We start from the raw sequence: 70,405 nt of genomic DNA, 5'->3' as shown, positions 1-70,405 counted from the left end.
GTACAAATAGGGTGGTGAAATATAAAATAACGTGCTTAGTCGAAGGAAAATGCCTCGTGATTATTTGAACCTAGCAACAATTGTAATTCCTATCGAAATAGCTAGACGGCCGTTTACAGCTTCGAGATCAATTCGCTTCGGTCGAAGTGATCGTAGGAAAGACAGATAGACATCCTATAGTTTGAGACTAAAACTAGAAAAGTTTACCGTTCAAGTTAAAACATCACTATTCTTACCTCAGAAAATTTCGCCGGAAAATAATCCTCTCTCGAACATTTAACCAGGAAGTTCACCGTTGCATCCATCCATCCAACCCGCGCATGCTTTTTAACTCGTGAATTGCGCGCATGCGCAAGAGCGAGTTATAGGTACGATGTGGGGAATGGCATTCGCTCGCTCGCTCGCTCGCTCGCTCGATTGGTCGATTCCTGTAAACTTTTTTTAGATTTTAGGCTTTTGAGAGCATTTGATAGTTTTTGGCGAGCAATAAAAAGACGAAATGGTGACCTTTGTTGCTAAGAATAGTGGTGGGGTGAAAAAGAAGCCAATTATAATCTTTAAAGAGTTTTTTTTTTACGTTTTAGTTTCAACAAGCGGCGCCAGCGACTGGCAGGCATGCAAGGATTCACACTGAAATAACAGAACAACCTTCATTTTTCATAAAATTGTAATTTACAATCCTTGAACTTGAAAACAATCCGAAGATTCATTGAAAATATCACTTACTGCGAAGTGCTCGGAGTTCACAGATGTTCAAAAGCTTTTTCTGTTATAGCGTGAGATTGAGGACAAAATTGATCATTACGTTTCGTCGCGTGTGTTTTTCCTGTGTGAAGCAACGAAAGATGCCGGCGACTGACGAAATAACAAGTTAACACGAAAATCAAATAACACCTAAACAAACAGTTTTAGCTACCGATTTTCAGTGAATTTTAAAAGAACAATTTTCTTTTAAGTTTCAAGATAATTTGAAGATTCAACATTCATACAACGTACTAAAATGCGAAAGTTACACACCACAAAATTGGTAAATAGGCCTGAAATGAAATTCTATCTTGTTATTGATTACACGTTGCCTAGCACGTGACTTAAATCTACCCAGGCGGAGATCCAAAATGACGGTGGCAGGCTTAGCTTAGTCATATCACTCAAAACTCGTTCCCGTTTGTCTCTTTTGATAAAGAGGGAATCGTTAATGTTTTCATTAAGACAGAATTGCCTTGATTTTCTAATTTACAACGAAAGACAGTAAATCTCACTTTTCACCCACATTTACTTCCAACCTTTTCTCTTAAACCAGAAACAAAAATGATAGACGTTTAAAACACATGACATCATCCACCTTGTCAAATGTAATAGCATGATCATTTCAATGGTAATGCCTTCTTATCCCAACGTTACTTTGTTTCTTTGCTACATTAGCGAACACTGAACTACTGCTCGTACTCTAGATATGACAATCAACCACAAAATTCCCTAACCCAGATAACATTAAACATAATCTAAAAAATCATGTGTCAATTCACGAGTTTGCTCACAGAGCACTTTGATTTTCTTAGCCACGTGTGCTCCTCTTAATCAACTGTCATTCTACTGCTCGCCCCAATCCCTTGAGAAATACCTCTACCATTTAAGGTTTCTTCAAACCTTCGCGGGTGGACCCTCGCGGGTGCCTTTTAGAGTGCGCGCGCTGTTTTACGGGTAACTAACATAAACTATAAATCAATGGAAATGTTATTGAATGGAAAATTCGATGAAATTATTATCTATTGTGATTTTTATTTTGAGAAGGAAGCCGATAAATTTAAGATAAACGAGACTTATCATATGTTGAAGTTTGATGGTAATTCTGATATCCTATGATAAAATCCTATTTCGTCTTCATTCGGTACAAAAGGATGCCATGAGAAGCTTGGACGCTATCGACATTGCTGATCTTAGCCGTATGCAGGACGGGTGTCAGATAAGAACTTCGTAATGGGCCTTGCTCACCATAGAGTCTCTGTGGGTCAGTGGTAGAGCATCGGAATATCGGAGCGTGGAATCCGAAGATCTGAGGTTCGATTCCTCATTAGGACTCAGAATTTGTTCTTTGTCTCACGCACGAGACAAACGAAAAACCTCTTTCTCTATTTCTTTATCGAGCTCAAAACTACTTACCATCTTTCTTATTCTATTTACAAAACTGTAATTGCACCACGAAAAGGTCGAGTGTGTTCAGGATATTCCTTTAAACCTGAACAACACAGAGACAGACTGGGTTCCTTAAGGTATGATCAGGGTTCATCAGGAGAAACCCTAATTAACTGTCTCTGGTGAATTTTGAGATTTTCATTGCTTTTGTTTACCCCCTTTCACAAAATGAACTTTATAGAAGGAGTTTTTGTCACAAGACCTGCCAGGGGATTGGGTTGGTGGCATGACGCGCTTAAATAAGGTGCAAAAACTGTGAATTTCTTCGGAGGCCGAAAACTCGTATTTTTACGCGAGTTATCTCCTGGTACATTTGTTGGATTTTCATGAAAATTGGCCAGAATGTTCTTCAGATATTAGTTGTGGTCAGGCCCTGGGCCGGATGACTTTGACCTTTACGGAAATGCTGTGGTCAGGCCCTGGGCACGACGACTTTGATCTTTTCGGATGTACCGTTGCACTTATGTCCTCTCATTGCAGATATGTCCTCTGACGTAATGTGATAGAGTGGCCAATCATATCCTGTGATCTATCGAGCGACACGCGGCTTGGGACTGGTTAAGAGACTCCGTTGTAGTTATGTCTTCAAGCAAAAGTACTTATTCGAGGGGGTCGGGATAAGTGGAAAATTTGACCAGTATTTTCCGGTAACTGATCTCAGGAAAACATGCTGTTCGCATGATCACTGCGAACCGGATCATTGGCCTCTCACATTATTTTCTTTGAAGTTCTATCGTTCCTTCGTTGGCGCCGTGTGATCGCATCGTTGTTATAGCCTAAACGTGGAAGAATAACTCGCTACGTAAATAACAAAGCGACTTTCGACCAAAAGATGCGTTATTGTTCACGCTTTATTTGCAGTCTTGCTTTATTTACTGTCTTCATTGTTCGACTTGCGACTCCATTGACAACATTTTACACACAAGCTAAGACAAAAGCACAATGTGGCGTCATATCACAATTGTTTTATTTTGTTTAATAGCTGAAGATCATAGATTATGGTTCGTCGGCATGAAATTATATATTTTTGACGCTTCGCTGATCTGCTGGAGGTGAGATCGACTGAGAGGTCAAAGTTGTGATAATTTGTCTGCGTCGCGTCACGAAGTCTTCCTTGAATCACAGAAGTTTGGCCTTTGGTTGTTTATTTTAAATATTGTAGGTTTTTGCTGTATCGCACTAAGCCCTCCGTAAAAATTTGAAGTAGTAGATTGTGATGTGATTTTATTGCGGTCCCGCTGATTTTAGCTGTTCTTTTTTTAGTACTGTTTCTAGATCATTGTTGGATTTATTGCACGTTTGGGTGGATTTGTCATAATTTACCCCGTTTATGACAAATTCACACAATGATCCAATCGAAAATCGGGGTAAAGTTGGCTATGGCAAGTCAGTAGGATATATTCCACCTAAAGAATGAATTTCACAGAATTTACCCCGTTTTTCTAGAATTCGCTGATCAAATGGAAAATCTGAGTAAAGATGGCATATGGGAACTTAGCGTGTTGGCCACTTGCGGATGAATTCGTAGAATTTATCCCGTTTTTCTAGAATTCGTTGAAAAAAAATGGAAAATCGGGTTAAAGATTGGATATGGTAACTTGGGATCCTTTTTATTTGGAGGATGAATTCTCAGATTTTACCCCGTTTTTTGCCAAATTCACTGAAAAAAAAATGGAAATTCGGGGTAAAGATAGCATATGGGAACTTCGAGTATTATTCACTTGTAACATGAATGCTCAGAATTTACCCCGTTTTTCTCGAATTCACTGATCAAATGGTAAATCGGGGTAAATCGGTTAGCCACTTGCCGATGAATTCGCAGAATTAATCCCGTTTCTCTAGAATTCATTGAAAAAAAATGGAGAATCGGGTTGAAGATTGAATATGGCAACTTGGGATCTATTCAATTTGGATGATGCATTCTTAGATTTTACCCTGTTTTTCTAGAATTTGTTGAAAAAAATGGAAAATCGGGGTAAATATTTTTTTTTAAAATCTGACTGTCACAATATTTTTATTTATTTTTCATAAATTTTTTAATTTATTTTTTAATACAAAAACAACTATATTACTTTAATTACAGCTATATTACTTATATCACGGCTACAGAAAATAACTTACAGTACAGTTACATCTATAGCTTACGTTTTTTGTTTTTTACAAATACGTACGTTACAGTGCAATACAATATTTAAAACAATATTTGTTGAAGAGCGACTAAACAAATAACTATATATTAAAAGAAAAGAAAAGAAAAAAAAAAGCGTTTACAGCCAGAGTGCACTACTCACAATTTATAGAAAAGAAGGTAGTTTAAAACAAAACAAAACAAAAAAGTGCAGGAAAAAAGGATACAAACATCAAATTATATGTAAACAGAATTAAAGAAAACACTAAGTTAATGCGTGTTGTGCTTGTTTTAAGCATGGTTTTTCTTATAATAATGATTTATGCATTATAATGTGAGAAGAAGAGCGGGAAGTTTTTATTTCCGGAGAGATGTTGCGCATTCTTCATATCCATACAAAATATCTAGTGACCACAAAAAGGAAGTTTAGTTTCTTGTTTTTGTGTGGCTTAAGCCCTAGTACTATAAATGGCGATAGATTGAAAATTTCTGCGAAAGGTTCTCCAAGGTTAATTATCCATTGTTTAAGACCTTGCCAGAAACGGTTGGATATATCACAAGTCCAAAATAGGTGGATGAGAGTATCTTTCTCACTTTTACAAAAAGTGCACTGCTCATTGTCCCTAAGGTTTACCTTGGTAAGAAAAGTGTTGGTGGCTAGTCTTCTGTGCAGTAGCTTAAATTGAAAAACAATCAATTTTGTGATTTTTTTGCACAGAAAAGGAGTTCTGTAAACTGCCATCCAGTCGACATTATCTGGTGTTTCGAGCATGCATTCTGTTGCTCGTCAGAATTTTATATGTTAGTCTTTTTGGTTTTGCCGTCTTTAGGAAGGTGTCGAAGGTAGTTTCGTATGCAGTGTTACAGCTGTTGAAGTTAGCTTCATTGCTTTTTTGTAAGGCCTTAACAGCTGATGAGATGCCTTGAAAAGTAAGGAAGTTTGTTTTAGTGTCGTAAAGCTCTTTAAAATCAGAGAAAGATAGGAAACTATTCGCATCATTCATCAAATGGCCCACTGTTTTAACTCCCTTTACAGACCATGAACGATAGTATACAGGTTTGTTACCGACACGTATAAGAGAGTTATGCCATAGACTTTGCGCCTTTAGCTGATCAATGGAGGAGAAATTAGTTTCAAGTGAGATTTCTGACCAGATGTGGAGTATTTCTGAAGTAAAGGCCTTTGCAGTTTTTATAGTTTTTAACAGATCTTGTTTATTAAGGTTGGTACGAAAAAATTCGACACCACCTAGATTTTGTAATTCATAGTCAAACAAAAGTTTCCATTTTCCTTGATTTTCCGGATCTAGATATTTTTTTACCCAACTTGATTTAAGAGCTTTGTTGAAAATTTTGATATCAATCATCCTTAACCCTCCGTTCTCGTAGTCGTTGATCATTATGTTGTGCTTTACCTTGTCTCCCTTGCCATCCCATACAAAATTGAAGAACACATTATTTATTTCTGTTAGAGCGCTGTGGTTGGACGGCAGAGGGGACAGGATGTAAACCAGTTGAGAGGCAATAAGGCTTTCTAAAACTGTAATTTTTCCTAATAAGGTTAAACGGCGCAGTTTCCAGCAGCTTAAGCTGTTTCTGATTTTGGTTAGTTTTTTGTTGTAATTAGCTTCTATAGTGGTTTTGGGGTTGGTGGAGAGCCATACGCCTAGAGCCTTAACCTTATCTTTTACCTATTTAAAATCTTTGTCGGGTCTGAGATGTGTTTCGTTTCGAATATTCGCACGGATCCACAAAGCTTCAGTTTTCTTGCTATTTAATCGGAGACCAGAAATCTCGCTGAAAAAGTCTAATATTTGTAAGGAGGTTGTTAGAGAGGCGGGCGATCGATCTAAAATAAGGGTAGTATCATCCGCGTATTGACTGATTTTTACTTCTTCTTCGTTTATTTTTATGCCCTTAATGTTTTTATTTTGCCGTATTGTTTCGGCTAGTATTTCTACACAGAGAATAAAGAGATACGGAGAGAGAGGGCAGCCTTGCCTTACCCCCCTTTCAAGTTTGAAGAAGTTGCTAGACCAACCGTTGTTAAGAATGCAGCTTTCTGTGTTGTAGTAAAAGAGCTTCCAGTTGATAGCAGATTGCCAAAAATTGTAACACTGTAAAGTTTTTGGAAGAAAAGACCATTCTACCGTGTCGAAGGCCTTTTCAAAGTCGAGAAAAAGTAGAAGTCCTGGAATGAATCACAAATCGGGGTAAAGATAGCGTATGGGTACTTCGGCTATTATCCACTTGTAGTAAGAATGATCAGAATTTACCTCGTTTTTCTAAAATTCACCTATCAAATGGAAAATCGGGGTGAATATGGCTTATGGGAACTGAGGGTATTAGCCACTTGGGGGACGAATTCTTAAAATCCATACCGTTTTTCTGGAATTCATTGAAAAAAAAATGGAAAATCGGGTTAAAGATTGGATTTGGCACCCTAGGATCAATTCCATTGAAGGAAGAATTCTCAGAATTTACCCCGCTTTTCTAGAATTCACTAAGAACATAAACTTCTTTTAAAATTTGTAATTTTTTCTATCTTTCATTTTTAACTAAGACTAGCGAGCCGCACAAAGAAACACTTTTTGTAGTTGTAAGCTTCTCGTTTATTTCGGACGCGTTTCGTCTCTAATTGAGACTTCATTGGGGAATAACTACAATTAAAGAGGAAGAATATATTTTATAGCATGTTGTTGTGCCTAAGTTTTGAATTTCTATGGACGTTAATAATAACTGAAAGCGGGTGTTATAAAAAAAAACTCCTAATTACAATTAAGTTATTGCGTATCGCTTTATTTTGGGGGGGGGGGGGGGGCTAACGATTAGCGCTAATCGTAGAATTTCACCGCTGAAAAAAGTCATGGAAAATAGGGGTAAAGATGGCATATGGGAACTTAGGGTATTATTCAGTTGTAGCGTGAATTCTCAGAATATACCCCGTTTTTCTAGAATTTACTGAAAAAAAAAATGGAAAATCGGGTAAAGATAGGATATGCCAAGTCAGTAGGATAAACATGATAAATTCCAATTGGTGGAAGCATTTTCATAATGTGCCCCGTTTTTCTATAATTCATCCAAAAAAAAATGGAAAATCGGGGTAAAGTAGATTAGATGTGGCAGGTCAATAGAATATATTCCACTTGGAGGATGAGTTACTAGAATTCACCCCGTTTTTCTATAATTCCTTGAAAAAAAAATTGCAAAACCAGAGTAAAGATGGCATAAGGGAACTACGGGAATTATCCGCTATTAGCATAAATTCAGAGTTTACCCCGTTTTTGTATAATTAATTCATTAAAAAAAAGGAAAATCAGGGAAGATTTGACAAGACAACGTACAGGTTGCATTCCACTTGCGGGATGAACTCTAAGAATTTACCCTTGTTCTCTAGAATTCACTAAAAAAAATGGAAAATCGGAGCAAAGATGGCATTTGGGAAGTTGTAGCATGGATTCTCAGAGTTTACCCTCTTTTTCTTGAATTAATTCATTAAAAAAGGAAAATCGGGGTCAAGATAAGATATGACAACTTAGGGACCGGTCATTATTTATCGCCTGGGGGGGGTCGGAGTATTTTTGTTGTCACATCGGAGCATTTACCTGATCCCCCCGTAGAGTATCTAGTTTTTTAGAGATCCCCCCTTATCGGTAGTGGAAAGTTTCATGATCCTCCCCCCTTTTCTCCCAGCCACCGCCAAATAACTTTTTGAATATGCAAGTGATATTTTAATAGTGGTACTTACGTCTCATGGACCTTGAACCACAACGGTAAATATTTGCTCGTCAGATACGAACTGAATTGTCGAGGAAGTGCCAATCTCAGGCTGTTCATCCAAATCCACGAAAACATAGTCATCGTCGCTCTCTGCCTCTCCACTTTCGGATTCTTCATCCTCGGATTCCACGTCATCTTCATCACTCGACAGTTCTTCTGTTATCACAGTCTCTTTATTCTGTCGGTAATAGTGACATCGAATGGCCTTCACTTTGTCAAGTTTCCGACCCACAGTCGTCAAACCATGCTTGTTGAGATACAGGTCTAGTTCTCTTACCCGCAACTTTTCAACTTTGCCACCCTCGATGAGGTTATCCCATTGAAAGTCCTTGTACGTTCGTTCGGCCTCTTGCCTTCTTCGCTCCTGAGCTGCTCTTGTTCTGATGTCCTTTCGGATCTCAATATCCTTCAAATGATTAACATATGCAATGACGTGCTTCTCTTCCACATTATATTTTGAGCAGAAGCTCTTCATGGTATCCTGATCGTTTCTGATACTGTCAGAATGTTCCTCGTACAGATCTTTAATACATTTTCTTGGAAGGTAATCATCTGGTGTCCTGCCCGTCGATTCCGTCTGATAGATATCCATGAAATGTCCAGGATTGTTTGAATCTGGTACAGGTTGCGGAATTCTTTCCGTTTCTGGACCGACCCATCTATTGTTAGAACACCAGGAACAGAGATTGGAACTTTCTTCTCTTGACTCTTTACAGGCATCACGACAGAATTCCATAAAAAGTTCTCCACGAATATAGTGGTCTTCCATAAACGATTCGATCTTTCGGAAGTATGCTGCACCGGGCGCTTGCTCTTTGTTTCGTTCTGATGCACCCCGATAGTTGTCGAGGTAAACAGAATTGAAAAAGAATAATTCATCAGGGGACTCGCTTACTTAAGGGCAGTGGTGATGTCGCGAAGTGTGAGTCCTCCTTGACCACTGTCAATGAGGCCTTTAATTCAGCATCCGATTTGCTCTCATTTATCGACAACAGACGAAAGAACCTTTATACAGAAGAGCATACCTTAAGGTCGTTTGCAAGTGATGAGCTCAAATATTTCCAGGAAGCTCAAGAGCGAGTGAAGGCCATACACCAAGAGCTGCAGAAAGCCTCCAATGCGCTCACGACCACCCTCATGAGCTTGAAGAGAAAGTTCCCATCTCCCATGGGGAACAACGGCCAATCCCGAAGAAAAAAAGAAAACAAGAGAAAAGTGAAAAAAATCAAGGAGAAAAGGTTGCATCAGCGAGCAGCAATTCTCCTAGAAAAACTTACCTCAAAAGAGGTAGCTAAAGAGGTTTTCGATTCACTCGAAAAGAATACTTACAAATGTGTCTCAAGTATTAATGCAGGATTCACTGCGAGATTTGTCAAGCGTCTCCACCTGGATCCTCTGCTATGGCTTTTGGAAAGAGGCGTGTTTGAAACAGAGCTGGCACGCAATTTGAAAGTGGTAGTGGCCAGAATGAACGAAGAGAATAGCAGTAATGGTGCTGAAAAAGGGTCAAGTTCGGGCGAGGATTCAGATGAATCTGACGAGGAGACTGTGCAAGAGCCAGTGGAGAGGGCTGCCGAAGATTCTGACACGGAAGCGGAACAAGATACAGCCTCACCAAAATAAACACTTTTTTATTTGTTTTCATTCGGCCGCGTATTAAAATAATGAAAGTTAATGATTTTAGATTACGATTCTCTATAAAACAAACTGAAACGTTATGCAACAATTTTGAGCAATTGTAAGTATTCCATTCTCAAAATCTTGATTACCTTTCTAATTTAGATCGTGCCTGAATAAAAACGTGTATGTTAGACTACGATAGTGATTCTTTTTTACAAAATGGAGGGTCTGTAAAAGGGTTTGGGTTTTGTGTCTGGGCTAGAATAGAGTTTATATAATACAAAATACAACTGAACGTGGTCTTGAATATATGGTTGGGGGTTTAGAGTCCCAGCGGCAAATCCTACCAAAGTATTTACAAATGCAATCACCCGGGGTCCCGGCGCGACCTAAAATTCCTTTTTTTTTGGTCTGATCCCCCCCATTATGCTTGTCAATTACGGCTGATCCCCCCTAAAGGTCTTCAAAAAACCATGTGATCCCCCCCTAAATACTCCGACCCCCCCCCCCCCCCAGGCGATAAATAATGACCGGTCCCTTAGGATATACTCCACTTACGCTATAAATTCTTATAACTTACCCCGTTTTTCTGGAATTCATTGAAATAAAAATAGAAGACCGGGTTGAAGATTGGATATGGAAACTTAAAATGTATTCCACTTACGGGACGAATTCTCAGAATTAACCCCCTTTTTCTGGAATTAATTAGAAAAAAAAAATGGAAAATTAGGGATGTCCCGAGTTATAATTTATTTCAGTTTAAAGATGAATGGACACAATTTAGCCCGTTTTCAGAATTCATTGAAAAATTAATTCGGCACGTTAGAATACATTCTTTTATGAGATGAATTGTTTTTTTAGAATTCTCTGAAAATAACGGAAAATCGGGTAAAGATTACACATAACAAGTTGGGATATGTTTCACTTGTAGGATGAATTGTCCTTTTTTTACCCAATTGTGTACAGAATTCTTGGAAAAAAAGCAAAAAACCGGGACAAAGATTGAATGTGACATGTTAGGATGTATTCCACTTAAAGGATGAATACTCAGATTTTACCCCATTTTTCCAGAATTTACTCAAGAAACGGAAAATCGGGGTGAAGATTGACTATGAAAAGCTATGATGTATCCTACATGTGGGATTAATTGTAAGATTTAACCTTATTTGTCTCTAATAAACGAAAAAAAAAATGGAAAATAAGGGTAAAGATTTGATATGGCAAAATTGGAAACTCGGAGTGAAGGATGGCATATGGGAGCTAAGGGTATTATGAACTCTCAGAGTTTACCCTGTTTTTCTAGAACTAATTCATTAAAACAAAGAAAATTGGGGTAAAGATTTGACATGACAACTAAGGTTATATTCCACTTGCGTGATGAATTGTCAGAACTTATCCCGTTTTTCTAGAATTCATTGAACAAATGGAAAATCAGGGGTAAAGATTGAATATTGCAAGTTATGATATTAACCACTCGAATTGTCGCGATTTACCCCGTTTTTCTAAAGTTAATTGAACAAATCGGGGTAAAGATTGGATATAGAAAAGTTGTGATATTATCTACTTGTAGGATGAATAGTCACAATTAACCACGTGTTTCTAGAGTTGATTGAGAAAATGGAAAATTGGGGTGAAGATTGGATTTGGTATGTTAAGATATATTCTACTCGCTGGATAAATTGTCAGAATTTGTTTCATTTTTTGAGAATTTCCACATTCAATGAAAGCTTACCCTCGGGTGAGGTCAATAATTTTAGCCGGTACACTGTAGAATCCCCTGCACAAAGCCTGGGGATTATTCGACAAATATCACTGAGTCTGAGGAGATTATTTTGCTGGAAAAGAGAATGTAGCCTTCCCTATAATATATCAGTTTATCAGTCTGCAAGTTTTGGTGTTATGTTTTACCACTGTGATGTTCTGATTGTTGAAAAGGGTCTGCATATTCCTCACACCCTTGGAATTTAAGTCAGTTTAGCGTTAAAAATCTTTTCAGGCAATGAGAAATTTCCCCAGAAGTCTCTGTATACACAGATGCATTGCATACATTGACGGCAAACTATTGATTTATCTTCGCGTTATAAGCAAAGTGAACATCTACGAATAGGCCCACGGGTACTATTCACCGTAACAGAACAATTAAAGGGTTTAGTGCATGGTGTCTGTTTACTTGTGGAACCAATGGAGAACTTGACATGACATCAAGAGTCACTTAGTAGGGCGTAACAAAAGAAAAATCTATGTAAGCAAAGGACAAGTTTTAAGTTTCTCTTCCAAATATTTAATGTCTTTCGATCACGTAAAAATAAAAAAAGAAACAATATACATGAAATTTATAATACTGATAAATCACGTGTACGTTTTTAATTAATTGAATATTAGTATTAAAGTATAAAATAAACCTCTTGGCAATGTAAGATAACTGACTAAACTTATTAGTGAAATCTTACATTGTCAAGAGAGGCGTGAAAATGATAATTATTAACTATCACTTCTTTTCCTTGATCTTGATCTTGGTGGGGCACAACCGGGCCGCGTCTCACAAGTCTGTAGTTGTCCTGTCGTAAGCTTGTCGCATGCGAGAAACTCTGACGTACAGTGTAAATAGGCCCTTAAGCATCCGGAGAAAGAGAATCCACAATCTGTGAAAAAGTGTTGGAACACAGTTCTCAAGATAGGACTAACCTCCCCCTCGTACCTTGCGGTGTTAGTGCGGTAAACTAACATGGAGTCTCACTTAGATTGTGTTAGGCAACATTGCAATGGGCAGGAAGCCGGAAGGATTCGAAGTGTTTCAAAGACTTTTGTTAGAGATTGTAGCCCATTAAATGAATGACTGTTTACCACTGATTCATTTCTTTCAAGGATCCTGCAAATCATCTGAAATATCATCAGCGAGGATACCCGAACAACGCTTATACTCGTGGAAATTCAAACGGCTAATGACAACAGCGGACAATGTAATAAACTGAAACTTAGATTGCCGTGCTTTCGTCGATCAAACTCTTTACCGTATTCAACAAAGGATGAGTTTTGAAAAGTTCGCGATTTAACTAGTCAGCTACAATATTATTTTTCTTATTTTAAGAATAAAAGTAATAACCTCTAGAACTAAATTGTTTTCGCAATAGTCGTTTTGTCATAAAAAAGTAGTAATACGATGTATCGTATTCCAGGCAGTTACAAAGTTCTCCATGGGAGAGATTTCCAGCTACAAAATCTTTAGGTTTCGTATAATGGGGTACGATCACCGTTGCGTGATCATAGAAGTTAAATAGAAAATGTTTCTTACCTGAAAAAAAACAGGCGAGCAGAACAGCAGTTGTTCGGCGAAGTTGGTTTTAGATTATGGACCATACGTGATCGCGAGTGAGTTTTTCAGTTAGCAGAACAAAGAAGTACTATTTGTCGGCAAACGGCACAAAGACTTTTCTCACATCTGCGAATTGATCGCACTTGGCAAAGTTTTGCGGTCAAAATCTGTCCAGGAGACACTTTTCCAAATTGCACCCTAACTTTTCTATTTCGGAATTTATCCAGGAATTTGCCTAGTTTATTGGAAAATCGGCAAAAACATCAGAGACGCTGTAGGGCTTTGGTGTGGCAATGAAAAGAGGTTGGGAACTTTGTTGAGTAAAAAAAAGGAAGTGAAGTGACAAAGGGTCCCGGTATTCACAATCATCGAAAGAGTAACAGAAGACCGATGCAATCTCGGTTATTTTCCCATGCAAGAAAAAACTAATCAGCTCAAAAATTTCGGTTTAAAGTAAGCTTAATGTGCTAAAAGGAAATCAGAATTCCGAAGACGTATATTTTAAACCCCCTGACAACGAAAAATATTTGAAGTGGTTTTGATACCTCAACAGTCACTGAAACCAGAGTTTCTCTGATTAGGTTGTCTTGAATTTTGCCAGCTTTGATCGGATACTTTGCGTACAGGAGTGTATCGCACAATCCTGGAATTTCGCCTTGGGTTACAGGAAACCCTTTTCAGCAAAAGTGTCGGCATTTAGCTAATTTGTTTTTCGTTCAAAAGATATAAATCCTAACGCTATGTCACTTAAGGAAAAGTGGGTCGCAGAATTTGAATTATGATAACTCTTACTTGAAAGCGAAACTGAAAATTCCCCAAGATAGAACCTTTGCCCAAGTGCGACCTATGCCTTTTAAGCGGCAGTCACCCTTTATAAAACGGTCAACTGTCGAATTAAGTTTTGATTTCCTCTAATTATTCTTTGTGTTACCTTTAGCAAGTGGTCACCGCGGTCAACCTTGAAGGGGTCATAAGGGCTTTTTTCTTTTGTCTTGACCTAAGCAGTCAACCTTAAATAATCGGCCATACAGTCATTCCGACCGCTAATACAGGTTTAATCGGAAAAGTTTCAACATTGTAGGTAAAGATGTCGACAATTGACCGCTTGCCCCACGTTTGCCTTCTCGCTTTATTCAACATTCTTTCAACTTCGGATCTTGTAAATGTGTCTTTAACATGCAGAACATTTTACAAAATTTTGGTTTCTACTAAAAGGCCATTTACGCTTCTTGACTTCCGATGTTTCGAGAGGAGGATGACCTACATTCCTAACAAAGGCATATGGTCTAACATCACCCACGTGAAATTTCTCAGCCTTAGATTCTGTGTCAAAGTAAGTAACTTTGCACCGTTGAAGGATATGGTCCGACTGATAAGCCTGGACATTTATTGTACGAATATAAGTGGAGAAGAACTCTGCGAATTCATTCCGATGGGACTGATCGGTATTAACTTTGGTTATTGCGAGCGACTGACATCCTCCAAACTACTTCAGGAATTTTTGCAACAGAGATGCAGTCTGGAAATGGTGGGACTTTCTGCCCTTAATCAAGCTGTTAACGATGAGGTTAGTACCAAACGGGAGTTTTGGAGCTTAGCCTATTATTGCGTTCGTTTGCGGTTGCCTGTGGTCTGGACGCTTTCCAATAATCTTTGATTACTTCTAATATATCTTGTTACTAAGATATAACAAGCTTGGAACACTGCCCATAGAAAAATATATAATTCTACCGAAAAAAGTTTTTGCCACACTGTGAATATTATCGGTAAAAAGAAAAATGTTTTGCATCATGGAAGTTTAATGTAAATAGCTTATCTGTTAAAATATATTAAAGTTCAAGTGGACAATCAGACTTGGTTTGATGCTACTCTGGTTTACAGATTTAATGAATGTAACCGAAGACGTTAGAATCCATAAACCCAACGTTTCGACACTCCTGTCTAGTGCCTTCATCAAAGGTGATCTAAACGATGCAACAAGAGGTGGCTTTATCCTGGTGTACCGGTTAACCAAAATATGTCCTGGTGTACCGGTTGACGAAACTTGCGTGACATTGGTCAATCGAATAATAGCGTGACAGCTAGATAATTTGATAAATAATTATTGCTTTGATAATAAAATACAATAAAATGCCGGCATTGGTTCATTGTTGGGTTATTTGGATCAGTTGGGTCATTCGGGCCAGTTGGGTCACTTGGGCCAGTTGGGTCATTCGGGCCAGTTGGGTCACTTGGGCCAGTTGGGTCACTTGGGCCAGTTGGGTCACTTGGGCCAGTTGGGTCACTTGGGCCAGTTGGGTCACTTGGGTCACTTGGGCCACTTGGGCCAGTTGGGTCACTTGGGCCAGTTGGGCCACTTGGGTCACTTGGGCCACTTGGGCCAGTTGGGTCATCAGTTATCTATAAACCAGGTGAATTTTTAATCGCCGATTTCCCGCCACAATTGCTAAAATACAACCGCTGACCTAGGCGCCTGTTAGTTCATTCTAGCTTTTCCCGCCATCAAAGAAGGTGCTCACAAAAGTTACGTAGTTAGTTTTTCGATATTCGACATATCATGGACACTCAGAGTAATGTCACATCTACCGCGGAACTGGAATCTCAGCTGGGCCAAATTATTCTTTCTATTGAAGAAGTTGTACCCCAACGCCTTCGTCAATGGCTGACGGCGTTCGCTTGTAGCAATGGCACAACGAGGGAGATGCTACTTTGTTCAGCTCTGGTGTCTACGAGCTCTTTGCTCGGTCAGACAACACTGAAGCTTTTTGGTTCCTACGAGGAGAAGGCAAACCTTCATCTGATCGCTACTGCCCCTTCTGGAACGGGGAAAACACCAGCGTGCCAGAAAGGATGCGTGGAGCCAATCGTGGGCCATGTCGAGGAGAAAATACAGACCAGCATTGTGATTGATGAAACATCATCAAGCGGCCTATTCAACCATTTCCTGGGAGGTTAGTTTTTATTTGACATCGACAGGAGCTCCTAGCATTGATTATTATCCTTGGAGTGTAGTAAGCTTCAGCTAATATTACAAGACTTAATGAATCACTGAAGGAAAAAATTCCTGATAAATAATTTAATGAATTTGAGAAATTTTCTTTAACCCTTTAACCCCTAAGAGTGACTAGCATTTAATTTCTCCTCACAATATCATTCCTGAATCAAATGAAGATCATGAGAAAAAATGAAATGATCAATAAGTAAAGAAGCTCTTGACTGTTAAAAAATTGTCCCTGTCAACACCATATGAAATGTATTAAGAACACTGTGGAGAATATTCCTATCAATGCTAGGGTGTAAAGGATTAAATGATTCTCTAGAAGGACTACTGATCTTGTGCCCTCCATTCTTGGGGCTAAGCTGAGGGGCTCCCATATGAAACAGACAGGGTTGCTTACTGAAAATATTGCGTTAAACCCCTAAAGGAGACCAATGTGGACTTGACTCAGATGTAAATAAGTAAAAGGCAATATTTTTTTTCCATTTCTTTACGTGTCCCCCATAGGGTCTTTAATATGTTGGCATTTTTCCTGGAAACACCCAAAGCAAGCTCAAACATCTGAAATTTACACTCCAAAGCAAGACAATGAACACCCCAGTCTGTTTTGTATGGGGGTCCCCCTGGGCCCTTTACTCTGCAATTAAGGGTAAGTGGGTAGAAATTATGGGTAGTATTAGAAATAATTTCAGCTCTAATTTACAATCAGTTGTCCAGGAAAACAGAATATAACCAATTCAGTACATTTTATTGCAGCATCCACAGTGCCAATCCTTTGTGTGGATGAGGCATACTCTCTCCTACAAAGACTAACATATCAGGGAAAATCAACATCACAGACAAGCCTCTCAATGGAACGCCTGTGTAAATGTTACGATGGAGATTTTTGGTACGTACTAAAGGGGACAAAAGGCAAGCGAGTTGGAGTAACTTCAGCTAAACTAGCCCTCCTTGCTTTCACCACCCCTCAGCAGTTCCTGGAGTCAGTTTGGCCAAAAATTGTAGCCTCAAAAAATGGGCTGGCAGAGAGGTTGCTGTTTTTTTATCAAAGAAGATCAGAAGATCTTGACCTGGAAGCCATGGCAGAAAACTCTGACTCCCTGGACGAGTTTTCTGTTAAATCTCTTGGCGATGTATTTGAAAAGATATATGTGGAACATAACACAACCCCAGCACTGAAATACACACTGACTGCCACTGCTAAGGAAGTTTTCTTTAAGTTTAGCAAGCCTAATGAAGATGACAGCCAGGGTGCAGTTGCCAGTCCAAGTATTTCTTCAGGTTCAAAGAAATATAAAAACACTTTACGTGTTGCTTTAAATATGCATGTCCTTTATCACCGGCTAACCAAAGCACTTGCCTTGGAGTCAGGGACAACACCCACAACAATCACAGCAGAAACCATGCAAATGGCAATAACTTTCATGGATACTCTTGAGACCATGAAGGGAATCTCAGAGCTGGTGAGTTTAATATAACAATAATGGTAATAATAATTATTATAATTGTCATTATTATAATAATCTATTATGGTGACACACCTGGAAAGGAAATGACCATATCCTGGACAATGGGGGCATTTCTTTGTTCTAACACCATCACATTTACTCTACATCTGTAGATTTTAAATTACTCCTGATGAGCAATGCAAGACTTACATGACATTCCCAACCAAAAGATCACATGCTTAATTAAATTAATTAAGTTTAATTTTTTATTCCAAACTGATTGGAAAAAGAACAAAACAATTCAAACTACAAGATACATGGTTTGCATTATGCACTCAATATTTAGTGGACTGCTGATAACATAAAAACTTTATGGTTTATTTTAATTTGAGCCAAATGGGTTTGTTTTACAGTCTTGCCATCTGCAGAAGTCCTCAGTAGGACTCAAAGTGGGAGTGTTGGGTGAAGACATCCAAAAAAGAATTCTGTTTCTCCCTGGTCCTTTTGTGTGTGTAAGAAGAGTAGTGCGGAGCTATTCTTCTACTAGAAGACCCAGCAGTAAAGCAGCCCAGGAAGCCATGGCAGCCTTACAGGAAGCTAGAATTGGTTCCATCATAAAAATTAATAAGTTGGTAGTCTTCTGCAAAAAGCTTCCAACAGTCGTAAGCCCACATGCAATTGCTGCTTGTGGTTTGACACCAGAAGAGTACCATCAGGTATTCCTAAAAAAAGATAATAAAATCACAGTGGACATGCACGAAACTGTCATGAATACTCATCCACAAAAGGATGAAATTCTAGCATTCTTAGAGGCAACAGAGTAGAACTTTTAATACTGTACTTCTTGTCTCTTTGATATATTTTTGTTGTGTCTTGACTACAACATATGTACATAGCATTAATAGCAAATTGCATACATTTTTTTTTATATAATTAGGTGTGTTGAAATCAATCACAAATTGAAACAAAATTTTATGCACAGAAAGATGGTATATAAAAATCAATGTAGTTCGCATTCCTTTTAAATTTATTAAATTAGTATATTTTGATGTGATATTTCAAAAAATGAATGCTCAAAGAAAATAATTACATAACTGAATTAACTAAATTCCTTGGATAGTAAAGAAGGAACATGTGGTAAATCATTATATTTTTGTTGTCTCCTGACTGCATTAGATGTACATAACATAGCAAATTGGATACATAATTAATTTTTTTACATAGGTTTATTAAAAATTTCTCTTAATCACAAATTGAGACAAAAGTAATATTGTGGAGTAAGATAGTTTATAAAATTTATTTTGTTCATGATTCTTTCATATTGTATTAGTATATTTCGATGTCATATTTCAAAAACTGAACACCCAAAGATAATAATTACATTACCAAATTAATAATAAAAGTTCCCGTTCATTTCAATCATGTGCACTTTGTTATATCTACTGAAACAACTGCCCAGATTATGTTGGGGGTGATGGTGGGTGGTGGGGGAAGATGTTGAAGTTTCCATTTGACTGGCTTGTAGAACCCTATTCCTAATGGTTACTAATACTGATTCCCTGCCAATTAGTTTTAAAAAAACTCAATTTGGCTAACATTAGGTGGTACTTACAGTATCCAAAAGAGTATGTTTAATCAGAACCAGTTCAGTTCAACCTGCTTTTTGTAAAGCGCTTCAAAGCCTTTAGCCACTTTCTTGATGCTTTGGAGTTTCCCATCTATTTGTTTGGCTTTCTTTGGTTGCAAGGGACTTCCAAGATTTTTTGAAATGTCATGAAGTTTGGAGTAGTGTTCATACACTCTTGAAGGTTCAATGCTTAGACCCTTCAAAGATGCAAAGTTCACAAGACAGTCTAATGTAAGACTTTCAATCTCAGACCATCCAGATACTGGAGTTAAACCTTGACTTGTCAGATAATCAAGACTGGAGATGCTCTCTTTGGCCTCTTGTAGTTTTTGCTTGGGTCGGTACCTTGAAGTTGTTACAAGTGTGTATGCCTGCTTGGCAGCCTGGGAGCTGCCATAAGGATTTCCACAACCAACACATTTACATCGATGGGAGCAACCAGCTATTTTAGAGTAGCATTTACACCGGCTCTTGTTACCATTTGGTACTTGACAGCAGAATTTTCTTCCATCCTTCTTGGCAGAACCACGACCGCATGAGCAGTGCTCAGGCACCTGTTCCTTTGGAGAATTATTGCTACATGTACTTGTGGAACTAACATGGGGTGGGATAGCTTCATTCACGTTCTCCAAAGATACCACATTGTGATATAATTCTGGTTGACCAATACTGTATCCCAGAAAAATTGCCTTGGTAGCTGTGCAAGGCAACAATGGGGAAACTGGTACTACAGGCATGTGGTCCAGTGATGTAAAGATGACTATGTTCAGTCTCAGAATCTGGGATAGTGCAATTCCTATGACATTCCCCAACTCATCTGAAAAAAAATGAAAGTCTCAGAGAGGCTTTTTGGTGTGCTTAACTATGTAAAATCAATCCTTATGGATTAAACAAAAGGTGCAAGTTTAAATTCCAGAAATAGAATACTCTATAATTAACACCACTTTGCTGCTATTTGTTTTGTTTTTTTTTACAACGGGTATTTTACTCTTATGTTATTCTTCCGTATGTAACTTTTCATTCCAAATATAAATTTTTTATTATTGAGAAACCCAAACAGGCAAAATATTCACTATACTGAAAACCTGTAGGAGAAAATTTCCCTTTTTCTTTTTTTTATTCCACTTTTACAAATATATCAAAAAAAGGAAAGAATTTTAAGAGCATTCATGCCTCCCCAACAGAAGCAAGTTTTTCTAACACTCCGCCCATTTAGAAATACAAATTTCACTTTAAACATTTTCTATATTTTCCCTCCAACTCAAGGAATTTCCAATGCCTTGGAGATTTTTTGGAAGTACACAAAAAGAGATGTCATCTGTCCTAACCAAAACCTTAAAGGGATTTGGTATTACTTCATGAAACCTTTTCAATGTACCCAACTTTACTGCAATAACATGCCAAATTAATGTCTTCACTTACTTGAAAAGTATCCACATTCCCTGAATTTGTTTACCTCATCATCAAAATGCTTTTCAGGTGACAGAAGGGCATGCTTGTACCTTCCAGCATTGCTAAGCAACTCATTCACCACAAGATCCCGTAATTCTTGGACAATCTTTATGTCACCACTGTCTGCCAATGAAATTCCAAGGAAAACCAAGTGCTTTTGTAGAGTGGGTGAAGATGCCAAAATTTCTTTCAGCTGACTAAGAACACTGAGAAAAATACTATTTGCTGGGCAATCATAGTCCACTGTGGCAAGTTTTAGGCTATAACCCAATACATTCTTGTTTAGCCTTTCTGAGTGTTCAGCAACTTTCTCTGTGTTGAATGTGGAGTTACTGAACAGAAGTAAGCTGCAGGGCATTAAGTGGAGTAGCTTAGAACTCAACCTGGGATTTGTACATAGCGAACACAGCTGATTATAAAGAACAGACATGTTCACAGCCTGACAAAAAATGATGTAAAGCTCACTGTCACTGAGCCCATCATTGCTTGTGTCATGATACTCAGCACTGCTGTTAACAAACATTTCGCACAAAATACTCTGCATGACTTCAGGATCATACACATTAGGAACACTAGCATTCTCAGGATCACTAGACTCTGGGATTATGCCAAACCTTTCAGCTGTGGGTTCAAAGCCTTGTTCATCTAATGCTGCTCTGTAGGATAGGATGGGCCTTACACAACCTGATGGTAATTCTGATGCACCTCTTCTCTCATTCCAGAGGTAAAAGAAGGTTGCCAATAATGACTCAGCCAATTCACAACCTAGTCTTACAAGCAACACGGGGCCATTTACACAATAAATTTGGCGTGGCAAATCTCGCTCGCTCCTTCCATCTTTCCACTTACAGGGAGTAAGTATACTATTCAGATGGCCGTGCTCATAATGGGGGCATGTGAATCCAGTATCGAAACAATGCTGCTGCTGCAATGGATCCCAGATGATGACTCTGGGAAGCACATAGTTACCAACGTCACGAGGACTACGAAAGTCTGGGTTTAACTGCTGCCCTGGCTCAATAATTGCAGGTCCATCCACCTTTCCGTCCTGAAGTAAGTGATCTTCATATTTTTTAACATTATGCTGAACATAGCTAAGCAATTCCTGAGTTATCTTCATCGCCACACGCGGATAAATCACTCCGCCATCTAATAACTTCTAAACGAGGCTTTTCAGAGAGGCTTGGGCCCAACTGGCCCAATTGATCCAACTGGCCCAAGTGACCCAACTGGCCCAAGTGACCCAACTGGCCCAGGTGACCCAACTGGCCCAGGTGACCCAACTGGCCCAGGTGACCCAGCTGGCCCAGGTGACCCAGCTGGCCCAGGTGACCCAGCTGGCCCAGGTGACCCAGCTGGCCCAGGTGACCCAGCTGGCCCAGGTGACCCAGCTGGCCCAGGTGACCCAGCTGGCCCAGGTGACCCAGCTGGCCCAGGTGACCCAGCTGGCCCAGGTGACCCAGCTGGCCCAGGTGACCCAGCTGGCCCAGGTGACCCAGCTGGCCCAGGTGACCCAGCTGGCCCAGGTGACCCAGCTGGCCCAGGTGACCCAGCTGGCCCAGGTGACCCAGCTGGCCCAGGTGACCCAGCTGGCCCAGGTGACCCAGCTGGCCCAGGTGACCCAGCTGGCCCAGGTGACCCAGCTGGCCCAGGTGACCCAGCTGGCCCAGGTGACCCAGCTGGCCCAGGTGACCCAGCTGGCCCAGGTGACCCAGCTGGCCCAGGTGACCCAGCTGGCCCAGGTGACCCAGCTGGCCCAGGTGACCCAGCTGGCCCAGGTGACCCAGCTGGCCCAGGTGACCCAGCTGGCCCAGGTGACCCAGCTGGCCCAGGTGACCCAGCTGGCCCAGGTGACCCAGCTGGCCCAGGTGACCCAGCTGGCCCAGGTGACCCAGCTGGCCCAGGTGACCCAGCTGGCCCAGGTGACCCAGCTGGCCCGAATGACCCAACTGATCCAAATAACCCAACAATGAACCAATGCCGGCATTTTATTGCATTTTATTATCAAAGCATTAATTATTTATCAAATTATCTAGCTGTCACGCTATTATTCGATTGACCAATGTCACGCAAGTTTCGTCAACCGGCACACCAGGACATATTTTGGTTAACCGGTACACCAGGACATAGCCCAAGAGGTCGTTTTATATGATCACTAATTAGCGGCCTTTTTTTCTGATGAAGTGTAAATAGCCGTCAGGAAGCAAACCGCCATCGTCAGGATCCTTGGGTTTGGCGAAAATATGCCCCAAAGTCTGAAAAGGTTTTTGAGCAACTTTAACGTTGTGGCTATTCAAACTAGACAGGAGTGTCGAAACGTTAGGTCTATGAATTGTAACTTCTTCGGTTACGCTCATTAAATCTGTAAACCAGAGTAGCATTAAACCATATGTTAGCTTATCTATTATTATATAAGTTATATAAATTTTACGGACATTGAAGCTGTCACGCAACAGACCCAAGACCACAGTCGAAACAGTTGCAGCATATAAAAATCGCTCTACTTGCTAGCAATAAAACAAGGAAATTCCACGGGAAATTAATTCACGCTAGACTTAAATATCCTTATTTATAACAGCAAAAGCGCGGATATCAACAACGCGAACGCCACAAATGCAGTAAAGCAGACGTTAAAATTTGTCAATTTCAGGCATGAATATGAATGAAATGAAAAGTAATTTGAATTTGGGGCATCTAACGCTCTCTCATAATCTTTGATTACTTCTATTATATCTTGTTTATTTTTGTTTCTTTTGTCTCTCGATCAGGCCACCTTATTCGCCATGAAATATAGCATAGAACATCACATCTTCCCCTCCCTCCTCCCCTTATTAACGTCTGGTCACAAGGTGACACCATCTTGAGGTAATTCGAATCTCGAATTTATAAACTATCTTGGCCCTGCCTTTTGATTGCGTTGTCTGTCTTTTTTTTAGGTGTTGGAATCACTTTCATGTCACGATTTGAAATATTTGGATATCAGTGACTGTAACAATGTTACATCTGTACAAGTGGCAAAGCTCCTCGCTCGACAACCCAACGTCGAAGAGTTATCGCTGCAAGGTACTTGCCACATGGCTGCCATTTTAAATGTCTTGGCATCAAACCGGCAAAGTCTGGAGAATCTGAGGTATACAATTGAACTTATTTGCTTCTATCATCCCGATTGGATAGGGGTTGAAATTTTAGATGACAAACAAAGCGTCAAGGCTAAAAATACGCGCGAAAAGTAAGAAAATACGTAACAGTCGTAGATGGCCTCTTTAGACTATCTGAGCTCGTAAGCATGACATACACAGGATGGTGAAAACCCCACAAGTACCCGCACAGCGAAAGAGCCAGCAACCTTGCTCTGTTGAGGCTCTGTCAAAGCTAATTTATAAGGGTAGTATCTGCTTTGTTTTTGTTTGTTTTTTGTTTAGAAAAGTTTTGGCTGGTTTAAAATCATCGTGTCTCTTTTGAAAATCTCAAAAATCGCAGACGTCTCTTTTAGGAGATTTTTTCAAGATCTTCGTCGCAGAGGGGAAGTGGCCGACAGGGCTACAGCCGCACTCCTAGTTTTAAATTGCCTCCAAATGACAAATGTGACCCGCCATATAATTTCAGGAACAAGGTGATAACACGCTCACAACACGCTGAGCGTGTTTAATATGCGCATATATTATTTTTTAACAATAAGTACACACTGTTTCGTTTTGGTCAAGTTAGCACGCTTGGTCTTTGTTTCGGTTTGAAAGGCGTGATCGATGTTACGCTTAGCGTGCAAGTTAAGACAGGAGGACACACTAAAGTAAAACGTAGCTAGATATTTCTGCCGTTCATCCAAATGTTTCCCTCTTGAACTCAATAGCACTTCATTGTGATGGGCAAGCTTACATAATGGTAAACAATGGTAAATAATTGTACGACAAATGAATTTTAACGCCTTCAAAAGTTATACACCATCACGTAATCTTATATAAGTTCCCGTTTCGCAAATTGTTTACTGCATTGATTGAATCGAGTTTCATGCACGTGACTGAGCGTGTGATTAAGAGAACGCAATCGTTTGAGAGTCGTAGTGCTCCCAGAAACAAAGAGTTGTTGAAAAAAAATTGTTCCTTACTGTTGATTTTGTTTATCATCCCCTAAAAATCGCTCTGGTCATCCGATGGAATAAACTTTTACACAAATGTTTCGGCCTTTACCGGCTATATGTTATGGCGCTTTATGAATATCTTGCACATGTTTGGTTGTTTACGCGATCGGCGCAATTCGTCTGGCACTGAGTTACATTTTGTGCTTCAACATACTACAAATATCATCAAAAGTAACCACTCCACATAAAAAAAAAAGTAATTGAAGTGTCTGCCTTGAATCCTTGCAACTCGTTCGCGGCCAAATGTTTCAACTTTGTTTTTTACGATATAAACACCGATGGGAGGTTCGGTTTTTACCGTAAGAATGAGTACATTGACTGTGTAATGACTAAGCGTTAGGTTCAGTTAACATGCGTGCTGCACACCGGGTTACACGCTACTATGCTGTGCCCGCTATTACGCTAGCTTTTGTATTCGAAGGTTAACACGCTTTGCGTGTTTGCCTGCTCGCGCTTCACTGTTCAACGGCGCAAGCTTTATTTTTTGTAGAGTGTTATAAGAAATAAAAGCATGAGCAAATTGTGTTTTAGCATGCTCAGCAAGCGTTATAGCCAGTTTCTTTTGTTTTCGATTGGAAGCGTGTTGTGAGCGTGCTATCACCTTCGTCCCTAAAATCATATGGAATGGTATAACTCTGAATCCTTGAATGATTCTCTGTCTTAGCGAAACGAACGACACAAACACGAGAAAACGTAGATCTTCTCTATTTACTTTCAGGGGGTTGTAATCACTTGACAATAATCTCAATGCAAGTTAATAATTTATTCATACATTTTTTCCTATGTTCTTAAGGTTCTGGAAATTGGAGGAAATGTACATACCCTCAATCAAGAAAATGTTGATTCTGCACTGGAAGTTCTACCAGTGTGTGAGAATTTGAAGGTTCTCTCTATTTTTAATTGCAATCTTGAACGAAACTCAAAAGACTACTTTAAAAATTTTTTGAACCTAGAAAAATTGAACCTATGGCAGTGTCACCCACGTTTGTTTAAGTGTGCTAAAAATTCTTTGAATTTGGATTTCAAATGTGAATTAAACCCACTGTCCCCTTTGAGAGACATAATATATGCCTCAAAAGAAAAGCAAGGAACCGCTTTGGATAGAGCAATTTTCAATTGAGTGTCAAAAGTAATCCAAGATTGTGATGGTTTTGCCCAAGTATGCTCTGTGATTGGCCCAGAAATCTTGCACCATCCTCTCAACCAATCAGATGCAAACCCAAAATCAATCATAACTTTGTTCCTCGCATTTTTCTGCACTTCAGGCCATTTGCATGTATTTACTTTGAGTCCTGATTGGTTCCATGTGATATTTCCCTTTTTCTGACTGGCCATTGCAGTTACTTTGGTTTTGGTTTCACAGTACTCAATTGAAAAGCACTCTGAGTAATACTGCAATTAAACTGGTTCACAGAGACTTTGTCGCCTTAATATTAGACTTGATGTGGTTTTTGTTGTTGTATTTTTTGGCCTTTCCAATTAAGATGAAAATGGAAAAAAATAAATTTCATTCCAGAGAGACATCTGCCCAAAAAGCGAGATGCCTATATGAGGAAATAAAGATAACCAACCCTAAGTAATTCAGATTTAATCAAATTTTTAACAGATGACAATATAAACAGGTATTACTTTCTCCTCATCAATTACATGCCTCACTAAAGAAGACAATTGAGCAATATCATTCATGCTCATGCTAAGGCAAAGCTCTGTCATAATTTATTTCTCGACAAGATATTGTAGATGAACATAGAGTGATTTTCTCCAACCAATGAAATTGATAGACTACTATGCGTTACAAAAATTTTTGGCTTATGTCATGTTTTCCACACACAACATGGGGGTGATCCAACAATCAAACATGCCGCTGGTGTCATACAAGTTTGTTTACATACTGTTTCATGGGTTAAGTAAAATCACGCTCGTTGTTCCTTTTTTAATGTTTCATACAAATTTTGGTTACCTTTTTCCTGCTATGATGTCCTTTGTTGACAAAATTCTCTTGATAAATAGGATACACTGTAAGTGTTTGCAACAAATAAACACTTGTGCACACAACATGTGCAATCCATTAATCTAACTAAAAATTCAAGCTGAAATTGCTCATTTAACGAACACAAATGGATAGTTAAAAAAAAAACTGCTCCAGTTGTACTTGAACATGCAACACTTCTATGGAAATAAACATCTTCACTACAAATAATTCAAGCAAATAACTTCAGGTGAAATAGTTTTTTTGGAATTTGTGAAATTTAAAGTGGACCATAGTGCACTAATATACCATAAATCCATTCTACCTTCCTACTTACTTGCAACTGTTTGGCTCTAATTATTCAATATTATTTCACAGATCACATTAAGTAACTCTCCAATTTACCCTTATATACTTTTGAATAAAATAAAGCAGTTGACACCAGATTGAGGAGTCAAGGCTATTTTATTCACTAATTCATTCATAATTGTTGGTAAGATTTCTTTTTATGTGGGTTGCTGTAAACATAAAGGTTTTAAATAAATTCTTTGCAATTTAAATGTTTGTGTCAATTTTTTTAAATTCTACTGCTCTGGAAATGCACTAGATGTGAAACTCTGGAACTCAACAATTCCAAAGGAAGTTTTGTGGACAAATTCATAGGTCTGATGCGAACATGCTTAAGAGGTCACATTCTCTGTTGATGTTCTCTGGCCATGTCTAAGTACAATTCACAATGTGGAGCAAGGGAATTTTGGATATGACTTGAATTAAGCATGCTTCAAAACCCAATTGAAACTGTTAGAATGAACACATGACCCATTAAGTGTTTAACCCTTAAACTCCCAAGATCTCATTAGTATTTCTCCTTACTGTCTGCCATATAGTTCTTGTGATGTTAGTTTTGAGAATTTGGTATTGGATCAACTAATAATCCCCTTATCAATAATTTTCTTCATTCTCATCACTTGTCTGCTTGATATTGTATTGATAGTGTAAAGAGAAATTCTGTCTTGGTCACACATGGGAGTTAAAGGGTTAATTATTAGTATTACACTGTGCCAAATAGCTTGCCTTATTGATTTTATTTAAAATTACAAAAGGTCTTTCTCCTCAAGTTGCCTCCATTTCCAGTCTCTCCACATTTCATAGTGATACTGTTCTGTGATGTTCAATAAGACCCATCCATCACTATCAACTCGCTCTAAGATACTTGCCACATCTATCAACTCTTCTGTGGTCTCCTTGGTCCAAACTTCGAAGGCTCTATCCCACCTGTAATGGAAAAATCTTTGTCTCGACTTCCCCTTCCTTACCTGCCTCCAGTAATCAAAATCTACCATTTCTTCTGTTGTCATCACTGCATGGTAACACCCTCTTGGAACATTTATCCCTTTCTCCTTCCTTAGTTTGAAAAGATATTGCTCAGTGATGGGGTTAAGGCCTTGGAATACCTTCCTTTCTTCTTTAGAATAGAGCATCTATAGGGTTGGAAGCTGTGAAGAAAATCAGTCTCCATTAGGAAAGAAAATCTAATGACACTTGGCTTGTGAAAGACTGTCTTCACCAAATTCGTATTAAAATGCACATTTGGCTTAATTTCATCGGGTAAGTACCACTTACCAAGTATCAGTATGTTAATGATGATATGCTATAAATTAACTCAAGGGACAATGAAAACAACCGCATCATTATGTTAACCCAACAAACAAATTTAGCAATTAAAGGACTATTAATCATTAGATGTATTTATAATAATTTAACTTAAAATTCATTGCAGACACAAGGCAATAAAAAACATCCAAAACTAGTCATCAAAGGGAAACAAAACACAAAAGTAATAGTACTAAAATAATAATAATAATAATAATAATTTAATAATAAGAACAATAATGATATTCCCCTAAACTACTTGACATGTTAACAAGAACATCTCTGCATAATATAAAATGATTATAATAATAGTAATAATAATAATGATATTCCCCTAAACTACTGGGCATGTTACAAGAACATCTCTGCATAGTATACAACAACAACAGCGGTAAAAAAAATAATAATGATAATGACGATGATGATAATAATAATAATAATAATTATAATAATAATGTAAGAGAAAACCCAAGCAGAAGAAAACCACAGATCACTCACAAATTCTGCATACCTCGTGAGAAGCATCATAAGGAGGCTTGAGGAGCTCATACAAGACCAAATCTTCATCATCTGGTTCACTGGCTGTAAAAAGGCACAACAATGCTCTCTTTAGCAAATAACAAAAAAACAAGGTTTATAGAGATGAATAATTATGGAACAATATAGCAAAAAATTCATATTACAAAAACAAAGAGACAAAGAGTGAAAATGGTCAACATATTAATTACCTTGAATATTGTTTTCATTTGACAACTCTGTGTCTTTGTCCCGTAGTTGAATGTCTAATGGCAGAAGAGGAGGGGGGACAACAAATGGATCATCTTCCATATCTTCATAATCCTTCTCAAAATCCCCTAATTCATACTTACCAGGAAAAGCAACACCAAAACCAACAGAAACCTCTTCCATGGTTTTGTCAGGACTAAATGGACTCACTCCTGTTCTGCATTTCTTAATTCCATCTTCACCTATTCTTGCACTGCTGTTTTCACCAGCACAATGTATAAGTCCTGTACCACTTACTCCAGATTCTTTGTCACTGCAAATATTCTCTTGACCCCTACATCTCATAGTTTCAATGGTAGAGCAACCAACTAGCCCAAGGACACTTCCATGGCCACCTTCTTCACAAGCTGGATGACAACTTTCTTGGGTACTGGGACAATTTTTAATGTCACATACTGGTTGCCCATTCATGATAATTTTCGCAAATGAATTCCGCAGGAATGGCATATCCCTTAAGCTGAAATTCATTTCCAAGTTGTTGACAAATGCACTGATAAAACCCAATGCAAAGACACCACAGTCAAAAACATTCTGTCCTTGAGAAGGCAACTTTTCTCTTTCCTCCTGACTTAACCTTCGAAATGAAGAAATATCAATATTTGCAGTTTTGAATTCCCTGCACAAGACCTGAAAAACATAATCACTCCTTCGATCTTTACAAAGGGAGTCAAATTCCCCATACAACTTCATTGGCCTGTCTATTAAGACACACCACCAGTGACCAGGGCAATGAACAGGAAATACAAACTTTTCATACTTGTGAAAATCACACCTAAGCATTTCCTTAACACCCAGCTCTTAGCTGCAGTGATTTAGCCAAAAGGTGCTTGCCACATACACATCCTTTTCTGACTCATTAAGAATGGACCAATGTAGTTGATCACGACATCATTTATTTGGTTACCTGGCTTGAGGGTACGAACATCTTTTGCTTTGACTTGTCCATGGAGTGTGGCAATGATGGTATCATCACTTATAGTACTGCTTAAATCCCACACCTCATCCAGTGTGCAATGAAAATTTGTGTGCAGCTTAACTTCTGGCAAGTCATTCACTCTCACAGGATTGCCATAAGTTCCAGGCCCTTGAAGGTTTACAGCAGCAAAATCTGGGTTCTGATATGCTTCTCTCTGAATGTAACCTAGGCCATCTTTAAGGGACAGTGGAAGAGCAGATGTCCTGCGACTATCAAGAAGTACAATTGCATCTGCTTTAAAGAGCAGAGTAACAAAGTGATATTCCTTTGTCCTCACAATGAGTGATGGTCTCTCATCTGCCTGGAACAATCCCAGAAGAAGGGAATAAAATTCCTGGAGACTGCTGGTGTCAAGGGAATTAATTGCAGCACCATCCACAAGTGCCCTCAAGGGTAAATCTAGTCTTTGAAATGTACAGTTCTTCCTAATTGCTGCATCCTCCATTGCTAAAATACTGTAGTCACCATCAAGACCCCGCATAGGCTCTAAAGGTACAGAAAATCCACAGCCAACTTCACAAACCTGTTTTAACCAAATGATGTCTGCTGCCAAATCTAGGTCAAACAAATTGAACATAGTAGGTCCTTTCCTGGAACAACCTATTGCATTGTTCATTGCACAAAGTCCACAGAATGAGCTGTACCCTTGAACTTGCATACACTCCTGACTGCCATTGTTGCTACTTAGGCACACTTGGCTCTGTACATCTTTATTTGCATGCTTGTCAATAATCTTTAAAAAGTACCTCAAGTTACTTCTTTCTGTGGCATTATCTTGAGAAGGATTTATGGCTGCAAGAAAGCCCTTCAAGGGCATTACAAACTTGGCCAGTTCACTGCAATAAGGATCAATGTTCTCTAGATGTTGCTGACACTTGTCCTTCAACTCAGCTGGCTTCCATAGCATTCCTTGATTGCTTCCTGGCATGAACAGCAATGATGTGGATGGCTCACCAAGGGTGACTTCATGGGTTTTCAGACTTCCTTGGGGTGTACTGCATCTGTTGGATCCAACATCAACATTTACATCATTTGTATGGTCAAGCAGATCATCCTTATTGAACACTGGCTCATCAACACCGACTTGGGTGCTAGGTCTTTTGATACTGTCTTTATCATGGCATGAAGTACTAGCCTCAGTTGTATGGCTACTTAACAGAGGGGTTTCCTTTGGAGCTGTCTGAGATGTTTTCATTATACTATCATCAGATGGTACAATGCAACCATCTATTGTTACACAGAAGAGCCCACAGTTAACAGCCATCTGAAGCACAAGATTCTGGCAGCAGGGATGAAAGCATGGAGTTTCTTTTTGCTCTCCAACGCACGACAAGCAGTCAGAGTGTTCCTCGTAACTGGTGAGATGACTTAGAATTGACTTTCCCAGGTTTTGCTTTCTGTCTCTCTCCCAAAAGATTGTACCATAGAGAAAGTACTGAAAACCCGAAGCCTGTAAAGTTTGAAGTCCAGTTACAAACTTCTGGTGAAACACAGCTTCTTCTTCCTCTCTGTCAGAAAACGACGATACCATGGCAAGGAGTCCATAATCCAGAACCTGACAATAACTCTCCAATAAATCATCAATACTTCTATGGTGAGCCACTTTCCTCAACCTTAGACTTTGATTATACATCTCCTTACGCACAGTTAGGCCAAACTCTGAAATGAAATTGTGCATATTCAGCAAAGATAACTTGGGGGGTGTTTCACAAAGGGGAAGTTCACACTGCTTTTCCTTGAACAAAACCATCTGGCCACCAAAAATGGATTTAACTACCAATTGCTCTCCACATTCTTTCTCCACCTTGAACATTCCTCCAGGACGCACCTCTTTGATGACCCCCAGAACATTCAAGGGCTGAAAGGGATCATGCTTTGAAAAATGCAATCCTTCTGAACGTGGATTTTGGAAGAGAACTTTGTCTCCCACCTTAAATTCCCGCTCTTTAGCCCTCTTAAGAGCCCGTTTGTGATTCTTTTGAATGGTGTGTTCTGTTGCTTCAAGCACATCCACCATCTTAGATTTGTATTCTTCACTCAAGTTGAAGAGGTATTTCGTGATGCTCTCTACCTGGAATTCTGCCTCTGAATCCACTGATTGAAGTGGGATGTTGTTGTGACTGTGAGAAGGTGGAGAATGTGAATTTCCTTGCACTATCTTCTTAACAGCTGCTGACAGCTGCTTAGCTGAAACACCCAATGCGGACAATAATATGGTCTCAGAAGAAATTTGCAGGATGGCCTCTGTTATCTCTTCTAATTTAGATTTATTCATGGAAGTGCTTTCCCCATGTCTCTCAAGTTCAATGAAATCTTCTGATGAAAATTCATAATCCTAAAGGCAACCATCTTCAATACTTTCTGTCCACATACTATCATCTGGGATGATGTAGTCCACCAAGCAGGAAGGCTCACGGTTCTTATATATTCCAAAAGGCACATCATTAATTGTGCTGTGCCACTTGCAATTCAAAAGGTCTGCAATAGCAGAGAGTAGTAAAGGCCAGACATTGGCCTGAAGATCTCTAGGCAACTGTTGTAAAAACCTTGCAAGTAACCTTTTGACTTGCTTGTTGAGATTTTCTATCTGGCCTTGAGACTGTGGGTGGTGTGGCCTACCATGAACCATGCAAACTTCAAATTCTTTGCAAAGTTTTTGCACTACCTCTCCAATGAATTCACCACCATTATCTGACTGAATTACAGTAGGTGACCCTTCCTTGATGAACAAGGCCTTCAGAACGGCATACACTTCTTCTGCAGACTTTGTTTTTAACGGGAACAGCCAACAAAACTTTGAGAAACAGCACTTGACTGTTAGAATGTAACGGTAGCTCCAACAATTATTCTGCATAAAACTACGGTGCTTCTTTGGGGCCATGTCAATAAGGTCACACTGTAGTCTGGAATGGGGGCGAAAAGATCTAATGGGGACAGGAGGGGGAAGCACTCGCATTGGCAAGGGGTTGTTGACCTGACATGTTGAGCATCGAGCCAAGAAGGCCCTAATAAGGTTGAAAATACCCTTAAATACATATTTTTGATTGAATAGCCTACTCAAGGCATTCACCCCTCCAGGGAGGCAAGTATCCTCTCCAAGGACACCTTTAATGTAGTGTAAACTGCTTAATACACCATCTACAGCCTCTCTGTAGAGAAGTTGCTTTGTAGTCTTAAGCTCTCCTTGAACATAACTGTTGACCAAAACAACAAGGATGCCATTTTTGTCACGGACAATCTTACCTTCTTGGTCAAGTTTTAGTGTGTAGACTGGTCTTTTCAGGCTACGTCGTTCAAAAAATCGTCTTTTATACTGATTAAAGAAAGCATTTAAGTTTTCATTCTTCTCTGAAGAAATACCATCTTTTGGGAAAGATGTATATCCTGGAGTACAATACAAAACTGTATCTGCCAGTTTTTCATAAAAATATTTCTGGCATCCATTGAAGCTACAATCTGCTAAATAAAATATAGTATTTGTGAATAAGTAATAGTTATAGAAGATTGCTACCTTTAACATACATTTATTGATTACCCCTTTACACCCTAACATCATTATGCATATTCTCCTTACTGTTCTCTATACATTTCCTGAAGCCCTGACAAAGAGAGTTTTTATAAAAATCAAGAGATTTATAAATTGTTGGTCATTTCCTTTATTCTCATGAACTCAATGTTTGATTCAGGGGAGATATTGTAAGGAGAAATTAGAAGCTGGTCACTTTTAGGGGTTAAAGGGTTAAGATTTTTTCTTCCATAACGGGTAAAACAGATCCTATTTAATGGTTCTGAGATGACCTTTCTACAAGTAACTGGAATTGAGGCAATGGAAGATATTACTGCATGCTCAGTATATTGTTGCACAAAAGTATTTAAAAGTTTCCTGTTTCTGAATTTCAGTAGTGGATAACTGTTGTATCCCAGCACTGTTATTTTCCAGCCCCTCTCAGCTGTTCTCAGTTTCTCAGCAGGAGTTAACTATTGTATTCCAGCACTGTTAATTTCCAGCCCCACACAGCTGTTCTCAGTTTATCAGCAGGATTTACTGTTGTATTCCAGCACTGTTAATTTCCAGCTTCACACAGCTGTTCTGAGATTACTAGCAAGGAACAAATATTCTTTTCCAGTCCTTACTTGTATTTTCAGTTGCATACTATTCTTCCCACATTTCTTAATAAATGAACCTATATTTAGTGGACACTTCTATATCACAGACACTGGAGAAGGTTCTCAGAGAAGTTACCTTTGATACTTTTATAACTATAAAAGTAATAGCTTTCACTGCAATTTAAAGTGATTTAATTTTTGAAATACAGTTAACTTCTCCACTAACCCCACAACACCTGTGCAAAGCATGTCAATTAAAAATAACAAATATAGAGAGTTGCAAATTACTTTCAATACTTTATAGTGCAAGCAATGTATTCCCTACCATCATTTTTCAGTGTTTTCTTTCCATTTACAGACTCAAGTGGCTGTAATGAAAAAAACAAATTCAAACAATTTTACCTCACTTCTTAAAGCAAGAAGTCACAAGACTAAACAACAAGTGTAGAAACTTAGACATACTTAGGCTAAAACTCTGATTCAAAAATAAAAAAATGACCCCCCTGCAAAAAAAAATTGTACCACTGTCTTTGATACCATCCTGTCACTCTCCTACTTTTTTTTCACTTTTCTTTACTTCTAATTTGTAAACACATATAATGCTTCTTCTCAATGGGAAGTGTCTTCAAGAAAACCCAAATAACGAAACAGTATTGGCAAGAAAGATAGCCAAATGAACAGTAGTATCGAATTAGAGCTTAGAGCAATTAAACAACATGAATGGCTGCTACACCCCATTCTTTTTTCCCAGGTCTACATGAACTAGATTTTGAGCACAGAATGCAATACCTCACCAAACATCTGCTATGATGACTCACTTAAAAGTGTGCATGATTATCACCTCTTGCTGAGATAGCACACTTCACTTCAATGTTTTTATTACTACACATATGGGGGCTTTGGTAAGATTGTGGAAAGGAGGGACGACGTTTGAGCAGCTGGGAGGGACCAAAATGACAGTGTGACAGCCATTTATTCCCACTTGGATGGCAAAGTCTGGGGAACCTTCCCCTGGAAATTTAAAAGTTCAGATGTCCAAAAGGGTCCATTTTAGGCCACTATTTCCCAAGTTGGCTAAAAATTATAGCTGCTACGAGGGTGAGTATTGACACAGAATTAATGAATAGAGTATCTTTTATGTAACTAACTATATAAACATTATACATAGCAATGTTGTCTCTGTGATGATGTCTGTGTGGTCTTGTTTGATTTTTACTTTTGCCTTGCTCAAAAAATGAGATTGTGCTGAGGACGACATTAGATTTTGGGGTACAGTGCTGTGATTTCTAACACAGTATCTTTAATGCAATTACTGATGGCAAAGGAGCTAATCAGTACTTCAATGATAAATGTAGAGCATGGCAATTAATGAAACGATCAATGTCTAATCATGAACTAGCTCTTTGTCAGTGACAAGTTCACAAAATTAATATTGGTGAAGGTTACTTCATACAACAATTACTGTAAACCACCATACCAAAAAACATGGTGACTGGTACATTCAACCAGAACTCTTTGTGCAAGAAAATACAGGAACCAATCATAAAAACAAGCAGTAAAGGTCTGAAAAATTTAAACCTTGCATACATAATGTTGTTGTTTTGTGAAATATTGCTTTCTACGAGTGCCTTAGCCTAAGAGTAATAGTAAAATGCACAGGTGCCATATTTGTCTGTGAGTGGATTGAATCTATTGGGTGAACACCAGAAAAAATAGTAATATTGATACAAATAGGCTGAGGGTTTAGTATAGGTATGCTGTGGTTTAGTTTTATCCTTAGTTTAATTCTTTTACTTTTAATAGAGGCCAAATTGATAGTGACACATCATCTCATCATAACTTAGGCTAGGAGCTAAATTTTATCTTTCTTTACACAAAATGCATTTTTCATTCATATCATTAACAAAACCAAAGGAAAATGATGTTTATACCAAGGACAAAAATTAAGCACAACATATACCTTTTTATAACTAGTGCATAATTCGCCAAGAAAATGTTTAGAATAGAGCTTACCACCTCATCAGCACTTTTGTTTTCTTTGCTTTGCTGCTGGTTCTCATCCATGCCTGTATGAATGATATTTAGTAAGGGTGAAAGGATTGGTATTTTCTTAGCAAAGATAGTTGCAGAGAGTTTCTCCACTAATATACAGATCGCCAAATGCTCACAATGAATGCCAACAAGACCAAGTTCTTGCTAACACATGTAGGAGCAATAATTGCTAATAGTAGGCAATAGTCTGTATTGAATTAAGTATTCATTTCTGCATGAATTAGTGTTTATTTCATTTTAATGTTTGTGAAATATAGCTGAAAAAGTATGGATAATGTGGTAACATATAACATACATATTGTTATCATATTCCTTATAATTTGGTACAGGGGACTTTACTCTAAATTGATCAAAATAAAGAAAGTGGCATATGTCAGCCACTGATTTAAATAGCAAAGCACCAATTATTAAGTGAAGAGTAATTTTGCTGCAATTCTGTCCCTTCTGGGTGAGCAAAGAGCATGATTTAATATATTGTAACCCAACTGTTACTTGTTGGAGAGCATTGGGAGACAGCACCCTATCCTTTATGAAAGAGACCAGATCTTCATCATACGAGTTAGCAGTTTGTGAGTTAACCTCCCAGGATATGTGATATTTGACATCAACCATACCAGAGGTTGAATTTTTGCGTAGTCCCATACATTTACAATGAATACATGTCTTCCACTGTATCCATAATAGCCATCATTGTAGGCACAATGAGATGGAGAAAATCACACATTTTTGGGCATTGAAACACCGAGATCTGCCCTGTTTTTCAATTATGTAACATCTAGTTTTACATGTCCCACGCAAAATATAAAAATCAGCCCTCGACACTGAAGGATTCAATGAATCCAAGTTAGTAGTTACTCGCACGCTTCGCCATGCTGTCACATGAAATCTACAGTATTAAGCCCAAAACTTGAACGTGATCTTTGAAGAATGGTTGTAATATTTGAATTTAACAAAATACTAGCATAAAATGCAACCGAAACCTTACCTTCCTTTAGTAGTTCCGACAAAAAAGCACAACTTCGATCACCAGCGCACTCCAAACCAATAAGGGAAGCTACGAGGCAATGTCAAATTCTCGTCTTCCTAACCTTTCCAACGTATCGAAGAAAATTTCACTGATACTTCGCGCTTAAAAACGCAACAAGAATATTAATCTTTCAACAATCCGAAGTGTCCCAAAAGGCATCAAGGATAAGCCCATGAAACAAGAATAGCCCATGAAATTCTCAACCTTCGAGCGCGGAAAACTTAACGATAGTCTCACAATTTTGCATTGCATCCCTCCCCTAGTTGGGAAGTGACACGCAGAAGACACGTTCACAACGCACTTTGATTGGAAGAAATAAAACCGCATTCTATTGGTTATTAGGTGTGAGGACATAACTACAACGGAAGACACAACTGCGACGCTACAATCGTTGACATAACAAAATCTATGTGGGTTATGAATAAAGATCTGAAGATTGAATATCTAAATTACATCTCAGGCTGAATATTTCAGTAAAGTTAACCCTTTGCGTACCAAGTGGCCATATATGGCCACTTAAATACAGACCCCATTCGGGCGGCCTGAAAAGAGCACTTTGAGGGGCTGGAAACTAATACTACATTTCAATGTAAATTACATAAAGTCGTTAATTAGTTTTTTCGAGGATTTCTTCCATCGAGCTTGTTTTTGGGCGAATTTTGAGGCTTTTTGTGATTTGGACGTTTTGAACGGGGAGATTTAAAAATGGCGGCTCTTGAAGGTGATGCTGAACTACATTTCGACGATCAAAACAATGTTGAAATTCAATTTATCGACGAAGAAGACTTGCCTTTAGCGAATTTCATCGAGCATCGAGCCTCTGATGAGGAATTTTACTCTGGTGCATCGGAATCAAGCTCTGACGATTCTAGCGAAGAGTTGGAAGAGGAAGATCACACTGACAACGAAGTGGAATTGGATGAGGAAGATTGGTCTAGAGAAATTGGACGCAGAGTAGATATTGAGTTTAGTGAAGAACCTGAAATAAATGTCACTACAAGAAATCTGAAATCGTGTTTGGATTTTTTGGAGCTGTTTTTCACACAAGAGGTATGGCAGTTGTTAGTTAGTCAGACTAATTTATATGCAGAACAGAAGAGAGGGCCAACAGAAAGCTCTGTTTGGTATCCAGTCACAGAAAGTGAAATGAAGGCCTGGATTAGTCTGTACCTAAATATGGGGCTGGTTACTAAATTTTACTTATTTTCTAGACCAGGTGTTATTGACCTCTACAACACCTATATGGGTGGTGTAGATGTGTCTGACCAGCGAACTGTCGCATATGCCAGACTTATGAAGGGGTCAGTCTGGTATTACAAAGTGTTTTTTTATTTGATAGAGGTGTGTGTATCAAATGCACACATTCTCCACACCAAATCCCAGAATCATTCCAGTCTAAGAGCACTGCAGTTCAGAAAGGAGCTGGTCAGCACATTAGTTCAAGGCAAGTGCTTTCGAAGAGACACGGGATTTGTGGAAACTCCTGTTGCTATCCCTGACATAAGATTCAACCGGGATCATTTCCATTACCTTGTGAGCAATGAAACAAGACTAACTTGCAAGGTCCATATCCAGAAAGTGAAAACAATATACAGCTGTGCAATTTGTGGTGTTAGAATGTGCCCTGAGCCTTGTTTTCAAAGGTACCACACGTTGCGAGACTTTTACTATGATGATGAAAGTCGAAATGGTCCCCGTCGGCTAAAAGAAGGAAGAGGGAGGCCATATCAAAGAGGAAGAAGAAGATCATTAAGAAATTAACTCTTGGTTAATGTGAGAGCATAGTTTTGTGCAAGTGTGGTACATAACTATTGGCTATATAACCGATAAAGAAACTGTTTGCATCTTTTGAATATTTCTTATTTCATTTATATTTTACTCAATTTTTACTTTATGAAAGGCAATTATTAATCTGTCTTAAATTCTCTAAAAGGAGGGTTATTGCCCTAATTAATATTTCTTACCTTTTGAAATTGTGTTAAAAGGTGATTAGAATTTCAAGTAAGAAACCAAAAGTTGGAATTGTTTGTTTAGAGCTGGTGATTTCAAAGTTCCTTTAGAAACTTGCATAATTATGCAAATTATGCTTATTGTGACGTCACAATTTTGACATGTGTCAATTTCTATAATTGTTGTGAAAGTAAATTTTTAATGCACTTCCCAAATATATATAGTTTTATAGGGTTTTGTTGTAAAGAGCAGGCTTGACAAGCATTCTTGTATAATGTACTCATTTTTGTGACAAATAAATACCACCCCCCTTGGTATACAAAGGGTTAAATGAAATGTTAATCAACACATTTGTGATATTTCTAAACCGGGATATAATTTAGATATGCAGTTTTCAGAGCTTTATTTCATAGATTTTGTTTGTCTCATGTTGTTAATTGGTACTTTTTGTTATTCGCATCACTTGTCTGCTTGATATTATGTTGATATCGAAAGGAGAAATTCTGTCTTGGTCACTCGTAATTAATCAGTAAACGCTGCATAAAGACATCAATGAGTTATCACACACTCATTGATTTCGCATTGATGTCGATGATTATTTGTTAGCTGCACATAGTAAAAAGGTACATCAATCCCAAAATAAAGTAACAGGTATAAATGTATATAAGGAGATAAACACCTTTCAAGCTAATTTTATATTTTAAGAACACAACAACTAAAAATTCCACAAGTTCACTGACATGTTAATTGAATACTCAGCAAAGAGAATGTGGAGGCAACAAGCCCTCCTCCATGTCCTTGTTTGTCTATCTTCTATCTTACTCAACCTTTATTTACTACAAATCATGTTGGGCCCCTTATCTAACCCTTGTAATATTCCTAAACAATTTGTGCAAAAGACACCCTACTTCTTAGCTTTTTAAAGATCATTTCCATAAACAGCTACCTTGATACATTTCATAAAATTTGCCGCTGTTTGCTCATTCCATGTCCTTGCTGTGAAAAAAATTAAGTCATGAAGTAGTCACCAAATTGAAGATCGCCATCAGTGCGGAACTGGTCTAGACACCCCGTGTGTCCAGGCCTGGAACATTTGATCCAGACACCCGATTTGTACAGGGCATCCCCATTTGCGTTTCCTACAACTGCCCAATGCTCTACATGATGATACATGTTGGGTCCATATCGATTACGAGAGGAAAGTCCTGGATTGCGCGTGGCAGTAACCCACTGACCAGCAAACATCACTTTAGTTGGCTGCTGACCATCAGCTACAAGCATCTCGGACTCAAGTCTAGGTCTACCGTAAAAGTCAACACCCCAGCCATTTCCATAGATTACAAAAATGCCGGATGTCTTTCGTCCATCTGTGCAGCATTCAGTTCCTTTTCTATCATCAAATTTATAGCCTGCTGCTTCGAATCTTGGACGAAGCTTTTGAATTGCTGTGTAGTTCTCCGAAAGAAAATAGATGTCAGCATCGCGCTCCCATGGCAAAACCTTTTTGAATTTAACAGCTCCTAAAACAGAAGCAAACGAAATTTAAGTAATAGGAGATGATGCCATGGAAAATGATGTCAATTTTGTTCAACCACCATGATGGTGGTGGTCATGAGCATAACAATGATGTCTCCTTGACCTCCTTCATTTCATTGCATGATGTTTGTTTCACATCAATTTATTTTTATTTAGCTTGATAATTGATATTACACAACAGCCTTAAAACAACAGCTACTCACACTCAAAGAAATTTCCTTTCTTTGCAACAAAAAGGTATTTCTACACTATACCGGTACACAAAATTATCGAATATGTGGGAGTGACCAAGGTCAAAATTATCTTCTTCTGAATTTTTTTGTCTGTTCCATTCTGAAGACAAACCTGTTTGAATCCCAAAAGGGGGGAAACAGACTCAATTTGAACTGCACCTCCCTATTACAAAATAGGCACAAGAGTACATTACCTAATAGAGTTCCTGCATTAAGTTGACAGTAAATCCCAGCATTTTCACATTCCTTCATGATAAACTTGACTATGTCAGCAAGATTCTCCAAGTCACAAGGAGGAACAGCGAGTCCTGTGGCTGGTATACCACAGGACGATTTACTATCACGGGCATGCCCTCCTCTTCGGCACCCATACCAACGCACTTGCCCATTAGACTCCACCCATTTCTTCACATCCCATTTCTGGGCCAAGGCATCATATTTTTCATCTGGAACTTCTCGCTCATATATATCGAACATGACATCCGGACAGCTGGCAACAACTTTCTCTGGATGTTTGAGTTTTAATCGCCAGAATATGTCTTGAAAGGCACCGAAATGTAATCTGGAAAACAAGAAATAGTAGTCGAATTATTGAGCTTATCAAACCAGATTGACAGTTTTCATTAACGGTCCACAAAATAGCAGAGGGTGGAGGTAGAAGTCAAATACACCATGAAAACTTTCTGTAAGCATTTTTAAGAAGACTCCTTAGAATTCTACTCTAAGGTGGTACACCATCTTAAAATGAAGCTACCCAAAAAATTTTGACCACCTTCCATCCCTGTGAACAAAAACAACCAGTGAATATGAAAGTGATCTTCGCAGTAATGAACACTACTTGAGCAGTAGTGAAAGTAAGGCATGAAAAAAGTGAGGCCTGTACAGGATTTGAACCCATCATCTCTGCGATACCGGTGCAGTGCTCTACCAACTGAGCTAACAAGCCAACTGGGAACTAGTCATTATGTTGGTTCCAAATAAACCCATGAAGTGATGAGTAAATGACTGTGAAGATATGAAAATCATACATGTGAACTGCGAATGAAAACGATTTGTTAGTTCAGTTGGAAGAGTAGGTTCAAATCCCGTAAAATCCTGAATTTTTCTCAGGTTTTGTTTTCACTACCACTCAAGTAGTGTTCACTACTGCGAAGACCACTTTCATTTTCACGTCTTTATCTGTAGTTCACATATATGATTTTCATATATTCACAGTAATTAAAAAACAACCAAACAACTCAGGAAGCACCCTTTCTGACCCAAAACTGTTCTCCTTTCCGTTTCTCCTCTTCTCCCAATAAAACTTAAATCTTTATACTGCATCGTAGTTTATACTTACTTTTCATCGATTCCAAGATCCTGGAGTTCTTTGGTTTTTGCCACAAATGGACCAAGCAGTACATCACATCTTATACAATCATTAAACGAGTAGTGATAGCCGTCTTCAAAATATGCAGTCCAATTTCTGAATTGCACTTGACGACAGCTATTGTCCCACTCTCCCCGTTGATTCTTTTGGCTTCCTCCTGCAATCATGACATTCCTGTTCTCACTTAGTACCCGTACAAGGCGTTCAAGATTAACATCATCCGTGAAGTAAGTGATATCCGGTGCAAACAATGTATAGGGTGTGGCCACCATCTTGAGTAACTTGGACCATGTTTCTCCATGTGTAAGGTCATCAAATGCCATGAACGTTGGATTTAAACCTTCGTCTCTTAGCCTCTTGAACTTTAATGTTTTGTTTGACACAAATATTACAGGAACGCTTGGATAATGTGTGGCAATTCCTTCAAACACTTTTCTCAACTTTTCAGGTGATAGTTCATTTGGTGATGTCATAATCATAGTCACAAGTTCATCAATTGGAACAAAGTCTGTGCAATTTTCTCCCTCGAAACCTTTCCTATAAAAAAATGGGAATCCATAATTAGAATCCTTTCCCATAAATTTCTCGGGACAAACCTCTCTCTTCTTAACATAAGTTTCTGATGAGGAATCGCTGGAAACGGTGTCCTTTTGCAGTGGTTGTCCATCCACAGATTTTATTAGTTGCTTTAAAAGCTCAATATTTCGTTCAACTTTGCAGAACTGCAATGGAAAATGTACCAAGCTGCGTTGTGTCTCGGAAAGGTCTCTTGCTAGACGTCTTAAATCACTAGCCAGTGCTTGTGAACGACTCCTAGTTGTAATGTGAAGATACGATGAGAAAAAGTTCACTAAGGTGAGGGTTATGATGACAACTGCCACAAAGACCCGCAGTTTTCTCATGGCGCTGGCAATTAAAATGTTGATGCACAAGACTGTTTTTTTGTGGGCTTTGTCGTGGCCTGTATTACACGTTCAAATTCTGTTAAAAAGGAAAGAAAGCGCACTCAATTGTTGGGACATCTCACAGTGCTGGGCGGGATTGGATTTAGTCTCAATCAATGGAATTCGTGCGACAACTGTTGGACTGAAGGCTTTTCAAGGTCCTGGTGCAGACTATACAGACCATGTAGACCGTGCAGAGCGTGCAGAGCGATCTTTGTTCTCTGGAGAATTTCGACTGTTACAGCTCACGAGACACTGACACTAGTATTATGTGGTTTTTCAGCCTAAGAAAAAATACGTTTTCCCACCTATAAATTTTATTTACGTCTCGGTGGACGTTAAACGGAAGTCAAAAAACTTTGCTGGAATTGGTTTTTGACTGGATGATAAGCAAAAATAAACAACAAACGAATGCCTTCTTGAATGCCGCAACATTGCTGGTGCATGATGCGTTGCGTGCCTTGTTTTTTCTCCAGAACTGTGAGTCAACCAGTACAACTCAAGTCTGAACCAGATTAAAGCACTTCTTTTCGCTTCTACAGTGTAAAACAAAACTGAAGGCTTCTATTGCGACTCGAAATATAAGAAAAAACCTTGAATCACTTTCCGGCCAAACATTCTGCAAGTTTGGGAGAGTCACTGATGTTTGTCAAATACAAACTTCAAATACTGTAGACAACCTTAATCTAGGAAAAGCGTTTTGCCTCCTTCTTGATTAAATAATACACTTACGAACTAAAGAGGAGCTGAGGGGAAGTGCACTTATAATTTGTTGTTTATTCTCCATCTGATGGTAATTTATCGTAGCCGACGTCGACCTTTCAAACGCATCAAATTATTTCGTCATAACCCAAGTTCTAAACAGCGATAAATGCAAACCAACAGTACCACTTTTTGTTCTACATTTTCGATTTCTGGTAAAATGAAAAAAAATACTCATGAAACCCCAGGTCACGTCTGCTGTTCACTTGGAAATTTTCCCATTAATTTTCATTTCACACACACTCAGTACATGCATTGCGATAGAATCGGAGACTAGGTTGGACACAACTGACATGCCCAGTTCCTTACTAGCTATCAATCAGTTTTCTACTCCGATTCGAAAAGCTTATCTCCTAGTTAGTTCGATTTTAACTTGCAGCACTTTCTTTACTGTAAAGCTTTTTGGGCTGTCTCTTGAAGACCCAGGTAATCATTTGCTTTGTTCACACAACCCATTCCTTACCTCTAACTCAGAGTCACAGACCACACAAATTACATTTGCAATAAATCTTGCCGCGTGACCAATCTTTATGTGCTCGAGAAACTTAAGCCCGCGATTTGCTAGGTAACGTAAGCTCGAAATAACCTCGTAAAATTTCGTCAACTCATAGGGTGTCCAAAAATTGGAAACAGTTCAAACGTTACCAAAAGAGTAAGAAAAAGGTGTATACACATTAATCATATATAAATCACAGTTTAAGAAAAAAAGGCAGACAAAAACTTGCAGTCTGCACGGTCTGCACGGTCTGCATGGTCTACATGGTCTGCACAGTCTGCAGTCTGCAGTCTGCGTTTTATCATGACCGCTGCGCCGGTCACAAAATAGGTACTTCAGATGGGCGTTGTGCGCATGCCCACTATGTTACGTCTGGAAAAGGAGCGCAAAGGAAAGGAAGAGGCTCAGAAGCATCTTACTCCACAAAAAGAGGAAGCACTAAAAATGGTGCCTAGAAACAAATGTTTGCTAAAGAAAGGAGAAAAGCAAAAGCAGAGCGAAACAGAGAGAAAAGCACAGAGAAACAGCTGTAAAGGCAAGAAACAGTTCAGCAAGACGACATGGAAGTTGGAGAAGCAACTCTGAAGGATGCAAGTGAAAAATTTCAGGGTGCTTTAAAGAATATAGCGTCCAGTGCAAGTTTTACAGATCCATAACACATCACAACTTCTCCTCTCTATCTTAACTACTTGTGCTGTAATGCTGAAAACTCACGCCAAGAGTCGCACTTCAACCAATGATATCGCATAAACACCCTCCGTAATGAATTAAACAAGACTCGCAAATTAAATCAAAGTTTTTCTCAATAAAAGTGAACAAGCCTCCAAAAAATGCATTTGGAGGGGTGCTTTGGCACAGTCACGTGAAAATGAGTATAATTCTCACCAGTCATAACACAAATAACGATAAGAAGTATGTGAGGCGATTTGGCACAATCGCGTAAAAATGAGCATAATTTTCACCAGTCACAACCCAAATTATGTTCTTGACATGTCTCAGCGTGCCTCTTAATTTTTTCTTGTTAATTCTTATCTTTTTAAGTATTTTATTTAAAATGATATCAACTGAATCTTAATCAAGACAAAGGATAAGTTCTACAATCAATTTTTGTTTTCCATGGCTGATATTTGTCATTCCTTCTGATCTTGAGCATTTGTTGTATCTTGCTTGTCTCTTTTTTTGTCAATAATAGTGTCAAAGTACAATTGTGAGCGTTTTTCATCGCCTTTTATTGTTATTTCTTGTCTTAGTTAGCCATTCTTTCTTTCAGTTCTTTTTCATTTTCTATTTTTAAATTGTTTTACATTGTTTCCGACCTTTTTACGAGTTTTTAATGGATTGTAACGAACGTTTAAGAGCTTTTTGCCGTATTTCTGAGCGTATTCTTCAGTGTGAGAACCTTCAACATTTTCAAGACTCTTTTTATTGCATGATGGAGTGAAATAATTAATTCGATTGATGGATTCCTGTTTTTGTCTTTGAAAATGTGGTTAATTTTGTTTGACAAGTGCCATTTGAATCGTGTTTCAATGTATTCAAAAGTTTTTGTTTTGGAGCACATCTCTTATATTGTTTGAGATTCCAAATAGTTGTAATGGATCTGGCTATCTCCCTCAACAGGCAAGTGCTTTCATTGTATTCAAGAGTTTTTGTTTTGGAACACATCCCTTGCACTGTTTGGGGTTCCAAGTAGTTGTAATGGATCTGACCATCTCCCTCAACAGGCAAGTGCTTGCAATGTATTCAATGTATTCCTTTTTGTTTTGTTTTTTATCAATATCATAGTTTGGAATCTTCATAATATATGAGTACGTTAAAAATAACAGTCATTTTCTACAAATCTTTTGGAATAACTGTCAATAGACACCTAGTTATGTTATCTTAATATATGTGGACATAAACACACTAAGAAAGAATGCTGAAAGGCGTATTAAAGCTGATTCTCTGAGACAAGATATCAAAAGAAATCAAGAACTATCGTAATGGAAGATAAGTGATGTAATATGAAAACAGAGAATCGCTTAAACCAGTCATAGACTCACACAAGGAGGTGCAATGACTTGCAACCAAGAAATGAGGTTTGGCAGATACTCGATAAGTTGTTGAACTTGTCAGTGATAACTAACACATAAACATGACGCATACATCAAGCAACATTTCATGTAAGCTAATGATATATGAATATACCAATATTTTTTAATTCAGTAAATGGTGTAAGAAACTTTAAAAGCCATGATTTCACTATCACTTTCACCCCACAATTGACGCTCGACAAAAACAAAAATTATTATCTTGCCGTCGACTCTGTCAACATGAGTACATACATTGAAATACAGTCATTACATTGGAACTACTCAGGCAACCGTGATATTACTCAATGGGAACTTTTCATATGGTGATATCAGCGGCTTCGTACAACAGTCACTTGAATCAAACAAGCATTTAAAAGCAGACATTGAGGTGAAAATGGTTCCATCGTCGGTTAGAGTATTGAGAACTCTTGAAACAAATTATAAAGTGGATTTGCAAACTGGAGAATTTGCAGATCGATAACTGACAAAAAAGTTGACCTGGATAACTTGCTTACCCAGACTTTAAAGTCAAGATTACAAGTAACAGATTACGACAATAACCATGACGTCGTGAATAAAAATATGTGGACTCAAAAACCTTCTCTCTCGATCTATCAAAAGGTCACGATATGAAAGGAATCAAAATTTCTAATCTCGCTGACCCAGTAAATATAACAGGCGGTTCAATCAAACGGTATATTGATACAAAAACGAACAATTTTTTTGAGAATTGCTGGTTCCAAAGCAATGACTGGCAATCTCAATATGAATAGAAGGAGTATCATAAGTCTCAAAGAGCCTCAATCACACGAAAGCACTTATACTGCTAACATTAATTATGTCAATAAAACGATCTCTGATAATGCGAACGTCAGACCAATTATGAGAAGTACGTCAGATTACGTCAGATTAAATTATTCCATATCAAGTTACGATGATGCTAACATGTTTCAATATCTCATTGATAAACCTTCCTCTGAATTCAGTGATGAAGATGATATAAAGGGTGTTCAGGTTACTAATAAAGATTTTCATAAAGTCAAAACAGAGACATATGGGATGAAACTTCATCTTGATCCAAGCAAAGGGTTTTATAGCAGTCGTGTAGGTCCAAATATGTATCAACTACAAACTAGCGAATATACTGTTCTTTTTTAACTTTACTTTCCTTCAGCATCAATCGACCATTCAACAGTCCAAATATCAGCTACCAGCAGTATTGAGACAGTTTCGAGAACATTAACTAAAACGTTTAATGATCACAGCCGAAGTATAATTCATCTTCGTAAATACAATAACGTGACTCTCAATTAACTAATGATTGACACGGTTTTAAAAAATATAGATGGCATCAGTTCCACACAAGAAGCTACAAGACTTGCAAGTATTTGTTGTTGTTTATGGTGTTAAAGGGACAAAGTTTATGAACTACAAAATGGCACTCTTGATTTTCAAACTCCCGTGAGGATGACAAAAGAGCTGACAGTAGTTGATGCTGTCAATGATTACAATTCAATTCAATACAACTAAGAGATACCATTGGAGTCTTAGATGGACTCCCTTACAGTGGTATTCTAGTCAAGAAACTTCAATTTTAGATATCATATATATATATGAAAAGAGCTAAAATGATTTTCGATTTTAATCATATAGACGGAAACATTGATAAAAATCAATTAATTGAAATAGAATCCCTACACCAATTTTATCATGAAAAACTTTGGCTATTCAGGAGAGCATACAAATATTTCAAACGATTGAATTTAGTGTGTAATTTGTCGTCAGTATCTGTTGTTTGTGGGACGATAGCAAGAGGTGTGACACTTTATTACACCCATTTTGAAATCACTGGTGGTCCCTGTAATCTGATTGGCTCTAATTGGTGCGATTTACTCACGAATCGCACCATTTTTTGCTTTAAATCGCATCATTTTCCCAGCCAATGAGGAGGCTACACTGAAAACAAAACAACCAATCAGATTTCAAGGCTTGTTTAAAGTGACCAATGTAATTACAGGCAAATGAAAGACAAAGAGTATCATGTAGCAAATTTTGCAACCTTTGTTTCCAAAACTCTTGTTTTTTCCCCCCAAAAATGGATAAATTTAATTTTAAACTAGCTCAGTAGTGCATCAATAAAATATTTGAACTGACCAAGTCCTGAACTTGGGCGATTTCAAAATGGATGTAATAAAGTGGTAATTGAACCTTGTGCTGTGCAATTTTGGTCCGAAATCATACTTTCAAATCGAACTCGTGCTGTGCGCTCGTTCGATTTTGAAATCACACGCATGATTTCAGCCCAAATTGCACTCCACTCAGTTCAATTACATTATAAATTCAATCGTATTAAGAACGATATCTGAAGACTTACCGTGAAATAAAAAGTTATAAGAAAAAAATCGAGCCACGTCGTTTTGCTTACACATCATATAAAAAAAATATTGGTTGATTTGCCATCATTTATACGGCGATCAGGATTCAGCTATGGGTTCCTGATGATATCGTCATCGATATGTGTCCTTTAGTTGACAAATGAGATAAGGAGTATTCACAAAAATTTATCTCCAAATAATTGTTTTGATATCATCCCCAATTTGTGTTTGAATCCCATTCCAATATTGCTAATGTTCTTTTTGATTTATAAATTGGTATGCTTTTGCAATTTAATCGTTCTGAAATTTGTTTTAAAATGAAATTAATATTGATCATTCTCTTTTGATTAACGTTGATCTGAGGTAGCACACTCTCAATCTTTTCAAAACTCTCTAATATCCTATATTTATCATTCGTAGATAGTTGTATATTATATCTTTTGTATTTATCAAAGAGTGTGTTTTGAACGTGATACTTTCGATGATAAAGGGACTTTTGGATTATCCTGTGTCTATCATCATAAAAATCAACAAATTCGTTAACAGTGTCATATCTATCAACCTGACCGCAATATACAAATACATATTTTCCATTATCGTTTCAAGTTTCATATTTTACAACATTTTTCACTTATCACAGCATGTTTTTGAAGTTGTTCACACAAAACGGACACATAATTTCGTCTAATGCGTTATGAATTTCAAAATTACAATTCATTATTTTATAACATTATAGGAAATTTTTTATACCGACAAACTTTACTGGTAATCCATATCCTAAAAAAATAGCAATCTGATGTCTCATTCCCTCGGGGAAGTCCCTGTTGTATTACATCATCAACTTCCCGTTTTTCTGAGAACGTCACGCCATGAAAAAATGAAAAGGCACCCTGAGACATGTGGAAAACATATTTTGAGTGACGATTACAGAAAAATGATGGCAGAAAAAACATCTTCTCACACTTCTATTTGGGTTGTGACTGGTGACAATTATGCTCATTTTTAGACGATTGTGCCAAATTGAAATACAGCCTCACATACTTCTTGTCATTATTTGCGTTGTGACTGGTGGGAATTGTGCTCATTTTCACGCGATTGTGTCAAAGCACCCCCACCAAATGCATTTTTCGAGACTTGTTCACTTCTTGTTTCGAATGTTTTTTTATTTAATCAGCGAGTCTACCCCCTAATATACGTTTTTTTGTGTTTTGACTCTTGTTCACTATTGCTTGGAAAAAATGGCGTGTGTTTTCAGCATTAAAGTACCAGTAGTATATTATAAATATATGTTATTTGCCGGTTGGGAGGTCCGTATGGTGAAAAACTGTGACCGAGGTCTTGAAAATACTGCCCGAGGCCGTAGGCCAATCGACCATTCATTCATGTACGAAGATTTACCTCTGTTCATTAAGTAAACGGCGAGGAATGTAATTGTGAGTAAATTCAATTTTTTTATTTTGAAGTTGTGAGAGTTTGCTCGTTTGTTTGCTGTAATGGCGTGTTTAACTCTGATCTTTCCTTCACAAAAACTAAATTCGAACAGCACACTCCAACGAGACACAAGGGAATGTAATGCGGTCTTTTCTCAAAAAATTCCTCTGTTACATAGCGCCTTCGGCCCAGATTCTGATATTGATCCGTAAGTACTCTGACATTATGTAACCAAAAAAAAATGGTGCGACCGAGAGGATTGGGACGTTACTTTTTCTTGCTAGCTTTCTTGTGGCGGCCATTATGTGATGCGAAGGAGACGGCAGACCAGAATTCAAAATTTCAAGAGACATCATTGACTTATTTATTTCTGTATTACTGTACTAAAAAGTCTCCAAATCTAATTTTCGACAGACATGTCATCTCTATTGGTACATGAACTTTGCTCGCAGTGTTTGGTTATCAAATTCTATCCGTTTCCGGTGAGACGTCTAAAAGAAGGTAGCAACCGATGAAATAACATATTTACTTCACTCTCATCTGCAATTTTCGCATAAATGTTAAGGGACATGTCTCGTATTAAAAGTAGTTCTGTAAGAGTTTCAGGGAACACTTCGAGGCGACCAGCTTTAACCGCCGTTTGTCTGTTTGCTGACAGACAGCCTGGGCTTTAGCAGTGGAATGACCCCATCTTGCGAAATAAGAGTCATAGCGAAACTACGAGAGTTTGTATGGGAATATTTACATATGTAAGTAAAAATACAGTCAAATTTTCAATAAAAATCTTCACCCTAATTCCCCAGTGCATCGCTTGTTAACTGACCGTTTACGAAGTTGAAAAAAAACCATTTTAGCGAGTTATCCTTTCATAGGTTTCCATTCCATTCATACTCCATTTTCGAACGCCCGCTCCAAGAAGCAAAAAATCCAAGCTCAAATTGACCGAGCGGCCTTAAATCCAACGCAGAATCCAAGCACATATACTGTAGTTTCATTTCAATTCTGCGTTAGTACTCTATAATGTAATTAGCAAGTAATAGTCGCATTTTACGAACATCTAACGGGCGTATTTTACGAACATTTACCGGTCGCATTTTATGAACATAAACAGTCGCGTTTTACGAACATTTAACGGTCGCATTTTACGAAAATTTATGATAAAATGAAATAGCTCTGTTACATAGCGCCTTCGGCCCAGATTCTGATATTGATCCGTAAGTACTCTGACATTATGTAAGTTTGCATGTATCTTGAAAAGGTTTTGAAGTTAGGTTCAGATATTTTCCAAGGAGGCATTTTCATGAGCCATAATCTAAGGTGGACGGTAAACGACTGGGTCACCAAAACGGATATTGTTGGCGTGTAATTATATAAAGATTTTGTAATAGAACTTCGCTGCCTTTCGTGATTGAAGAAGCTGAAAGTTGCCGAATTTACCAGAGTCGCTACGGTAGCCGAAAAAGAACTCTTTCGTGCGGTCATAAAATTTTCGCGTGACTTTCATTTTCACACATGTATGTGCAACAACTCTTAACTCACGTCAACCGGATCTAAGTAAGCGCTGAGATCTCTTATAACAGGGTACAAATAGGGTGGTGAAATATAAAATAACGTGCTTAGTCTCGTGCCTCGTGATTATTTGAACCTAGCAACAATTGTAATTCCTATCGAAAGAGCTAGACGGCCGTTTACAGCTTCGAGATCAATTCGCTTCGGTCGAAGTGATCGTAGGAAAGACAGATAGACATCCTATAGTTTGAGACTAAAAGTAGAAAAGTTTACCGTTCAAAAACATCACTATTCTTACCTCAGAAAATTTCGCCGGAAAATAATCCTCTCTCGAACATTTAACCAGAAAGTTCACCGTTGCATCCATCAATCCAACCCGCGCATGCTTTTTTTCTTAGCCACGTGTGCTCCTCTTAATTAACTGTCATTCTACTGCTCGCCCCAATCCCTTGAGAAATACCTCTACCATTTAAGGTTTCTTCAAACCTTCGCGGGTGGACCCTCGCGGGTGCCTTTTAGAGTGCGCGCGCTGTTTTACGGGTAACTAACATAAACTATAAATCAATGGAAATGTTATTGAATGGAAAATTCGATGAAATTATTGTATCGCTAAATAACTATTATCGATAATTGCAAAGTGTAATTAAGCACATTAAGCGTTACGTCACTAAGACTAATTAACTAGTTCGCTGCTAAATGGTGAAGACGTACGGACGGATCAATTGATTTCGAACCGTACCAATATATTGTCAACCATACAATAAAAAGGTTTGAATCACCGCATCGTACGCTCATCATTACAATTATTATCTATTGTGATTTTTATTTTGAGAAGGAAGCCGATAAATTTAAGATAAACGAGACTTATCATATGTTGAAGTTTGATGGTAATTCTGATATCCTATGATAAAATCCTATTTCGTCTTCATTCGGTACAAGAGGATGCCATGAGAAGCTTAGACGCTATCGACATTGCTGGTCTTAGCCGTATGCAGGACGGGTGTCATATAAGAACTTCGTAATGGGCCTTGCTCACCATAGAGTCTCTGTGGGTCAGTGGTAGAGCATCGGAATATCGGAGCGTGGAATCCGAAGATCTGAGGTTCGATTCCTCATTAGGACTCAGAATTTGTTCTTTGTCTCACGCACGAGACAAACGAAAAACCTCTTTCTCTATTTCTTTATCGAGCTCAAAACTACTTACCATCTTTCTTATTCTATTTACAAAACTGTAATTGCACCACGAAAAGGTCGAGTGTGTTCAGGATATTCCTTTAAACCTGAACAACACAGAGACAGACTGGGTTCCTCAAGGTATGATCAGGGTTCATCAGGAGAAACCCTAATTAACTGCCTTTGGTGAATTTTAAGATTTTCATTGGTTTTGTTTACCCCCTTTCACGAAATAAACTTTACAGAAGGAGTTTTTGTCACAAGACCTGCCAGGGGATTGGGTTGGTGGCATGACGCACTTAAATAAGGTCCGAAAACTGTGAATTTCTTCGGAGGCCGAAAACTCGTACTTTTACGCGAGTTATCTCCTGGTAGATTTGTTGGATTTTCATGAAAATTGGCCAGAATGTTCGTCAGATATTAATTGTGGTCAGGCCCTGGGCCGGATGACTTTGACCTTTTACGGAAATGCTGTGGTCAGGCCCTGGGCACGACGACTTTGATCTTTTCGGAAATGCTCGGATTACATCCGATCGCTCGGAAATGCTTGTGGTCAGGCCCTGGGCACGACTACTTTGACCTTTTCGGAAATGCTCGGATTACTTCCGATCGCTCTGAAATTTCGGCTGTAGCATGTAAAGATTCTAAGCCAATCACATGGCGAGTTTTAGCTCCGAACTATCAAACGCGACCTCGGGAGCACGATCCGAAAATTATTTGCGTACGATTTCAGTCTGCGATAATGGCGTCCGATGCGAAACGCTAGAGATACAGCGTAGCTAAGGCTTTAGAGGTGATTTTTGACGATGGCGCTCGAGAATGAGTGGAATGATATAAAATGACAGTTTCCGGTTTCACTTCTGAATTGTTTACTCTTGAAAATACTGGTGGTGCATTGCAAGTGAAAGGCTTTTGATATATGTTGCGCTTTATGTATTTTGAGGTTGATTATCTCATTTGTCCCTGTTTCAAGGCAAAATTTCAGAAGTCAAACAAAGAAATATAGTTCCAATGATTGCACTGTAGACTTCAAGAGGGATTAGTAAATTTGGGCTTGGGGTGATGATGAGGTCAGACTTATTAGTCAGTGTGTCAATCAGTGTTCACTAGATATGTGTAACACATCTCAGATTTGTTATCTTCCAACCAAGGAAAATAGTTGACCAACAGGAGGAAGAAATCGCCGAGTTGTACGACCTCCAAGATCATCTAGAACAGTACACACGGAAAAACTCCTTGGAGATCCATGGACTGACCGGAACAAGCTTATGAGTCAACAGAAGAAGTGGTTCTAAAATTGGCTAATGCCCTGGAGGTGCCGGTGTGCCAACAGGATATCGAAATATCTCACAAATTAAGCCGGAGAAAGGGAGTTAAGCCGATTATCGTAAAATTTGTTAATCATAAAACTAAAACGAATCTATACAAAGCTCGGACAAAACTCAAAAATGTGAGTTTCTCAAGCCTCTTCCCCGCTTCGACCGCCGCAGCACGAGTTGCCTCCGGCAAGATCTATTTATTCGAGAGCCTCACGTCGTACAGGAAAAAGATCGTCAGCAAAGCGAACAAAATGCGGAACGATGGTTCAATCCTAAGCGTTTGGACAATGGATGGAAAGATTTTTATTAAAACGTCGCCCGAAGGTAGGCCTATAAAAATTAATGAATTAGATGATCTGGACTATCTTTAAATACTAGAAGAGAACACTTACAACAAAACTAGAAAACTGAGGACAACGTCGGACTGTAAGCTAGGAAGAGGGTTAGCTCTTGTAACTAATTGTTGTTGTTGTTGTTTTTTTTTTCCTTTTGTTATCGATATCATAAACCACTAATTGTAGCTCTTTATTGACTATGCAAACGCCTGTAAAATTAGATATTTTATCGCTTAATGTTCGAGGAATACGGGACCAGATTAAGAGAAGGAGTATTTTTTCGTTCTTGAAAGATTTTAAAACAAATATCTACTTTCTCCAAGAAACCTATTCTGATCTAAAAGACGAAAATATCTGGAAAAATGAATGGGGAGGTGAGATATTTTTCTCCCATGGTACTAACCACAGCAAAGGTGTCTGCATTCTAATCAACCCTGCTTTTCATTGTCAGGTGGATTATTGTTATAGCAACAACTCAGGGAGAATTGTGCTAATTACGATTACTTTTGGCTCCCAAAAATTAACACTTTGTAACATCTACGCACCAACCAACCAAACAAATCAACTCGAGTTTATGCAGGAGATAAACAACTGCATAATCGACAAAACAGAACTGACAAATTTAATTGTTGGAGGGGACTGGAATTGTACGCTGTCTAAAAAAGACAAAATTGGAGGAACGGTATGGGCACCAACGAATTACAGGAACTTGTTAGTGACTACAATGGATATGTTCGATCTAATAGACATTCAGAGAGTACGCTATCCAAAGTCACGAAAATTTACGTATGAATCAAAAGCAATAGGAATGAAGTCCAGGATAGACTTCTTTCTTTTGGCCAAAAACCTAACAAAAAGTGTAAAGAAAACAGAAATCTATCCATCAATTGCACCCGACCACAAAGCAATTTATACGTCCTTGTCTTGGTCGTGTGAAACCCCGAGGGTACCCGGACTCTGGAAATTCAATAATACCCTTTTAAAAGATGAAGAATACGTGGAGTGGGTTCGTAAAACCTATTCAAACACCGTAAGATATTACCGTCAAGCAACAAGCAAAGGTCTCCTGTGGGAGCTAATCAAAATGGAAATTAGGAATGCGACTATCTCGTATGCGAAATACAAAGCAAAAGTATCCAGAGACAGGGCAGAGGATATTAAACGCCAGCTCGAACAGTTAGACGACACTATTTGTAATAACTTTTTCTCGCCAGATACTAATCAAATCTTGCTGCACTATGACAACCTTAAATCCGAACTTCAGTCTCTGTACGAAAATAAAGGAAAGCAAGCGATGTTTAGAGCGAAATGTCGTTGGGTAGAACAGGGCGAACGACCAACAAAATATTTTCTCAATATGGAAAAAAGGAATTATAATAAAAAGACCATAAGGGAACTTCGCCTAGAAGATGAATCCACTACAATCAATGATAAACAGATCCTCAACCAAATTGAAGTTTACTTTAGAGACTTGTACACATCAGCAAAAACATTCTCTCAAGAGGAATACGATGAATTTACACAGCATTTGCAAATACCAAAACTTTCAGATGACGATCGGGACAACTTGGAAGGTCCTCTAAGTTATGATGAGTGCAAAAATGTACTAGAATCTTTCCAAAGTGATAAGGCGCCAGGTGAAGACGGATTCACCGTGGAATCCTATAAATTTTTCTACGACCTATTAGGCGAAAATCTTCTGGCATGCTTAAACGAGGCTTACGAGAAAAATGAACTTACCATCTCGCAAAGAAGGGGCATTATTACTTTATTACCAAAGGAAGACGGCTCTTTACTCGACCTGCATAACTGGAGACCGATAACCCTACTGAATGTCGATCAAAAAATCGCTGCGAAAGTAATAGCCAAAAGATTAGAAACGGTTTTGCCGAACTTAATACACCCAGACCAAACAGGCTTTGTAAAAGGACGCTACATTGGGGAAAACATTAGACTTATAAGCGATGTTCTAGACCTAACAAAAGAGCAAAAAATTCCGGGCATTCTTATAGCTCTTGATTTTCGTAAGGCTTTTGATTCTCTCGAATGGCCCTTTATTATGAGAATTTTAGATGCTTTTAATTTTGGTAGCAGCATAAAACGTTGGATAAGTACATTCTATACGAACGTGGAGAGCGCGGTATTGAATAATGGGTACACAACGAATTGGTTCAAACCGTCGAAAGGTGTGAGGCAAGGCTGTCCTCTCTCACCGTATCTGTTCATCCTCTCAGCCGAATTAATGGCCATAAAACTACGCTACGACTCGGGGGTCAAAGGCATTAATTTGTTTGGCAACGAACTTAAACTGTCACAATTTGCAGACGACACAAATCTGTTTTGTGCAGATTTAAATTCCGTGGAAAAAGCTTTAAATACAGTCAATGACTTCGGTAGGATAGCTGGTTTACAGCTAAACATGAAGAAAACAAAAGCGATTTGGCTTGGGAAGTGGGCTAACAATAAAACCAACCCGTTGGGCATGAAGTGGACGCATACCCCGGTTCGGATCTTAGGAATTCACTTCTCGTACGATAAGAAGGGGAATGATGACCTTAACTTTAGCCTGAAATTAAGGAAGCTACAAACAAAATTGGATATGTGGAGTGCTAGAAGCCTCACGCTATTTGGAAGAGTTTTAATAACCAAAACTCTAGGTATCTCACAGATCATTTATTCCGCTTCAAATATTGAAGTTCCTGATACAATCGCAGACACGCTGAAAAGAAAGTTGTTTAACTTTATATGGAAAAAGAAGAAGGATAAGATCAAACGAACCGTGCTTTACCAAGATTTAGAGGAAGGTGGGCTACGCATGACAGATGTAGATCTTATGTTTAAAGCCTTGAGACTTGCATGGATCCCTAGACTTTTGAATGCTGGAGATAAAAATTGGTGCTCTGTGCCAAACCACTATTTCAGGAAAAAGGGGAGCTTAAATTTTCTTCTAAAATGCAACTACGACACAAAGTACTTCCCTCAATTGCCAGCCTTTTATAAGAACATTCTCAAATTCTTTCAAGAATTAAAAATACTTTACGGTTACGACCAGGAAAGTGATGTAGTACTGTATAATAATAAAGAAATTCTAGTAGATGAAACACCCGTTTATCTCAGCAACTGGATGGAGAAGGGAATCGTTTCTATTAAAGACTTGTTGAGGGAGGATGGTAGCTATCTCTCATTCCAGGAATTTAAAGGAAAGTTTTCTTGCAAGACAAACTTCCTCCCGTATTTTCAGATTATTAGTGCCATACCTGACCGGCTACGGTCGAAAGCAAGACAAATAGAATCAGTTAATAATCACTTTAATCAGTTTTTCACAAGTAACGATCATCTTTTTCACCTCAACGGAAATTTCACGCTCAACCTTGATAAAGCCAAATCAAGGGATTTCTATAATCTTTTAATTGCTAAAATCCACACTGGAGGTCAGGCAGGTCCTAAAAGATGGAGCGAAATACTTTCTTTGAATGATGAAAAATGGGCAAAGATATTTAAGTCAATACGAAAGCTGTGCAAAGAAACAAAACTAAAAGAATTTCAATTTAAGTTTATTCATAGAATCGTGGTGACAAAGAGAGAACTATTCAAATATGGTATTAAAACTGACGAAGAATGCTGCTTTTGTGGGGAAAAAGACTCAATCGATCACACCTTTATTCACTGTCCCTTTACGAGATCATTCATACAGAAAGTCATTCGGTGGTTTAACACAACGTACAATTCACAGTTCTCTCCAACTACGGAGGAACTTTTATTCGGAATTACCTCCAACTTAAACGAGAATAGTACCACCAACGAGAATAGTACCACCAAGAAATTCGACTACGTCACACTATTCATGCGTTATTATATCTATAGTTGTAAACTTAACAACAAGCCCATTGTCCTCCACGACTTTGTGAATGCAGTTCACCAAAGGGACCTAATTGAAAATACCGTCAATAACTAGCTCCTGACAAATGCGGTTAAAATATCTCAACTCTCTTAAAAAAAAAAAAAAAAACAAAATAAAATAAAAACAAAATTTTCAATCAACGTATTGTATTCGGATATGGTAAAGTTATCGTTTTATGTTATTCATATTGTATTATTGAACTTTATTGTAAGTAGACTAACATCTCCCTTTGGAGAGTACGGCGCAATAAAGAGATACTATTAAAAAAAAAAAAAAAAAAAAAAAAAAATCTTCCAACCAATTTTTTATGGAGATGTTGCCCATATAACAAGGAACCTCTTAAGTTAATTTTTGCCTTATTACTTTGTATTATTTGGGTATCACTTAATTCACAGTTCAAATTTTGATGATATTTTATGCTAATTAATGTTAGTTTGAAAGCATTCAATGAGGTTGTTTCCTTTTTCTTGGAGAGGAAACATGCATTTCAGGAAAGCTTATTTACTGCTGTTTCAAGTGAAGTATAGCTTACTTCCCTTGTGTAAATACTTGGTGAGGAATAAAGTTTTCAATAATCTGGGTCAATTTTTATGGTTTTGGGGTACAGTTTGGAAAAAAATTCTAATTAATTCCATATTTGTTCTTTTTCAGCCAGAGTCTCTGGATGTCTTGCCCATAAGATAAGGAATATTTTATCTAAGAAATGTTTCCTTTTAACTCCAATCCATTCAGGCTCAGGCTGTTTCAAAGTCAAAAGTTGTACAATAATTTATGCAAATTGTATGCCATTTTCTTAGCATGATTTAAAATTCATGGATTTTTGGAGGCTAAATATATTTTTTCTGAAAAGCTAATTTTGTCCTCTTTCAAATGAGATATAGCACTAATCACTAGTGTAAATACTGTTGACAAAAAATAAAAGAAAAAAGGTTACCATCATTTGTCATTTTTTTTAGTCAACTATAAAGAGTTAACGCACCAAAGTTTGACAGGCTTTAACGGAATTCGAAATAGTTCTCTTGTGACTGACAACCGAAATATTTTCTATGGTCCAACTCTAAATTATTTTACTTTCAAAAAAGCCTCACACACTTTTTTAGACTATTATCTGCTGAGTGACATAATCCAGTTTGTCAGGAGGTCCGAGGTAACGCGGAGGCTGGCTTTCAGTAAAGCAAATACCGTCAGTTTTGTGTTTAAGGGCTCGTAGGCGCCTATCAAAACAAAAGCTGTGAGAAATTTTGCTATTTTAGTAATCTTTTTTTTATTATTATTTCATAAGCTTTACAATGATACAGAAAATAATGCATGGGCGCGCGTAAACATGGAATTTCTCTTCGAGTGTTTAACTCGCTAGCTCACGAGTGAGCGCAGCGAACGAAAGAAATGTTGAATTGAACACGAGAAAAGAAATTTCATACCTACAAGCAACCACGTATTATTTTGTTTATCATATAAACATAATAGCCCTTTACTGACAAGACAAGTCAACTTTATTAATAAATGAAAATAAAAGGATCGCCAAACGTTGAATAAAAATCGTAAAGTGCGTTGGCGCTAAGGCTCAAGATGAAAACATGCGTTGTAACATTACGAAAACAAACAATAGGCGTAATTTTCCATATACAAAATCCTCAGACAGTGACTTGGTCCTTACCGACAGAAGATATCCTTCAGGTACACGGCTAAGATCGGCCTGTGGCAAATCTTTCAGTTGTCGATTTTCGTTCTCAGCCGCTAGAAATGCCATTAGCAAAGCGACTGAAAAAGTAACTTTCGGTTTTTCTTTCCGTATTTTTGTTTTTTCCCTTCTAGGAAAGTTTTAACGTCACTGTCTGTAAGCGATACGGATTTTCAATGTTTTAGCAGCTATAATCCGAAAAAATTCCGACAAACGACCCTGGTTGAGTATAGTGAAGGTTGACCGAGTGGCGCGAAGAGGGAGTGTCGGGCTAGCAGCTGCAGCTGATTGGCGATATCAAACACACGAAAAAAAAATCGATATTTTTCCATGTGTGTGTTCCATGTGCGCTCGTTCGATTTTGAAATCACACGTATGATTTCAGCCCAAATTGCACGGCACGAGGTTCAATTATCACTTTATTACATCCATTTTGAAATCGCTTTAAAAAAAGGACTTGGTCAGTTCAAATATTTTATTGATGCAGTACTGAGCTAGTTTGAAATTAAATTCATCCATTTTTGTGGGGGGAAAAACAAGAGTTTTGCAAACAAAGGTTGCAAAATTTACCACATGATACTCTTTGTCTTTCATTTTCCTACAATTAGATTGGTTACTTTATACAAGCCTTGAAATCTGATTGGTTGTTTTGTTTTCAATGTAGCCTCCTCATTGGCTGGGAAAATGATACAATTTAAAGCAAAAAAATAGTGCGATTCGTGAATAAATCACACCAATTAGAGCCAATCAGATTACAGGGACCACCAGTGATTTCAAAATGGGTGTGATAAAGATAGTTAATTTTTCGTGGTTTCTTTAAAAGTAGCGCGCTTAGATAACAACTGGGAGCTGGTCACTATATTGGTTCGTATATTCACAGTTAATTACTCATCACTTCACGGCTTTATTTGGAACCAATACACATAGTGACCAGAGCACTGCACCGGTATCTTAAGGGTCATGGGTTCAAATCTCGTACAGGCCTAAATCTTTTTCAGGCCTTATTTTCGCTACCGCTAAGTAGTGTTTGTTTCTGTTCGCTTTCATATTCAAGTTAGATCTTGTGGATGTTTGAAAAGGGATATTGGCAGGAAATACATGTCTGCTCTATCTTAAATCTGCATTGGACCACAAACTTTTTAGTGATGTTTCAGCTGTTAAACTGTCTCTTACTGATAAGGACCTGATAATCACGCATTATATTCCTTGACCCTTTAGCTCCAAGAAGTGATTAACATGTAAATTCTCCCTATAATATCCATACATTATCCAGCAAACGGGTAATGAGAATACTTAAACTTGTAAGGTTGAAGTTGTTATCTTGATTTAACAGCAGATTCTTTTGACTAATTTACAAGGAAACGTGTAGCAGCTAGAGGGGAGAATTATCAATCAGATCTGGGAGTTAAAGGGTTAACATGTGATCTTTTATTCAAAGGGTTGTTGTGCCTTTCTGCAATTTGATTTTTTTTTTTTTTTTTTTACATAGCTTCAACATTTACGTATGCATTGCTGGCTTACATCGGGATAATGTTTTTACACAGAGATCAGAAATTAGTTTGCCTTTCCTTTTTTTTGTTTACCAGCCATTTTTGTCTTAGAAGTGACCATTTATGTCTTAAGAAATTTATATGCACTTCGATCTGGCAAATGAAATAATAAATACCGCCTTGTGTGTCAAGTGTCACTCCACAATCACAGCTCCCGGCCTCAGCCACGTTCTGATCACGAGCGAAACCTGGAGATTGATCGCATTCAATACGTGTACCATTTAATATATGCAAGGTTTCGTGATTACTAATCAACCAATTACAATCGTCTTTAAAGGAAAGGAAACTACGGGTGTAAACCAAATTTGGTTAATATCTCGCTTAGTTGCAGCCACGCTTGGCGATTTAAGATAAAGTATAAAGTCATTGATAAAGACCATTTCCTTGTTAAATACAAGTTGCTTTTCTGTATTTCGAGTTTGTGCTAGTGTCTGAATTATGGGCTGCTAATATGTCATGATTTTCACTGGCTTTGTAGTCGAACTGGCAGTTTTTAAACCTAACTGGTTTGATTTGTTTGTATACTGGTAAACAGGAGAGTTTTGTCCAAAGTAGTAGACTTCTCAGCCTTATGTAAAGCTGTATACAGTTTTATGTAAATCTTTTTTGATTTACAAGTTTATAGGGTCTAACCGGCATGAACGATTGGTACATATACATTTGGGAGGGTATTGTTCTAAAGATGTGGACTTTCTAACTGACAGTTGTATGCAAAGTTTGTTTGATATGTTAGTTTAGCAGCCTGATTGACATGGTCGATTTGGGCACGTGCGTATATTTTGAAACTTTAGTCCAAAATAGTTGACTTTCCAGTCCAACTAGCAGTGTAATGAAATGTTGTGCAGATTAAGGCAAGTTTGAGTTCTCGTGCGTATATGTAAACTGACTTAAAAAAAATACCCTTTCGTTTCTCTTTACACCCTCGTGAAACTGTTTACATGAATCCAAAAGGACATCACCCAAGCATCCGCGGAAGCGTGTTCTACCGGTCAAGAACCGGTCATTGGTTGTGAGATCACCTTGCTAGTTTAATCGCTTTTTTCACTTCTTGTAACATTGAATCTTGCACTTTTTGCCGAACTGGTTAACACTTTCAATGACATCTTTTCCTCATTGCCCTTTGGTTAAACTTCCTTTTTCCTTAAAACTGAATGACTTTACAATTGGGAAGACTTACTCAGATCGGATAGGAATTAAGGTTACAATGCTTTTAAAGGTGCCACGAGCTGGGCGGTCAATCTAACACTTTTCGGAGCAAATAGCACCTAACCACTTGCCAAAAAATCAGATTTAACCAAGTGCATTTCTTCTCACCCTGAAAATATGCTCCTTCGAGTCATCTGCTCTTTTCTGAGTGACTTTCTCCTCAATTTTCGTATATTTATAGTTAAGATTTAAGGTAACCAAGTTGAAGTAAGCGATATAAACATTGATAGAAAATGTCAGCTGACTTAAAAATAATCAAGAAAGAGATCTACGAAGGAAAATCTGCATAAAGGCTTTCATATAAGAACAAGATAAACAGAAACGTTAGAGAATAAACTATGTACCATATCATTAACATTCACTCAGATATGGTAAATGTTGCACAGACATCAAAAAATTTTAAAAAATGGCCTTTTAAAAGACTGATAATGGCCTCTAAAGATCACTCCTAGAAACAGCTTCCTTGATGCAGTTAACAAAATTTATCTCAGTTTACTTATTCGATTCCATGTCCTTGGTGTAAAAAAAATTAGGTCATAAAGAAGTCACCAAACTGAAGATCACCATCAGTGGGGAACTGGTCTAGACACCCCATGTGTCCAGGCTTGGAACATTTGGTCCAAACACCCGATTTGTACAGCGCATCCCCATTTGCGTTTCCAATAACTTGCCAATGCTCTGCATGATGATACATGTTGGGTCCATATCGATTACGAGAGGAAAGAGCTGGATTGCGCGCGCCAATGACCCACTGACCAGCAAACATCACTTTAGTGGGCTGCTGACCATTAGCTACAAGTATCTCGGCCTCAAGAGTCGGTCTTCCCCACAAGTCAACAGTCCAGCCATTTCCTTTGATCTTAAAAATGCCAGATTTCATGCGTCCATTTGTGCAGCATTCTGTTCCTTTTTTATCTATAAATTTATAGCCTGCCGCTTCAAATCTCGGACGAAGATTTTTAATTGCTGTGTAGTTGTCTGAAATAAAGTAGATGTCAGCGTCCCGCTCCCATGGCAACACCTTTTTGAACTTAACAGCACCTTCAACAGAGAAAAATTAAAGTTGATTAGCTTGAAATGTTTCACTTAAAACTTTCTTAATGCCATCTTGGGATGACCATGGTAATGGTGGCACTCTGGCCACCTCAAAGTTTGAGGGGAGGTTTCCAGATAGTATTACTCTTTTCGACATCAATAGAAACAACTGTCATTGACTCTAAAATAACTTTGTTGTCTTTTCAACGAAACAAGAATATCTATTATAAACGAATTCTTAAAAAATATCAAGGACTAATATAGGTCAGAGCGACCTTCTCTTATCATTAATGTTTCTTCTATCAGTAGGACCAACCTATGTGGATCCTGAAAAGGCAACGGAGTCTATTTAAACTGCACGTCCCTCAAATATAGTAGTCACATGAGCACATTACCTAATAATGTTCCTGCATTAAGTTGACAGTAAATCCCAGCTTTCTCACATTCATTCAGGATAAACTTGACTATGTCAGCGAGATTCTCCAAGTCACAAGGAGGAACAGTGAGTCCTTTGGCTCGAAAACGACAAGAAGATTTACCGCTATGTGCATGTCCACCTCTCCTGCATCCATACCAACGCACTCGTCCATTAGACTCCACCCATTTCTTCAAATCCCATTTTTTAGCCAAGGCGACATATTTTTCATCTGGAATTTCTCGCTCGTAAGTGTCGAACATGACATCAGGGCAGCTGGCAACAACTTTCTCTGGATGTTTGAGTTTTAATCGCCAGAATAAATCTTGAAAGGCACCGAAATGTAGCCTAGAAAAGCAAGAAATAACAAATGAAATCTTGAGGTGTTCACTTTGAAAGGAAATTCACACTCTTTCTATGGCTCCATCCCATTGAGAGGTGAGGTGGGAGACTTGTCCAATGTTTCCTGGTCAAATTGGAATTTAGAATGTTAAGACTACATTATGCTTTTTCCTTAATCCACATTTTTAAATATGGGTATTGAAATACCCAGTACCGTGAACCAATTCAGGCCTGTAAATGCAGCCTTCGGGTTATACACACAACCGAAAACGAAGCTCCTAAGTAACTGTTGACGGGCTTTCATTCCAGTGAGCTCAAAGAAACAAGTTGTATGTGGACACAAACAGTTCAGAAAGCACCTTCCTCGTCTAAAACTTCTCTCCCTAGCATTTGTCCCTATTCCCCTCATGTAGTAGTAAATTTATATAAAGAACTTAAATACAAACTTACTTTCTATTAATTCCAAGTTCCTGGAGTTCTTTGGTTTTTGCCATAAATGGACCAAGCAGCACATCACATTGTACACAGTCATTAAATGAGTGGTAATACCCATCTGAAAAGTATGCAGTCCAATTTCTGAATTGCACTTGACGACAGCTATTGTCCCACTCCCCCCGTTGATTCTTTTGGCTTCCCCCTACAAGGATGGTATCCCTGTTCTCACTCAGTACCCGTACTAGGCGTTCAAGATTAACATCATCAGTGAAGTAAGTGATATCTGGTGCAAAGAGTGCATAGGGTGTGGCCACCATCTTGAGTAACTCAGACCATGTTTGTCCATGTGTAAGGTCATCAGATCCCATGTGCTTTAAATTCAAACTTGGTTCTTTCAGCCTCTTTAATAACCGTAAAGTTTTTCTTGACAAAAATATTACAGGAACACTTGGATAATATGTGGCAATGCCTTCAAAGACTTTTTGTAGCTTTTCAGGTGATAGTTCCCTTGGTGACGTTAAAATCATCGTCACAAGTTCATCGATTGGAACAAAGTCTGTGCAATTTTCCCCCTGGAAGCCTTTCCTATAAAATGGATACCCATAAGTAGAATCATTTCCCATGAATTTCTCAGGACAAACCTCTCTCTTTGTAACATGAGTTTTTGAAGAGGAATCGCCAGGAACTTTGTCTACATGCTCTGATTGTCCATCCACGAATTTTATCATTTGCTTCACATGTTGAATATGTCGTTTAACACGGTAGAACTGCCGTTGCGAATGTATCAAGCCCTCTTGTGTCTCAAAAAGTTCTACTAGTAAGCGCCGTAGTTTTCTTGCAAAGCCCCTAAATTTCTCTAAGCGCTTTAAATCGTTAGCCAATGCTCTGGGACGACTCTTAGTGTGGACGTGAAGATTTGATGAGAGATATATAATAAACAAAATAGTTACGATGGCGAGTACCAGGTAGAGATGCTGCATTCGACCCATAGTAATGCTATTTAATACATTGATATAATCAAGTTTTACAGTGAAGACTGTTTTGAAATGACATGAATGAAATCCTTCCTAAAATTCTATGAAAAAAAAAGGACCAAAGTTAAAATTCATCCTAAACTGCCTATATGTAGAAGATCCAATAATGGTCTGATATCTCAGCAATATCTCAAATTTCGAGGTTATCACAAAGAACACTTGGATCGTTTCTTTTTCGCTGTTTTTGGTCTCTGGCACACGTTTGGTAGGATCGATATATGCTTAAAGAGGGCCACGTGATATACCTATGAGCTACCTGATGACACGTCTTAATTATTCAGTACGTTGATAGACTGTTGACTTCTTTAGAAAATCTCGAATTTCATCATTCAGTGAGTGAGGAATGGCTCTCCTGAAAGGCACAATTCATTTATATCGAGCAACGGAGGAGAGGCCAATTGAAAGATGTAAGTCAAGAATTAATTTCACTATTTTACTAAAGAAATCTTATCGCCGGATTTTCTTGGTCATAAATACCAAGCCAAAATTTCGGGTTATATCAGCACAACAGCAGCTTAATCTGGAATAACCCTTGTAGATTACCTCTGGCAGTCAAATTAGTAATGAACTTTGCAAAATACTTGAAGTGAATTTATAACATTTCTGTTGACCGTTGGGGAAATTAACCTTCAAACATCAAGTGGCCGAAATATTTAACCGATAGCTGTAAAAGCCATTAACCCCTTGAGACCATCATCTAAACAAACGTCCTCTGAAAGAACACGTGGTTACTGGTTATGTTTTTCTTTTAACAGGTAAGATCCAAATTCGAGTCGGTATGTTCTTAGAAACTTGAAAAAATTTTACCTTGAACTGTGCGTGTGTGGGCCGGCATCGGTTATTTTTATCAAAACTTACTTTGATAAGGTGAAGTCGACAGAAAGAACTCTTAAAAAAAAGACAAATGAATAAAGAGGGTACGTTTCTAAAGAAACTATGGTGCTGCGTCGGTGGAAGAGTATAACAGGGTTAATTAGGAGAAGAGGCTAATATCGAAACGTCAGCTTTGAAACTCTTTATTGTGGCCAATTTACGTTCTTAACTCAGTTGACAATACTAAATTCCCCTCTCCAAAAAATAATTGGTCCCTTTTTTTCGTCAGTTTTCTTGAATGTCTTACCGAATGATTGTAGCCATCCCAACACCGCAGAATAATGAGAGCTTTGCACAGGCAGCCTGCTAAAACGTTACTTAGTGATATCCTCTAAGTAACATATTTCTTAATTTAAAATTTGTGAATTTATACTATGAAATTCACATTCTAATGTTTTCCATTCGTAAATCACTCTTTGTCTCAAAATGAGCGCCTGCTCGTAGACTACTATGTAACAAATGGCAAGAACTTCCAAAACATGATTTTAAGTGGATCATTTCATCCGGTTTTTTGCCTTTGGTTTCATTTAGCAAAGCGCAGCAAGTCAGTTGTAGTGGTCTCCCTAAAACAGTGCCCAAGAATTTTCTCGAGGAAGACACCCACGAAGGTTTGGAGTAACCTTTACTAGATCTCCGTGGATTGCACGTGCGAGGAAATTCATGTAGGGCCTCGCTTTTAGATTTTGCTAAAACTATTCACATTCATAATGCTCGTGTGTTCGGTTAAGTAACAATTCAACGGTAAAGACTCACTTACTAGTCAGTTAGGCATGTTGAAGAAAATATATGCTTCTCACGCTATCGTCGTCTTTTGTTGTCTCTTTTGTTGTCTCAGTGGAGTGTGCTGGAGTGTATAACACACAGGTACACACAGTAAATGGTTTAAACCCTGGAGAGAAAATGTTATCGTATAGTCTGACCGTCCGGGTGGGAGTAGTCCTGAAATAAACTGTTTCGATAGTATTATTGAACAAGTCGACAACCTTGTTAGTGGAGTTTGACAGCTGGTCGCGTGTCGTGGTTCGCGGGTTTTAAAATGACTTGTTTTAGTGTTATTTGCTTTTGCTTTTTTTTCTGTTTGATTTTCAGAGGGTTGCTTATGCATGACGCACAACAATATGACAATATTTTACTGGTTCCATAACACATTAGATAGTCTGTTAATGGGAACCACGCCTTCAAATGCTTTTACGCTCGACTATTTCAATAACTTATGCGCTAAGGGAAACTGTGCAGGCGCCTTATTTTCTTTAGGACGAGTTTATTTTGCTTCAGTTTTGGATAATGGAACGGGAACAACATGCTGAAGTGCCTGTGGGAGGTGCCCCGTATGAAACACGTTTTTAAATGTTTCTTTTTCCTTTTTTCTTTGCAAAACGAGGTAACAGTTCCTCCCAAATTATCCAAGGAATTTCGTGCACGCCTGTCTTCTTTTCCAACTGCTTCACGCTATTATCTCTTTCTGCCCCTATACCTTCCCGAAATACCTTTCTCCCGGCTTTGCCTATGCTAGTGAGGGCTTAGCCAGATATTTTGGTTTAATACATTTGAGAGGTTTTAGAGCGTAAGCAAAATCAATGGCCTTTGGATGCGTCTCAGTTAAGTTTCCGCTTCGCCTAAATGGGAAGAAGTTTTGAGAAACATATTGAGGAACAGAGAAAGATGTTTTTCGTCTTGTCACGAGTGTGAAACGTTCAGACGTTCGGATTCCGCGCTCCGATACTCTACCACTCAGCCACAGAGACATAGGAGCGCCACGTAATAAGTCAAGAAATGTTATTATGCTTACATTGTTTTATGCGAATCCTGCCAATAAGCTTACACAAACAACAATTTAAAAAACCTGCGACCTAGAAGGCGAGACATGAAAGACACAACCCGCGATACGCGACCATCAGTCAAACTCTTCTATGCCAGATTTGCCGTGATGTGGATGGCTGTATGACCCAATCAGCTTCAATCGGTCTTGATTGGTCAGGTTCGATCTGTCGGTAATGTACTTACTTACTTTTATGTCCTATTTTTAATAATGACATCACACAATTAAGGGGGCCGCGTCACGCTGTGATCTTGCGCACTGAGTTCTTCCAGTTTGAGACTGAAAGACTTCACAAAGCTTTTGTTACGTAGACTTATCGACAAGAAGCAGAGCGTGTCGTTGTAACCGCCGATAATTGTGAGGTGTTTTGGTCACGTATGGTTGAGAATGATGCGAAGTAATTTTGATTCAAGATGTAGACAATTTTCTCTTTTGACAATAAAAATCAACGGTAAAACACGACATTTCGACCAAGCTTCGGTCATTTTCAAGTGACTGGCAAGAATGTAACGATGAATATATATGTGTGCGTGTAAGAAGTGTCAAATTTCTGGAAGTGTAAACGGACAATAACAACTTACAAAAGAAGAAATAATTAGAAGCTAGTTAAAAACAAATAAAAATTGAAAAACTTAATTAAAAACCTTTGCACGAATTGAGTCCGACTGCACATTGAGAGCAGGTCTCAGTTCTTGAATTAAAAAAAAACATTTCATAAAGTAGGCAGTCAAATTTTTTCGTACACTTCTTTGAAACTCTAAAATTCTTCGTAAGATCCCCTGAGGCCAAAGAATGCTTGTCGCGAAAATGCTTGCCAATGGATGCTAATCGACTTCATCAAGAGCTGAGACCTGCTCTCATATGCGGTCGGACTCAATCCGTGCAAAGGTTTTTAATTAGGTATTTCAATTTTTATTTGTTTTTAATTAGTTTCTAATTATATCTTCTTTTGTATGTTCATATTGTCCGTTTACACTTCCGAAAATTTTGCACTTCTTACACCCACTTATCTATTCATCGTTACATTCTTACCATTCACTTAAAAATGACCGAAGCTTGGTCGAAATGTTGTGTTTTACCGTTGATTTTTATTGTCAAAATTTTTACCAAATCGCTATTGATGAGAATTTTCTCTTCGATCGTTTCATGTGAGTTTCAGTTAATTTCAGGGCTTTCCTCCTTGACGAAGACGGAGCGGAAGGCTATGTTCTAAATATCTAAGGCAAGAATTAGAGTATAAGCTGACTCCTGCGCGCTTTATCGGCCGATGGACAGAACAAAACATAACAGCTTCCTACGGAGGACAGCTTCATTCATAATAGTCCTTGAAAAACACGCTTAAA

At 38.3% G+C, this 70,405-nt stretch overlaps 8 protein-coding genes and 1 pseudogene across 10 annotated transcripts in view; 3 read left to right on the top strand and 6 right to left on the bottom strand.

Annotated features, from left to right (window-relative positions):
* LOC149036376 (uncharacterized) overlaps window positions 1–329 on the bottom strand; it is a 12,916-nt gene extending 12,587 nt beyond the window's left edge. The window contains exon 1 of the mRNA XM_089189097.1: window positions 237–329. The gene's annotated coding sequence lies outside the window, so the exon portion shown is untranslated. The remainder of the gene's footprint in view (window positions 1–236) is intronic.
* A 7,660-nt stretch (window positions 330–7,989) lies between these two features.
* LOC149036375 (uncharacterized) lies at window positions 7,990–9,265 on the bottom strand. The gene is made up of 2 exons (XM_089189482.1): window positions 9,127–9,265; window positions 7,990–8,926 (listed from the first exon to the last, which is right to left on the bottom strand). Exon 2 carries the CDS (start codon window positions 8,868–8,870, stop codon window positions 8,073–8,075), a length of 798 nt encoding a protein of 265 aa, XP_089045608.1. The 5' UTR covers window positions 8,871–8,926; window positions 9,127–9,265; the 3' UTR covers window positions 7,990–8,072.
* A 6,188-nt stretch (window positions 9,266–15,453) lies between these two features.
* On the top strand, window positions 15,454–18,899 carry LOC149036374 (uncharacterized). The gene is made up of 3 exons (XM_089188843.1): window positions 15,454–15,985; window positions 16,789–17,495; window positions 17,894–18,899. The coding sequence occupies exons 1-3, from the start codon at window positions 15,592–15,594 to the stop codon at window positions 18,302–18,304; spliced, it is 1,512 nt and encodes a 503-aa protein (XP_089044969.1). The 5' UTR covers window positions 15,454–15,591; the 3' UTR covers window positions 18,305–18,899.
* Window positions 18,900–18,974: 75 nt separating this feature from the next.
* Window positions 18,975–21,679, bottom strand: LOC149036373 (uncharacterized). Its single transcript, XM_089189958.1, has 2 exons — window positions 20,530–21,679; window positions 18,975–19,924 (listed from the first exon to the last, which is right to left on the bottom strand). The coding sequence occupies exons 1-2, from the start codon at window positions 21,677–21,679 to the stop codon at window positions 19,116–19,118; spliced, it is 1,959 nt and encodes a 652-aa protein (XP_089046084.1). The 3' UTR covers window positions 18,975–19,115.
* A 4,590-nt stretch (window positions 21,680–26,269) lies between these two features.
* LOC149036372 (uncharacterized) lies at window positions 26,270–29,885 on the bottom strand. Its single transcript, XM_089190329.1, has 3 exons — window positions 29,048–29,885; window positions 28,831–28,901; window positions 26,270–28,162 (listed from the first exon to the last, which is right to left on the bottom strand). Exons 1-3 carry the CDS (start codon window positions 29,883–29,885, stop codon window positions 28,148–28,150), a joined length of 924 nt encoding a protein of 307 aa, XP_089046455.1. The 3' UTR covers window positions 26,270–28,147.
* A 7,864-nt stretch (window positions 29,886–37,749) lies between these two features.
* LOC149036371 (uncharacterized) lies at window positions 37,750–39,563 on the top strand. 2 transcript variants are annotated; one of them, XM_089190328.1, is made up of 2 exons: window positions 37,750–38,317; window positions 38,607–38,720. In XM_089190328.1, the coding sequence occupies exons 1-2, from the start codon at window positions 37,973–37,975 to the stop codon at window positions 38,664–38,666; spliced, it is 405 nt and encodes a 134-aa protein (XP_089046454.1). In that variant the 5' UTR covers window positions 37,750–37,972; the 3' UTR covers window positions 38,667–38,720. The 2 variants fall into 2 exon arrangements, with proteins under 2 accessions (XP_089046454.1, XP_089046453.1); XM_089190327.1 differs by having other exon boundaries at window positions 37,750–39,563.
* Window positions 39,564–39,897: 334 nt separating this feature from the next.
* Window positions 39,898–52,364, bottom strand: LOC149036370 (uncharacterized). The gene is made up of 4 exons (XM_089190326.1): window positions 52,243–52,364; window positions 42,326–43,336; window positions 41,181–41,548; window positions 39,898–40,737 (listed from the first exon to the last, which is right to left on the bottom strand). The coding sequence occupies exons 2-4, from the start codon at window positions 43,255–43,257 to the stop codon at window positions 40,226–40,228; spliced, it is 1,812 nt and encodes a 603-aa protein (XP_089046452.1). The 5' UTR covers window positions 43,258–43,336; window positions 52,243–52,364; the 3' UTR covers window positions 39,898–40,225.
* Window positions 47,395–59,611, top strand: LOC149036369 (uncharacterized; annotated as a pseudogene). The gene is made up of 4 exons (XR_016181834.1): window positions 47,395–47,733; window positions 47,975–48,090; window positions 54,269–54,760; window positions 59,324–59,611. The product of XR_016181834.1 is annotated as an uncharacterized LOC149036369 (transcript).
* A 1,814-nt stretch (window positions 59,612–61,425) lies between these two features.
* Window positions 61,426–68,028, bottom strand: LOC113675187 (uncharacterized). The gene is made up of 3 exons (XM_027191728.2): window positions 65,352–68,028; window positions 64,540–64,907; window positions 61,426–64,150 (listed from the first exon to the last, which is right to left on the bottom strand). The coding sequence occupies exons 1-3, from the start codon at window positions 66,323–66,325 to the stop codon at window positions 63,639–63,641; spliced, it is 1,854 nt and encodes a 617-aa protein (XP_027047529.2). The 5' UTR covers window positions 66,326–68,028; the 3' UTR covers window positions 61,426–63,638.
* Window positions 68,029–70,405: the final 2,377 nt, after the last annotated feature.

Source organism: Pocillopora damicornis, chromosome 12 (assembly GCF_964200805.1).
Source record: "Pocillopora damicornis chromosome 12, jaPocDami1.2, whole genome shotgun sequence".
In the NCBI taxonomy this organism is placed as follows: domain Eukaryota; kingdom Metazoa; phylum Cnidaria; class Anthozoa; order Scleractinia; family Pocilloporidae; genus Pocillopora; species Pocillopora damicornis.
This window is presented reverse-complemented; position numbering and strand designations above follow the sequence as displayed.

What these genes read in the sequence shown, in the direction of transcription:
- LOC149036374 (XM_089188843.1), top strand. Translation starts at nt 15,592, where the DNA reads ATGGACACTCAGAGTAATGTCACATCTACCGCGGAACTGGAATCTCAG. An exon ending in ATTCAACCATTTCCTGGGAG is followed by an intron (nt 15,986 to 16,788) that starts GTTAGTTTTTAT and finishes ATTTTATTGCAG; the next exon opens with CATCCACAGTGCCAATCCTT. An exon ending in TGAAGGGAATCTCAGAGCTG is followed by an intron (nt 17,496 to 17,893) that starts GTGAGTTTAATA and finishes TTTGTTTTACAG; the next exon opens with TCTTGCCATCTGCAGAAGTC.
- LOC149036370 (XM_089190326.1), bottom strand. Translation starts at nt 43,257, where the DNA reads ATGAGAAAACTGCGGGTCTTTGTGGCAGTTGTCATCATAACCCTCACC. An exon ending in GATCTTGGAATCGATGAAAA is followed by an intron (nt 41,549 to 42,325) that starts GTAAGTATAAAC and finishes CTTGTTTTCCAG; the next exon opens with ATTACATTTCGGTGCCTTTC. An exon ending in TAATGCAGGAACTCTATTAG is followed by an intron (nt 40,738 to 41,180) that starts GTAATGTACTCT and finishes CTTCTGTTTTAG; the next exon opens with GAGCTGTTAAATTCAAAAAG.
- LOC149036372 (XM_089190329.1), bottom strand. Translation starts at nt 29,885, where the DNA reads ATGCTTAGGTGTGATTTTCACAAGTATGAAAAGTTTGTATTTCCTGTT. An exon ending in AAATGAAAACAATATTCAAG is followed by an intron (nt 28,902 to 29,047) that starts GTAATTAATATG and finishes GCCTTTTTACAG; the next exon opens with CCAGTGAACCAGATGATGAA.
- LOC113675187 (XM_027191728.2), bottom strand. Translation starts at nt 66,325, where the DNA reads ATGGGTCGAATGCAGCATCTCTACCTGGTACTCGCCATCGTAACTATT. An exon ending in GAACTTGGAATTAATAGAAA is followed by an intron (nt 64,908 to 65,351) that starts GTAAGTTTGTAT and finishes TTGCTTTTCTAG; the next exon opens with GCTACATTTCGGTGCCTTTC. An exon ending in TAATGCAGGAACATTATTAG is followed by an intron (nt 64,151 to 64,539) that starts GTAATGTGCTCA and finishes TCTCTGTTGAAG; the next exon opens with GTGCTGTTAAGTTCAAAAAG.
- LOC149036371 (XM_089190327.1), top strand. Translation starts at nt 37,973, where the DNA reads ATGGCGGCTCTTGAAGGTGATGCTGAACTACATTTCGACGATCAAAAC.
- LOC149036375 (XM_089189482.1), bottom strand. Translation starts at nt 8,870, where the DNA reads ATGGAAGACCACTATATTCGTGGAGAACTTTTTATGGAATTCTGTCGT.
- LOC149036373 (XM_089189958.1), bottom strand. Translation starts at nt 21,679, where the DNA reads ATGAAGATAACTCAGGAATTGCTTAGCTATGTTCAGCATAATGTTAAA. An exon ending in GGAATGTGGATACTTTTCAA is followed by an intron (nt 19,925 to 20,529) that starts GTAAGTGAAGAC and finishes ATTTTTTTTCAG; the next exon opens with ATGAGTTGGGGAATGTCATA.